Source organism: Sinohyriopsis cumingii, chromosome 5, assembly GCF_028554795.1.
Source record: "Sinohyriopsis cumingii isolate HCF-2022 chromosome 5, ASM2855479v2, whole genome shotgun sequence".
NCBI classification, from domain to species: domain Eukaryota; kingdom Metazoa; phylum Mollusca; class Bivalvia; order Unionida; family Unionidae; genus Sinohyriopsis; species Sinohyriopsis cumingii.
The window spans coordinates 122663210-122735298 of record NC_142965.1 but is presented as its reverse complement, the minus strand read 5'-3'; the positions used below and the strand labels follow the sequence as shown (position 1 = coordinate 122735298).

General features: G+C 37.2%; 1 protein-coding gene across 2 annotated transcripts; it reads left to right on the top strand.

Moving 5' to 3' along the window:
- Positions 1 to 35868: 35868 nt before the first annotated feature.
- LOC149800108 (tumor necrosis factor ligand superfamily member 6-like) lies at positions 35869 to 58614 on the top strand. Of its 2 annotated transcripts, XM_089959690.1 has the most exons (4): positions 35871 to 36219; positions 36982 to 37018; positions 55823 to 55906; positions 57734 to 58614. In XM_089959690.1, the coding sequence occupies exons 1-4, from the start codon at positions 35890 to 35892 to the stop codon at positions 58159 to 58161; spliced, it is 879 nt and encodes a 292-aa protein (XP_089815816.1). In that variant the 5' UTR covers positions 35871 to 35889; the 3' UTR covers positions 58162 to 58614. The 2 variants fall into 2 exon arrangements, with proteins under 2 accessions (XP_089815817.1, XP_089815816.1); XM_089959691.1 differs by lacking the exon at positions 55823 to 55906 and having other exon boundaries at positions 35869 to 36219.
- Positions 58615 to 72089: the final 13475 nt, after the last annotated feature.

Sequence of the window (72089 nt, the reverse complement as noted above, 5' to 3'; positions counted from 1 at the left end):
GAAATTATCTTGCGCATTACTTGACATTGAATTTTATTCAGTTGTAGTCTGATTAATTTTTAAATTCCTTCAACGTTGCATCAAGTGCTCTATAATCATCAGATACTTCTTCGAAGTGGTCAACGAAACTTTTTAGCCAATCATGTGGAGATGGTCCAACTACGGGTGGTGGTTGACCGTGATCGCCGCACATTATCACGGCAGTATTTCGTGTTAATAACCAATCAAGAAACATTTTTAATGTTTCTAGTTGTACAGTGCATATTTCATCCCATATTATGATCCTTGGAATATTTCTCGCCCATCCTTAAAGATGTCCATGTATCACCCTTCCATCGGAAAAAGCTGTGATAAGTACATGACTGCACTTCTCGTTGTTTCATTTCTCGCGCGAGTCTATGTGTTGGTGTTAGCACAATCATATCTGAATTCTGAAATAGTTCGATAGCTCGAGTGGTTTTCCTGGAACCTCCAGGTCCGTTTAGATAAACCGTTTTGTGTCTAGTTATTGGGTCGTATACTGATGGTAACAACGAAGTTTTGGACGATTGATATTTTATCACGTAAATGTCTTTAACCGCAGCATCAGCGGATTCGGAATAATCGAGCATATATTCCTTTTTTATTCTCCACGAACCCCACGATGCACAAGTTTCTATGTTTAATCCTTCTAACAATATTGAATACTTTTTACTTATATAAAACGAATCAGTAGCGACTCTGACAGCGAGTGTAGAAACCTTATTTGTCATTGATAATAGATTTATTGAAACGTACGTGAGCATCGATGATCTTAAATGAGTATACTGCGATGACTCACCATCCATGTAGCTCACAATTGTACCTAATTTAGTTCCATTTGACAAGAAAACTATTTCTCGACTTATAAACGTGTTTTTCTTCGTTCTTTCAGCAATTATAAAATCTAACTCAGCATCGTCCATGATCAATCTTGTACAATGTCGTCTGTGATCATATGCTGCTCCTTGGGTAAATTTGCCGATTATTTTTCTACCAAGATCTTTTGAATCGGTTTCATCCGAATGTGATAACCAAACTTCGGTTTGTTTCCGGTATGATATAATTGCTTCACTTACAATCAACCGTGTTAGCATCGCACAATCATGCATATACCGTAATAGTACTATTGGTGCCCACATTTTTTCTGAAAAATGTTTTCCAAACCAAACATAACAAATTGGATGGAGCTCTTTAGATATTTCGAATGACTCAATACAAGCAAATCCAGTTAGGTCAAAATCCGGTAATGGTCCATTTATCGATACTCGTGTCATCTCGTGTGTCGGATAACCAAATCGCTCAAAGTACACAGAACAATCTCCGTATCCAAGAAAACTTCCGGGATAATACGCGACCATATCAACTGAAATAACATCTTTATGATCGTATTTAGTATTCCATTGTCCGCCGTGTCCATATTCGACACAACCCGATATTTTGTCATTGAGAAAATCAGACCGAGTTGGCTTCCACGAATTTTTCTTTCTAGCAAAATGAGCCTCAACTGACGGAACAGTAAAACAGTTACTCAATAGTTCGTCAGTGTCATTAGTATATTGCAGCGCAAGATTTTTCATTTTCTCGTGAAGAAGATCTGTTCGATAAATAACGCCATTTGATCTTACAAACTGATCAAATTTATTATTTTCTTTCATATCTGATTCGTCGTTAGAACTCTGAAATAACCATACTGACACAGGATCGTTTTTACTTATTTCGTTAATAAAATCAAACATGTCTCCGGGATAACATTTAACAGTTCGATCTCGTGGAAAAACTGTTACTGCGTTAGTCCACGCGTGTGCGTTATGATCAATAATTGTAATTGAGGCTCCTTTTGATTTATATTTTGATTCATACAAAATCTCCCCTGTTATCGTCGCTACGGTTATTGGAAATTTTAATATTTTTCCTAATCCAGCTACATCTTTGATAGACGCACCGGTATCTTTAACCATTTCTTCCCACGTGTTTATTATTTTACGTCTTTTATCCGTTAGACCGTTTCCACGGGCCGCGTTTGTAAAATGTTCTGTTACTCGCTCGGCTACACAATTTATTTTGAAAATTTCATCGGCGACAGTTTATCAACGTTGGGTTTTTCATTTATCACATAGATTCCATAAATAACCGCGGTCACAGGATATGCTCGTTCATAATACGGTTTGTCAATGCCGGCCAATAGACCTGGTTTGGAATCTTTACTTAGTACGACAGTTTTTTTATCACCGTGGACAGGATCATATTTGTCACGGATAATCCAATCATCTGTTTCTGTCAACACGACAAATTTTATTCTGAAAAGATATTTGCGATTATCAAGATAGTTGATGATGATTACTGCTCGTTTGTCATTCATCGTAGCGTTAATGATATCTTTGTTACGTGTAATCTTGAGCTTTGAGATGCACCATCTGCGTGAAATTCTTTCTTGGCGTCTTGAATTTTATTAATCAAATCTCTGTTTTTCGGATCAGCCAGATCTTTCATTGGTAGGCCAGGAGATATTCTGTCGAGAATAAATTTTTCTCGTCTCGGGGCTTTATTCAGGATAATCTATCGAATTCGTTCATATTATATTTCAAAGAAGTATTTAAATTAAAATATTATGTATACAATGTCTCAATGCAAATGGCTCATGGTGGGTTCATTGACTCGTTGTAATAAATCCTGTAAAAAGGAATTCTGCGGACAACACATGCAGTGCGTTCACCGTGGAAGCTTAGGACCAATACCATTTCTACGATGTGGTGCTGGAGTACGAGGAAAAACACAATTGTGTGCATGTTGTTGTGGTAAAGATACAGAGAGCTTAAAAGATATTATGACAAAAAAAAATGATGTCAGTGACGGAGCTATAAAATCCGTGGAGGATTATCTAAGTTTTCAGACAAATTATGATTTAAATAAATGATATTATTGTATAATGGAGCAAAATAAATTTATTTAGCATCCTATAATAACAAACTATGAATCAAATATTGATGGTATGATCAGAAAATGCAGGTTGAAAAAACCAGTTGGCTATATTAATAATCATGGTTATCTATTGTTTACTGTTGGAAAGAAACCTTATCTCTGTCATCGTTTCACATACGAGTGTCACAATGGGATGATCAAAGACGGTCTTGTGATCGATCACATTGACGCAAACCCTCAAAATAATAGCTTATCCAATCTTCGAGCTGTTACACAGAGCGAGAATAATGCACGTGGTAATACTGGAAGATGTAAAACAATTGTAAGGAGGGCGGTAAAGTCTACAAATACAGAAACCGGTGAAGAAATTATATTTCAATCAATGAACGCGGCTTCGAAATATTTTGATATCTGCATGTCTTCAGTACAATTTGTCCCGGAAAATATATACAAAACTACCTTTTCCAAGAAATATAAGCAGAATATCACCTTCCAATATTGTTAATGAGATAAACTATCATCATTACCTTAAATTTATCATCATTATCAAGTAATTACCTTAGATTTATCATCATTATCAAGTAATTACCTTACATTTATCATCATTATCAAGTAGTTACCTTAGATTTATCATCATTATCAAGTAATTACCTTAGATTATATTTATTAACCATTTATTATTATGAGTCGTAGCATGTCCCCCTTATACTGCTGATTTTTCGATTATGTTAAAGGGAGATTACTTTTGTAATATATAGCTTTCTATGTAAATTTCTGATTTTTATGGTCGTAATTAGTCTACGTCGTAATTAATTAATACCAAAGAATGATATTTGTGGTTTCTAACTGACAAAATAGAAGAATAACCGTATTTTACATCGTACAATATAGCTGAGTTATTTTTAGATCTGTTACGAGAAATCGAGGCACACTGTTTTAATGCAGATATTTACAATCTGTTATAATACAGAAATATTTAAACATATCTGTAGGTGCAAACGTTTGATGGTGCCGTGGTAGTATGTAAACACGCTGTTAGTGCAAGATATTTACAATCTGTTACGGGAAATCAAGGCAGAAACACGCTGCTCATTTACATATTCAGAAACCGCTGTTTTAATACAGAAATATTCAGAAACCGCTGTTTTAATGTAGAAATATTTACAATCCGCTGTTTTAATGTAGAAATAGTTACAAACCGCTGTTTTAATGTAGAAATATTTACAAACCGCTGTTTTAATGTAGAAATATTTAAACCGATCTTTAGCTATATAATAACCTCTGAAACATATATTGTTATATGATTTGATAGCTCACTTGGTAGCGCATCTGGCCGTGATGCTCACGGTCCCAGGATCGAATCCCATGACTGACAACCGTCGGTGGTTACGCATATTAGCGATTTTTATAATTAATTGGGGAACCGCCAGCCCCTCTACGCATAACAGAACCTTTCCAACCATGTCACTGGTGGTTGATACATGTTTTTTTGTCACCCACGGCTGATTATTGCATAAATACTACATGTTGTGCTGTCCTTAATTAAGATTTCATTCATTGTATATATTCCATGTCATTCATTGTATATATCCCTGAACTTGCTAAAAGACTCGAATAGAGGTTCAATCTTTCATTGTATGTTTGTGCCGTCCTTAATTAAGATTTCATTCATTGCATACCTAATGAACTTGCTAAAAGACTCGAATAGACGTTCAATCATTCATTGTATATGTTGTGCTGTGAAACATCCTCATAAACTCACTAGAACACTCGACTAAGGATTTGAGGATATATTTTTTCTTTCAAATATATATATACTAAATAATGAACCATGAAAATATCAATGATGTAATTGCTGCTATCAAAAAATTAGAAAAAATCAGTATTAATATATCTGATGAACTGAATCCTGAAAAGATTATTTTTGATTTTGAAATCTTACAAGAACGTAAAAACGATGGTGGTTTTACGCTGTCGTCTGAATACAAGTTTATAAAACGAATTCAGGCGGCAATGTTCCGGTCATTAGCTGCAGTAAAAGACGGTCAGGTCAAGGAATTTGTTCCTCTCTCTGCCACAGTAGAAAAAATAGGTTGGAATTATCCCTCGAGTACGAGGCAAAAAAAACAAAACAATTAGTGTTCGTATAAAACAATTGAGAAAAATTATGTTAGCGAGCAGCCTTGTTGGTGAAACGACCGAAAACATGTAATATTTGATTTTTTCTGAAATATTATAAATTCTGATATTATATTTTTCTGAAATATTATATATTCTGAGATTATATTTTTTCTGAAATATTATGTATTCTGAGATTATGTTTATTCTGAGATTATATTTATTCTGAGATTATATATTTATTCTGAAATATTATATATTTATTCTGAAATATTTTATTTTTTCTGAAATTGATGGGTTGGTTGGTATTTAGAATCATGCAAACCAATCAATTTCGTAATTTTGATGGGCTAGTTGGTACTTAGAATCATACAAAATGATCAAATTTTCAGAAAAAATAAAATATTTCAGAATAAATATATAATATTTCAGAAAAAAATAAAATATTTCAAAATAAATATAATCTCGGAAAAAATATAATCTCAGAAAAAATATAATCTCAGAATAAATATAATCTCAGAATAAATATATAATCTCAGAATAAATAAAATATTTCTTTTCTGAATGAATTGTTTCAGATTATAATAACTATTTACAAAACCGATTGATTTGTATAATTTACCCCATCAGAATCAACAATCTGATTAATTTACACGATTTTAAGTACCAATCACCATATCAGACACACAATCTGATTATTTTGTACTAATCACCATATCAGTAATAAATTTTTTTATTTATTTTGAAATATTTTATTTATTTTGAAATTTTTTTTAAACGTTGATCGAATTTAATACAGGAGTGTGCATAATTTAGAATCTGATCTCTGTTATAAATGATCGCGACAATATATTCTCGACGGAGCTCATCTAACTGTTCTTGTGTTAATAAGAAATCCTCGTTTCCGTATTCATCAATAACTAAATTAACGTTAAATTGCTCTGTGTTTGGAGGTTGTAAAAACGCTGTTCTGATGGCGTTTTCAAGTACTTCTTTGTCATGTATAAAAACCCTCTCGTGCTGATACATTATATAATATTTACTGGATCTTTAAAATCAAAGATCTACGATTTCACATATAGATTTATTACAAGTTCTTCTCCACGTAGGTCAATTAGTCGTCCTATGTGATCTGTGAGTTTAAAATTTATTCGTGACAAATACTGATTATGTGTGCGTAGATAAACAGGATTAGTTGGTACTTGCACGATCAAATCTCCAGGGGGAACTTGTGGTGTAAAGGTGTATAGGATGTATGCTTGTTCAGCCTGATTTGATTTTCCAAGATTTATTTGATAACTGCCATCGATTACGTCACAAGCTAGATTAACCGCGATTGTCGATGTTATATTAACGATTCCCGGAGATGTATGCTTGCCGCCGCCGTATGGATCGTTATTATATCTAAGAACAGTTGCTGGTGGGGCTATTTTTCTCCATGCATCGATTATTTTAGGAAAATTTTCCGTGATAAGATCCTTGAGCGTTTTTCTTAATTCGCCGGTTTCAAATCCTGGTAGTGTAAAATCTAATAATTCTGCTTCAGTTATTTTATAATGATCAATATATGATTGTTTGATACTTTTTTCTTTTCCTGTATCATAAGTACTAGCATTTATTGCTTCAATAATAGTCTGATTAGCGTATTTAAGATCTAATGCAGTTTGTTTTAAATGTTGTATCGTTACAATGATCTGATGTTTTAGATTGATATTGGGATACTCCAGGATATAGTTTTTAAGTAAATATGCTAATGTCGTTAATGTAGTTGTGTGTTCAGTTCTAATTCCGTTAGCTAATGATCTGAGATCTCTTTCATAAACAATATTAATTGAAGTTTTTCTATCAAAATCAATGATAGAAATCGGTATTATAGGATATCTTTTACCATCATCACGAGTAGCATAAATATCCCTACCAGTCCATGGATACAAATTTCGGTATTCTGGAGTTATTATAAACCTTGCTTCGTCCGTGAGAAATTCACCTAACTTCGGTTCTGATGGTCCTTCATACACTGGCGCAATATCAGGCCAACCTAGTATGGATCTTATCGTGGACTGATAAATATCTACGGCATAATCAGGAGAATGTATCTCAACCGCAGAAGACAGTGTTGGTTCATGAACGTTAATCGATATTTTTGATTCTTTTCCTGTTATTGATTTTATTCTACGCGCAAATTCATCATTGATTTGTTCGATCTCATAACTACCAGTTGGTATTCCAACAACGTTACAGTCAGGTGTTCCATCTGGTTTGTTTTTATTAGCAAATACAAGCGAATTATTTGCTGGTGTACCATTAAATGATTTCGATCTGATATTTGGCCAACTATGGTATACTCGTAATTGCGCTAGTGCAATTTCTTTTACTGGAATTGCAGTTGGAAAATTGATGTTAAATTCAGGATTAATCGAGCTTACCGAGATCATCGTGGTCTTGTGCGGGGTTGTGTTCGTCACGATCTGCTGGAGTAATTCCGTCATTATTAATATTCGTACCTTCAACAGCGCTGTTATATATTTTAATCATTTCTGAAAACTCAAAATCAGATATAATTCCATCATTGAGACTCGCTGATAACAACGAAAATAACCTCGTGTATGCGACCGTCGCTGTGTGTAATTGTATCATGTAATCGGATAATTTTTCATTCGTGCAAGTACATATTTTTTTTGCAATGATATTAAGCACACCTGCAATCGTTGTTGCTGCTGAAATACAAATAGTCACAGCTACTGGTGCCATCATTATCATTGCTGATAATATCACACCGGTTCCAGCAACAACAGCGGATACTGAATAAACGATTACGTCGACGATAACTAGTCGTCGTCGATATTTCTTTACTTTTGCTGTATATTGTTCAACTCGATCTTTCAACGCTGTCTGCCATTCACGCGCTTGATTATACCTATAATGTTGCGATGCAGCATCGATATAGGTACTCATTATATTTTATACAGTAACCAATTGAGGTGTTTCAGCTACATATTCCAAACACCACCAGAAAGATGTTGCGGTTAATTTCTTATCGGCTGCTTCCAGAATAAATATTTCTTCGTTTCCGCTATTTAATATAACAGATACAACCCCGGAAAACTTATCAGTTGAATGACGCCATGGATACGTTGTAAATATTTCAAATTTTGCAGCACTGAACACAGACAACCTGTACACGCCACCATGTTGCAAATCCAGATGATACTGTGTATACGATGTTGGTAATATGCCCAGGAGTTATTCCGGCTGAGATTTTAATCAGACTGGTTTTATTAACGATCTCAGGAATCTCCGCTACGAAGTTTTGCTGTGTTTGTTTGATCGTGTCGATGTTCGTCTTGATATGAACAAGTTTTATGTCAATGGCGTGCGGAGTGCCGAAGAATTTATCTATGGATTCATCGGTTTTTTGAAAATTTCTTCGAAATCTTCCAAAAGCACCTACGTACACATCATACTCGGCCCGCAACGTGGATAATTTACCATCTACGGTGCCATAGTTGACGTCAACGTATTTTTTTGTTGCTGCGTCTTCGTCGGATGTTGGATCTCTCAAAACTACTATTTTGTTTCCGTTCATGCTGAGTTCTCCCGTCATTGTGTCACCGGTATTTTTCACGCGATTAGCAACACTTGCTGTAATTTGATCTCTGATGGTTATAAATGATATACTTGAATCCCTAATTCTACCGCCGTTGGTAAACACAGGGATGTTATCCGTGACCGCACCGAGTACTCGTCGAATTATATCATTCCATTTAATATTGCTGGTTTTTAGTTTACCATGTTGATCCTGAAAAATAACAACCTCATCTGGGTCAACTCCAGCCAGGTTCATAATATCAGCGAGGTCATCCTTAGTCGTGTACTTCGACAGATCAATGTCATCGGACTTTTTCTTACTTTTCTTACAAGAGGAAGATCTTCCGTAAATATCAACCATTATATAAGATCCTTCGGATCTAAGATCTGTTTAAAACGCTTTACGCGCAACGAAGCGGTTGCTTGTATAATCATGCACGACTTTATGTGGCGGCCTGGATGATTTTGATATAGCGTTAAGTACATTAATTACTTCACGGCCGCATATTGGCGGATCTGTCATTGTTTGTGTGGGTAGCGTTGAATACCAAACTTTTTCGTGAAGTGGCGCGACATACTTGATAAATTCAACAGGTGGAGCTAACCCGTATGAATCAAAATAAACGATTCCACGTGGATCAACCGCGTATGATACCCAATGAGTACCGGGTCCTGAATTCGAGTCGAGATTAATAATACCTGTTTCAACACTGTTTGGTTGTGTCGGTAATTGATCTCGCATAAAAACGCCTCTGAAGTTTTTTATTTTTAATCGTTTAGAGCATCAAGTAAATCAAAATTTGATGCTGGAGCATCTAACGAATTGATCCTGGAAGCCTCAGACCTCTTCCCCAACGAGATCCTGGCAATCTTAGGCCGCGTCCCTTTTTTTTATATCCATTTCCTGTTGCTTTTTTTTAGAGCCATTCCAGCAGCTGTTCCAACAGCACCTAACGCGGCTGCTTTTGCTACGGCTGGAGCGGCAGCGGCTATTAATGCTGTAATGTCCGCGAGAAGTGGAAAGATACCACCGGTTTTAATTGAGTCCTTAACCGCGCCCGCAGAGAGATTGAGTTTGACGCCTGTTTTTGATTGCTTAGCGTCGTTGAAATGTTTAAGCTGACGTTCTGATAATGATAGTTTATTTTGACCACCCGTGATCTGATCTCGCTTTAGTGATATTTTCATTCCGCATTTTTTTGTTGAATTTGAATGAAGGTTTTTAATCTGACCAGGAGTCAGATTGACACTAACGTGATGATATGGCATTTTATGATAATACTCGTGTTTTTAAATAACATGATTAAAGATTTTCCACTGGTGCATCAACGACCCTCATTCGACCACTACCACCTTCAAGTAACATCGCTTTGTCACTGAGTATAACCGCGATTGCTCTATAATCAACACCACCTGTATTTAATGTTGCTTTAAGATGTATATCAACGACAGATTGTTTTGATAGATCAAGATGCTCCAGTGATAAATAATAAATCGGATACAAGGTTCTGAAATCATATTGCGTTATTTGCAACCCAGTATCTACATTTTGATCATGTCCCATGAATGACATCAAACAATGATATGCACGTCCTATATGATTTTGCGTATAATTTAGTTGTATATTCTCTGTTGGTTCTTGTTGTCCGTTTATCCGTAAGGAAATATTTGTGTGACCTAGTTGGTTAAATATCATATGAGATCGAATTTGTGAGCCTAAACGATCATAGTTCTGAAACGCAATAAAAATATGCCGTGGTGCAGAAACACCTTGTCGTGATCCTATATGCCATGTAAACTGACCGTTAACGTTAGTTTGCATACTATCCGTGCTCGTTGTTAACCATGACAACAAGGATTTACCACCTGTGTCCATGAAAGAAATCAATTTTTGTTCTTCTGCGATCGTTGGAGTCATTACCGGCATCCACAGTGAAAGTTTCGATAATACTACTTTACCATCATCACCAGCAGGTCTCCACAGAGCATCATCATCATTCTTTCTTACAAGAACAACCGTGTGTCTATCTCCAAAAATAACCTTTTTAACATTTCTGCAAAATCCAAAAATATGCGATAGTGGAATTGTACATGAAAAACATCTATTGGCTCCTAGCAACATATTTCTACGCGCTGCAGATCCCAAGTTGAAATTTTCATTAGAACCATGAACTACTGGCCACACATCAGCGTCAGCGTTATTGGCAAAATTTCTTGGTCGTCTTATATTATACGGATCGCTTTCAGGGTGGTTAGAATTATCTTTCACAAACATCATTGTGGGACCTGCTGATCTTGTATAATCATCAGAATTTCTCGCTAATCCTATTATTGTTGTAGCAACGTCGACATCATTCTCAATCGATTCAATATTTTTTCCATCAGTCATATACGTGGCGCTACTAAATAATGCCATGATCCCGTTGTTGACAAAACCAACTTTTCTGGATCTAAGTAATTAGTATCATCCGTTTTTATAATTGTACCTTCTACCTCAATAAAAGCCTCAGCGGGTAAAAAGTATCTACTTGTGTCATGAACTTATAGTTCAATTCTTCCTCCACGTTGATCTGGTGTTCGTGCGTCATAGGAATAAAATTGATAATCACGTACCGAGTCGTCCTTAAGGACAGGTGCTTCCATGTCAAATGCTGTGTCGGAGACGCGCTTGAACATTTTATTATAATTATTTTCGTCTAACATTTTGATTACCGCATTCGTAAAGTTCCACTTCGGGAAGTTCCACTTCCTGATATCAAACTTGAGATATTATTTCCCGATTCACCGAATCCCCGATCTGCTAACGCTGCTAGTTTTTGATTTGCGGCTTGATTTATTATTTCACTGACATCTGCGGGCATCACTTCAGTACTTGGCAATTTTACTGGTTGTCGTTTTCGTCTTATTAATCGTGCTAGTCTATCTTTGATCGCCGAGAGCGCCTTACCAGCAACATTGACAATTGCACCAGGAGCTTTTTCACGAACAATATCAATAGCTTTCATCGATAATTGTTTTGCAATAGGCGTTGCTTTTGGGGCTAACCTTGTAAATAATCCCTGAATAACATCACCAAGTCCATCTCCGTAAATAACTCTATAGATTGGTAATCGCGAGTTTACCGCTCTGACCGATACGGAATTACGATGATTATTGTGTACGATCATGTTATCTTAGTTACCATTTATCTAATCGCGGTGACTAATCATCAAGAAGCTCATCAATAGGTTCCTGGTAAGCACTGATATCCATGATGCCGCCGCGAAATAATCGCTGGCAAATATCAGCTGCTTTATTGGTTATTTCTGGTGAGTTATTTCCGGCACGTTTTCCCCTATGAGAACTTTTAACCGTGACACATCATTGAGGATATTGTCAGGACAAACAAAATTATTTTCTCCTGATGCAGTCAGAAAACCACTTCCTACAGCGCCAGGAGTATCATCATCATCCTTTCCTGCCAACATCTGTTCTCTTTCTTCTGTTGTTTTCTTAAATAGTCTTAAGGGTGATTTTTTTTTCTTTACTTTTTCAAGTAGCTTCTCAGACCTCTATAGTTCCGACATCAACCTTTGCTGCGGTGAAAAAGACTGTTGTTGTTCTATTTGTTGCAGAGGTGGAGGAAGTTGATATGAAGGTTCCTCCTGAGAGAGTTGTTCTTGTTTTAGTTGTTCCAGTCTCTCTCTATAAAGTCTTTTTACTTCTCCACTAAGACTTTCGTATTCTGGACCTCTAGCCTGTTTTTTGTTGTAATATACGCGATATATCCATCTAATAAAATTATCATCACTTACTTTTTCATGACGAGTTTTTAAAATACCAGATTTATTAAATATACCAGATAATATTGTTTCGGGTAATTTTTTTCTTTCAGTATTCCTAATATCTTCAAAAACCCCTTCGTTAAATCTTGCAATCAATTCTACGTTTCCTTCTACTGGTTTGGGTTCAGATGCAAGTTCTTTTCTCACGTCGGCGACTTCAGTACGACGTTTTCCAATACCTTCAAGTATTTCTTCATCGACAGGTGGAGGTTGAGCTGCAGCTATGTCAGTTGGAAGGTCTCGTAAAATCCTTTTTGTTTTTTTAGTTCTTCTTGCTATTTTTTCAGTCTGCGCTGCAGTTTATTCTAATACTGGAAAAATACCTTTTTTCCTCTTCTCATCATCCTCAATATCTCCCCATATAGTTTTTTCAACAGCCACTGAAGCTTTTTCAGTAGCTGCAGTGACGGGTTTAAATAGTTTTTCAATGTCTTCTTCGTACTCAACTCTTGCAAGTTTTTTCTAAACGAATCTCTAACAGTAAGAAATTTTTTGATTGCTTCTAATCATTCTCGTGCTATTCTTGCAGTATAAGATTCCGGATGTACCATTTTATTATAACATAATAATTAATTAACATAGCAGCAGAGGAGGCATGGCCTCAAGTTGGTTCTTTTTTTGTAATATACTCGCTATTGATGTGTTTACAGATCAGGAAAACAATTTATGAAAATAAATGGTCTAACTAACCGGAGAATCCTCAATTTGTTTAGACAATCATTTATTTCAAGCAAATGTTCAGCTCGAAAAATATTTGAGTTAGAAGCATTATTTCGGTTTTTGGACGCCCCCCAAGTCGGTCTGTTCGCCTCCTCTGCCGCTATGTATGTATGTATGTATGTATGTATGTATGTATGTATGTATGTATGTATGTATGTATGTATGTATGCATGTATGTATGTATGTATGTATGTATGTATGTATGTATGTATGTATGTGTGTTTGTATGTATGTATGTATGCATGCATGCATGTATGTATATATATGTATGTATGTATGTATGTATCTTACCCTCGCGATGCTAGAGGTACCCACTACATTTTCATTCATTCTTTCTTTCTTATACTCATTTATAACGAATGTTTCTAATTCTTGACCTAATTAATTCATACGTGATTATAACAGAATAATACATTAATTCTTATAAAATGCTTTGTTTGCATAAATGAATGAATAATGATGATAAGAACCTATATGCAGAAAAGTCCTCGCAGAGAGAGAGAGAGAGAGAGAGAGAGAGAGAGAGAGAGAGAGAAGATAATCTACACCTAGGAATTTTAGAGCAGCCAAATCTTCATTAAGAGTAAATGTATTTAAAATGTTTTCACCTAAATCAACACTGCTAAAATCAAGCTGGTTGGCCATATGACACCTACCCTTAGGTTAATCTGAAAAGATCTAATCTCACCCGAAGATTCTCTGTATATAATTTTTACATCTGCTACTATATATATATATATATATATATATATATATATATATATATATATATATATATATATGCATGTATACACGTACGTACCTACCTACGAACGTGCGTAGGTAGATTAACATCTCACCTTCATCCCTACATTGCTTCAGTTAGTTTTTATTAAGTGTGGATATATTCAATTCAAAACTCATTTTTATCAATTTAAATTGATATGCATGAATGTATGTCTCCACGTTTGTACAAATACATGCAGGTCTATATTAATATTCTTTTCTTATATTCGAATAATTCACAGAAATCTTAAACTGTAACTGAGCCCAGCAAATAAACTATTAATGTTTATGGTTTTTACAGCTTTAAACATTGCTGTGGCATTAATATTTATTAAAAATGGAAAACAAAAAGTGTCATTTGTTTGCCTTGCTTGAGGATTATAGTCTAAGGCAGAAGATCTACCTGTAATTAAAACGAAACCGAATAGACTAGAATCGTATTGATTTTACTTATGCATATATGAACCTATTAAATAGTATACATGATCCATATACAAAACACTGTTGCATAATAAATGAATAACTGTATGAATAATGGCGATACAAATATGTGCACATAAATCATTATCAAGAGAGAGAGAGAGAGAGAGAGAGAGAGAGAGAGAGAGAGAGAGATGATGATGATGAAAAAAGAATAAATGATAACAATGCAAAGTTAGTTTCTTTCATTTTATTTTCAAATAAGTGTTTTGTTTATATATTTTATTGTACCATGCAGTGTGCGTGTGTGTGTGTGTGTGGCGGGGGGGGGGGTGCAAATTCCGCTCAAAACTATTTCGTTTCTTAAGTCTTGGGACATATACCTTGATGAAATATGCTTCACCATAAGGTCTGGGACAGGTAAAAAAACAATATCGTGTCCCGATATATACGTTTAATAAGTATGTGTGTTTTCTAAAGTGAAAGAGGTATTCGATATTCCCTTGTACACCATTGCTAGTGTTGTTTGTATAAAAATAATTAATATTTGTTGTGTATTTAGATAACTTTTGTCAGGTTTGCTGTTTGTTCTGTTGTATCATATTCAGTGAGTCAAGTTATCCTTAAATTCTCTGGCAGGACAAGTACCTCCTCCCTTTTGTACTCTTTCAGTGGGCCTGGTTTCCTTTATCCCCGCCTTTGCATGTCGAACATGGGCTCGTACTTCCCTCTCTTTTGATACTGGTCCATAGAGGTGGTTTCCTTGCCCTTTCCCTGTCATTTTCATACTATTAGCTAGTGACTTGCCATAGTCAATTGTTAGTCCTTTTGTGAGTACATTTTTTGTACATGTATCGTATAGTTGTGAGGACTGGCACCATCTAGGTGGTATCTTTGGAGTATCAAGCTCGTATAGTGAAAAAGGAACTTGTTTTGAATGCATCTGTAATAATTGTAGTAATTAAGCCGAATGAAAAGTAAATTAAACAGGAATAATGTTTCTAAGTGCTTGTGTTGGTGTTTATGTTTGCATTTTTCCGCATATTGTTATACTGAATTTTTTTATTTGTGCACCTTAGTACACCTTCCCTAATGTTTCAGTTCGTTTCTATTTATTTGTAGCTTGTTGTATCCTTCTAGTAACATTCAATTTGGGGGTGAAATGTAGTTTAAAATCTGATCTTTTGTAGTTGGAGTTGTATTTTGATTCGGTCTTGGTGATTTGTGTATCTTAGGGTTCCAAACTTCTTGGGGTGTTTCTTGTTTTTTTGTCAGTATAAAAATTCCATTCTATGAATGTATATAAGTAATTTATCATATTTGGCAAAGGGATTGGAATTTCATTTTGCGCGGACGTAATTCAAAGCATCCTAAATTTTGTGTGTATAGCTAAGTTCAGTTCATCCCTGCATTGTCGTTCAGATAGCATGTATCATCTAGTCTGTTGTCATAGACTTGTGATACACCTCAGTCGTCGTGGCGAGCTGCCGGTGATCTGCAATCAGGATCCTGGATGGATTGTTGAGTTCAGTGGGGTTTCCAGGGCTCAGGTCCAGACTTTTCTGCGTCGTTCACCTATTCAAAGGACGATTCCAAATGATATTTTCCTTCTAGTTAGAAGAGAACGATATTAGTGTGGTGAGACCTGAGGAAACTGTTTGTGCAATAATTGAGCTGTGTCAGAGGACTCTCCAATGATCTGTGTGGGTTCGATGATACCCATGTTGAATCCCCGGTTTGTCAGTCCACGGCAGCATAATGGAGTTGTTGGCCGTGTAAACCAAATGCTTGCACATGAGCTTGAAAAAATTTCATTTGTACAGTTTTGCTTGCACACTGGATTCCGTAGATTATATATTGGTCTAGATTGTGTCCGTCTAACCCTACAAGGAAGCCGGTGACGTTATTCAAGGGTTTTGCCATCTTTCCGTTGCCATGTTGTTGTCATAACAGAGTAGAGTTTGAGTTTGGGAAGGAGAGACAGAAGAAGATTGATGTTTATTTGTTGTACGTGTATCAATGTGAATTATAATTTTAGATATATCTATTTCCGCATAGGCTAATATTCAAGTTTGCCAAAAACAAGTACATGGACAGGGCATGACATGGGTTCTCCTTCAGAAGATGACTACACATATTATGGGAGTAAACCACCATTTCATACACACGCAGTTTTTGCTCATATTTATGATGTACAAATACATTCTTCTTGGGGGAGTTTAACTAACTAAATACATTAACAGTGTGCGATATAGGGCTCCTTCGAAAGGTTCCTCCATACAAGGTGGTCGTGTTTCACTTCTCAGTATTTGGTTGCCATACAAACTGTAACAGGCTGAAAAGTCCTAGTATGGTAACGTTTGTTTATTTTTGAAAATTGGCAACTAATGTATAGCTGGAAAGCGCGAATAAAAGTATAAAAAAGAACCCCCCATACCCACCCCCAAAAAATCGGCTCCTCATTACATTTGCTTTCCATATTTTAACACATATTGCTAAAATGTTATGTTCTATACCCGCTGCAGACTAATGTCGGATTCTCAAGAGGCGGTAATATGTATTATATTTGACATGTTTGTTGAGTGACCAATACCAAATCTTTAGGATTCACAAATCTTTCATCACATTATTGTAATGAAGTTGTGTGATTAATATTTTACTTGAGTGCTTGAGAACCTTTGAAGTTACAACCATCAAATATACTAACGAAACTTGCGCTACGATGATGCCATTAATATATTTACCAATTGTTTCTAAAAGTGAAAATTGTATCTCATTGCGATGTTCCCACATGGCATATTATCAGTTATCGGCCTTTGTTAAGAAATTATTCGACCGCGCTTCTTTCATAAAACTTGAATGTAGCTTGTTTTCTTAACAATGAGTTTCTTAGAATCAAAGCTAACCGTTTTATTTTCTGTATTGTTTTACATGTTCATTGTTCTGTACTTCATTATTATTAGTCATGTGCAGTGTACCAGTATGTATCTGTATTTGTTTTCAATAATACTTGTACTGCTGCTCTACAGTCTTAGTAATATGCAGAAAACATTGGCGCATGCACCTTTGCTATGATGTACGGTGTATACCCTCTTAAAACTCATAATGTAAACGCTTTAGACCCTGATCTACAGTTGCATAATGCTCGGGCAGATTGAGTCTATGTTGTTTGTTATACCAATTGCTCCTAGCAAACTTCATAGACACAGATCTGTCGGCGCTATGCATCTTCTAGCATGCTACTTGAACCTATAATACATAATATTTTTCCTAAATGGGAAAAGAAAGTAGTTCCAAAAGTGATATTGCCATTGTGGCCATATAATTTTTTCCGCTAATATATTTCAGTATCTAATTATGAAATATATGGTAACGTATTAAACAGTAGAAATGGGTATTTCTTTCTGAGGAATGGAAAAATACTTTGAAAACATTGTTTGCAAGTATCTTTTGAAATCAGGATGATACATCAAGACAATCATAATAACTCTTTGTATCCCGATTAGGTCAAAATAATTGTAAATATGCAGCAAGAATTCGGTACGCATGCAAACTAGATAACAATTATTGGTGATTTTTAATTGAACGTGTTTCCTAGATAAAGTTAACGTTTTGTATATATATATATATATATATATATATATATATATATATATATATATCTATATATATATATATATATATATATATATATATATATATAGAGAGAGAGAGAGAGAGAGAGAGAGAGAGAGAGAGAGAGAGAGAAAGAGATATCTCTACATATGTATATACACACACACACACACACACACACACACACATATATATATATATATATATATATATATATATATATATATATATATATATACACATATATATACACACACACATATATATATATATATATATATATATATATATATATATATATATATATATATATATAGATATATATAGATATATATATATATATATATATATATATATATATATATATATATATATATATATATATATATATATATATTGTGGCATACATTAGTAATATTTTGATTTTTGATTTTTAAATCTCTTTCTGTGGAAAGAAAGACTATAATATTTACATCAAGATAGGTCGACATTTCTTTGCATTTCAAAGAAAATGAAACGAAACTGAAAATATATATCTTGGAATTTTTCAGAGTAACTTAATCTATACTTCATTTTCGGTATTGTTTGTTCTATTGTCTGGATAATCGTTAATATGCTTGGTATTAAAATGATTATTTTCTTATTTTTCCGACACAGTTATAAATTTAAAAGCATGTATGAAATCAATTAAGAAAGAAACTAGGAAAACTCTGCAAGAATCACAATTGGATCTGCATGATCATTCTTAAATACAAACGATTTCATGTATGTATGTATGTGGGTGGGTATGTATGTATGTATGTATGTATGTATGTATGTATGTATGTATGTATGTTTTTCTTTGATTTAGTGGTTAATACGGAACATATTGTATTATCTGTGAGTTATTTTATGGAAGAAAAAAAAGACACAGCGATTTCCAGCAAACTGGTTGTCATGCTTTTTCAGCTTTATTTAAAGAAGGCGTTATTCCTTTTTCTGTGTAATATCAGCTGGACTTTTCGGTTTCGTTTTCTTTAAATTAAAGGAATACTTTTTTTAAATTACCAAATATAAGCATTTGGTCTTTGCATACCAATATTAGTATGTCATCATCATTCAGTTGAGTTTTGTTTATGAAGTACAGATTCTTAAATTCTTTTAATTTTCTTCACGTACAATGGGAGTAGATAAAGCAAATTATCTACCTGCATTTCAGCTAATATTTTTTGCCGAGGATGTAGCGAAAGTATTTACCTACGTTTGTTGTTTTTTTCTTTATTTAAATCAATCCGTTTTGCTCCTAGAATTTTGTAATAAGGAAATAAGCAAAAGATTCAAGAACTAAATGAGTCGAATTATTCGAATCAATTGAATGTACCCTTGTCCGTACGTTTTATTACTTTTTCATCATTTGCATGTAACATTTTCTAAAGCACAACCATCAAGACTGTGGCAAATGGATTCATTATATATTAGAAAAAAAAACTTTCTGTGTTGTACCTACATGGAATGTTAATTTTTATAAACACATTTGCTTCAGTTAATATGAAGCAATATGTTGTTAATATGACAGCCACAATATATATGTGAAATAATTGTGCTGAAATACCTAATCGACGGAATATCAGACAATCAGCATAAACAACCCATGCCGATATTTGTATTATATAAATGTTTGTATCACTCATTGATAATGAGGCCACTTTCATCTGAAACGTTTGTAGTATCGCCATGGGAACGTAATTGTTTTGCCAATCACCCCGCAATGTCAGATTCGTTACAGCTAAGTCAACTAACCCAGTTCTGTTTCATTAGGAAATGGGTAAGAGGACAGTCTTGTATAATGAATGCATTTTATTTCAGAAAGAGTTATTTTTAAGTAAACATTCTTTTATCGGATAGAAATTTTGTTCTGTCAAAAGATACATTGGTGAATATTAACTTTAGGATGTTACCTGAGGTGGAAGAAACAAAATGGGAGAGTAGGTGCTTTATTACTATATATTAACACAAATATATAAAATGGATTCATTAGCTTTCACAGATTATTAGAAATTGATTTGAACGAACAAAAAAACTGTTTTAATGAAATATTCTATGTCGATGTAGAGGGAAAATCCAAACACGATGCGTAACTATCGGCAGACAGGTCGCATTAAAAATACGTGCTTTGGTAGGACCAAATACGAGACGCCACCATGGGCAGACACGTAATAGCACAATTTATAGCACCGATTAACTGTCTGCTACATTTTAGCTTGTAAACTTTGCTAATTGAAGAAACTGTTGCAGCGAGGAAGGAAACATTAACTGAGATAAATGACATCATAAACATGTTTTACTCTCTTTATCTCTTCCTTTCATCTCCCACCAACCATCCATTCAATGTTTTCTTATTCTTTCTTTTTCCTCTTTCTCTCCATGCGCATGTGTTGTATGTCAACAAGCTAGATATGACTAATTGCCTCTTTATTCTAAATGCAGATGACTATTTGCCTAATTATCTGAATAAAATCAAAGTTATTATATAATGCATAATTGACTTGACAGATCAAATATGATGTAGTAAGGTGATGGAAGTAACATTTTATTTCAATATCCATCTTGATATTATTGAGTATGCATGTATGTATGTATGTATGTATGTGAAATAGCTGAGCATCAACTGACATTTATCCTTATATGACATGTACAAGCTACAACCTTCTCAAAAACGTACTTATCCGGTACAAATTGTGACTCATTAAGACAAAATTTATACTTACAAATAGAGTTCACACAATAATTCATCTGTGTTCTTTGAAGCACGTTGAATTTGGTGCTCAAAATAAACAATTTATATAGAAAGTAAAAGTCGGGTAATCATGATTAGATAAATATTAATGCAGCAGCAGAGGGGGCGAAAAGACCAACTTTTGGAAGCGTCCAGAAACCGAAATAAGCCTTCCTAAAAAGAGGGATTAATAACTTTAAAATTCAAAATAACTAACTGAGGACTCTCAAAGAGTCCCTAGGTTAGTCCACGTTATTTCTCCAACTAAAAACTTGTTAATGACGAGTATATTACAAAAAAACGAACCAACTTGAGGTCCCGCCCCCTCTGCTGCTATAATTAAATCATTATGTTATAATAAAATGGTACATCCGGAATCTCATACTGCAAGAATAGCACGAGAACGATTAGAAGCAATCAAAAATTTTCTTCCTGTTAGAGATTCATTTAGAAAAAACCTACAAGCGCAGCAACAATCACAAGCTGAGTACGAAGAAGACACTAAAAAACTATTTAAACCCGTCACTGCAGCTACTAAGAAAGCTGTAGCGGCTGTTGAAAAAACTATATGGGGAGATATTAAGGAGGAAGATGAGAAGAGGAAAGAGGGTATTTTTCCAGTATTAGAACAAACTGCAGCGCAGACTGAAAAATTAGCAAGAAGAACCAAACAAACAAAAAAGATTTTACGAGATCTTCCAACTGATATAGCTGCAGCTCAACCTCCACCTGTCGATGAAGAAACACTTGAAGGTATTGGAAAACTTCGTACTGAAGTCGCCGACGTGAGAAAAGAACTTGCACCTGAACCCAAACCAGTAGAAGAAAACGTAGAATTGATTGCAAAATTTAGGGAAGGGTTTGTCGAAGATAGAAATACTAAAAGTGAAGAACTACCTGAAAAAATATTAATTAGTATATTTAATAAATCTAATATTTTAAAACCCCGTCATGAAAAATAAGTGATGATAATCTTATTAAATGGATATATCGCGTATATAGAAACAAAAAACAAGCTAGAGGTCCAGAATACAAAAATCTTGATGAAGAAGTAAAAAGACTTTATAAAGAGAAAATAAAACAACTAGAACAGGAACAACTCTCCCAGCAGGAACCTTCATATCAACTTCCTCCACCTCTGCAACAAATAGAACAACAACAATCTTCTTCACCGCCGCAAAAGTTGATGTCGGAACTTAAAGGGTCAGAAGAACTACTTAAAAAAACAAAAGAAGAAAGATCACCCTTAAGACTATTTAAGAAAACAACAGAAGAAAGATCACCCTTAAGACTATTTAAGAAAACAACAGAAGAAAGATCACCCTTAAGACTATTTAAAAAAACAACAGAAGAAGGAGCAACGGGGAGTGGTGTGGGAAATAATTTTGTTTGTCCCGATAATATCCTCAATGACGTGTCACGGTTAGAAGTTCTCATAGGGGGAAAACGTGCCGGAAATAACTCACCAGAAATAACCAATGAAGCAGCTGATATTTGCCAGCGATTATTTCGCGGCGGCATCATGGATATTGGCGTTTACCGAGAACTTATTGATGAGCTCTTTGATGATTAGTCACCGCGATTAGATAAATGGTAAATAAAATAAGATGATCGTACACAATAATCATCGTAAATCCGTATCGGTCAGAGCGGTAAATTTACGATTACCAAACTACAGAGCTATTTACGGAGATGGACTTGGTGATGTTATTCAGGGATTATTTACAAGGTTAGCCCCAAAAGCAACGCCTATTGCAAAACAATTATCGATGAAAGCTATTGATATTGTTCGTGAAAAAGCTCCTGGTGCAATTGTCAATGTTGCTGGTAAGGCGCTCTCGGCGATCAAAGATAGACTAGCACGATTAATAAGACGAAAACGACAACCAGTAAAATTGCCAAGTACTGAAGTGATGCCCGCAGATGTCAGTAAAATAATAAATCAAGCTGCAAATCAAAAACTGGCAGCGTTAGCAGATCGGGGATTCGGTGAATCGGGAAATAATATCTCAAGTTTGATATCAGGAAGTGGAACTCCCCGAAGTGGAATTTCCCGAAAGCGGTAATCAGCGTGTTAGACGAAAATAATTTTAATAAAATGTTCAAGCGCGTATCCGACACAGCATTTGACATGGAAGCACCTGTCCTTAAAGATGAATCGGTACGTGATTATCAGTTTTATTCTTATGACGAACACCAGATCAACGTGGAGGAAGAATTGAACTATACGTTCATGACACAAGTATATACTTTTTACCCGCTGAGGCTTTTATTGAGGTAGAAGGTACAATTGTAAGAACAACCGATGCTAATTACGCAGATGCAGTAAACGTTGGTTTTGTCGACAACGGGATCATGGCATTATTTGATAGCGCCACGTACATGATCGATGGAAAAATATTGAATCAATTCAGAAAGATTTCGACGTTGCAACAACAATAATAGGATTGGCAAGATATTCTGATGATTATACAAGATCAGCAGGTCCCACAATGATATTTGCGAAAGATAATTCTGGTCACCCTGAAAGCGATTCGTATAATATAAGACGACCAAGAAACGATGCCACTAACGCTGATGCTGATGTGTGGCCATTTGTTCATGGTGCTAACCCAAATTTCAACTTGGGATCCGCAACGCGTAAAAATATGTTGCTAGGAGCCAATAGAAGTTTTTCATGTACAATGCCACTATCGCATATTTTTGGATTTTGTAGGAATGTTAAAACGGTTATTTTTGGAGCTAGACACACGGTTGTTTTTGTAAGAAAGGGTGATGATAACGATGCTCTGTGGAGACCTGCTGGTGATGCTGGTAAAGTAATACTAAAAAAAACTATCGTTGTGGATGCCGGTAATGACTCCAACGATCGCAGAAGAACAAAAATTAATTTCTTTCAATGACACAGGTGGTAAATCCTTGTTGTCATGGTTAACAACAAGCACGGATAGTATGCAAACTGACGTTAACGGTCAGTTTACATGGCATATAGCATCACAACAAGGTAGTTTCTGCACCACGGCATATTTTTATTGCGTTTCAGAACTATGATTGTTTAGGTGATCAAGAACGTACTCATATGATATTTGACAAACTAGGTATCACATATATTTCTTTACGGATAAACGGACAACAAGAACCAACAGAGAATATACAACTAAATTATACGCAAAATCATATAGGACGTGTATATCATCGTTTGATGTCATTCATGGGACATGATCAAAATGTAGATACTGGGTTGCGAATATCACAATATGATTTCAGAACTTTGTATCCGATTTATTATTTTTCACTGGAGCATCTTGATCTATCAAAACAATCTGTCGTTGATATACATCTTAAAGCAACGTTAAATACAGGTGGTATTGATTATAGAGCAATCGCAGTTATACTCAGCGATAAAGCCATGTTACTTGAAGGTGGTAGTGGTCGAATGAGGGTCGTTGATGCACCAGTGGAAAATCTTTAATCATTATTTGGAGCGTGGCAAGTATTTATCATAAAATGCCATATCATCACGTTAGTGTCAGTCTGACTCCTGGTCAGAATAAAACCCTTCATTCAAATTCAGCAAAAAACTGCGGAATGAAAATATCACTAAAGCGAGATCAGATCACGGGTGGTCAAAATAAATTATCATTATCAGAACGTCAACTTAAACATTTCAACGGCCCTAAACAATCAAAAACAATCATCAAACTTAATCTCTCTGCGGGTGCGATTAAGGACTCAATTAAAACCGGTGGTATTTTTCCACTTTTCGCGGCCATTCCGGCAATAATAGCTGTTGCCGCTCCAGCCGTAGCAAAAAGCAGCCGCGTTAGGTGCTGTTGGAACAGTGCTGTAATGGCTCTAAAGAAAGCAACAGGAAAGGGATACAAAAAAGGGCGCGGTCTAAGATTACCAGGATCTCGTTGGGGAAGAGGTCTGAGGCTTCCAGGATCACTTCGTTAGATGCTCCAGCATCAAATTTTGATTTACTTGATGCTGCTAAACGATTAAAAATAAAATCTTCAGAGGCGTTTTTATGCGAGATCAATTACCGAAACAACCAAACAAACTCGAAACAGGTATTATTAATCTTGACACGAATTCAGGACCCGGTACTCATTGGGTATCATACGCGGTTGATCCACGTGAAATCGTTTATTTTGATTCATACGGGTTAGCTCCACCGCGTGAGTTTATCAAGTATGTCGCGCCACTTCACGCGGAAGTTTGGTATTCAACGCTACCCACACAAACAATGACAGATCCGCCAATATGCGGCCGTGAAGTAATTAATGTACTTAACGTTATATCAAAATCATCCAAACCGCCACATAAAGTCGTGCATGATTATACACGCAACCGATTCGTTTTAAAAAAATCTTAGATCTTATATAATGGTTGATATTTATAGAAGAAGATCTTCTTCGCACGTTAAAATTACGTCCGATGACATTCATCTGTCAAAGTACGCGACTAAAGATGAACTCGCTGCTATTATGAACCTGGCTGGAGTTGACCCAGATGAGGTTGTTATTTTTCAGGATCGTTATGGTAAACTAAAAACCAGCAATATCAAATGGAATGACATAATTCGACGAGTACTCGGTGCGGTCACGGATAATATCCCTGTGTTTACTGCCAGCGGGAAAATCAGGGATTCAAGTATATCGTTTATACCCATCAGAGATCAAATTACAACAAGTGTTGCTAATCGCGTGAAAAATACCGGTGACACAATGACGGAAGAACTCAGCATGAACGGGAATAAAATAGTAGTTTTGAGAGATCCAACATCCGACGAAGATGCCGCAACAAAAAAATACGTTGACGTCAACTACAACACCATAAATGGTAAATTATCCACGTTGCGGGCCGAGTATGACGTTCACGTAAACGCGTTCAGAAATCTCCGTAGCAACTTTAGAAAAATTAATGAAACCGCAGAGGAATATTTTGGTAATCCGCACACCGTTGACGTAAAACTCGTTGATATCAAGACGAACATCGACACGATTAAAAATACACAGCAAGACATCGTAGCGGAGATTCCTGAGATCGTTAATAAAACCAGGTTGTCTGTGTTCAGTGCTGCAAAATTTGAAATATTTACAACGTATCCATGGCGTCATTCAACTGATAAGTTTTCCGGGGTTATGTCTGTTATATTAAATAGAAATATTTATTCTGGAAGCAGCTAATAAGAAATTAACCGCAACATCTTACTGGTGGTGTTTGAAATTTGTAGCTGAAACACCTCAGTTGGTTACTGCATAAAATATAATGAGTACCTCAATCGACGTTACATCGCAACATTATAGGTAGAATCAAGCGCGTGAATGGCAAACGAACTTAAAAGATCGAGTCGAACAATACACGGTAAAAGTAAAGAAATATCGACGACGACTAGTTATCGTCGACGTAATCGTTTATTCAGCATCCGCTGTTATTGCTGGAACCGGTGTGATATTATCAACAATGACAATGATGGCACCAGTAGCTGTAACTATTTGCATTTCAGCTACAACAACGATTGCAGGTGTGTTCAATATCGTTGCAAAAAAAAATATGTACTTGCACGAATGAAAATTTTTTCGATTACATGATAAGATTGCATACAGCGACGGTCGCATACTGGAAGTTATCTTCGTTGTTATCAGCGAGTCTCAATGATGGAATTATATCTGATTTTGAGTTTTCAGAAATGATTAAAATATATAACAGTACTGTTAAAGGTACGAGTATTAACAATGACATCACTGACAACGTCAGGAGAGCTACTCCAGCAGATCGTGACGAACACAACCCCAGACAAGACCACGATGATCTCGGTAAGCTCGATTAATCCTGAATTTAACATCAATTTTCCAACTGCAATTCCAGTAAAAGAAATTGCACTAGCGCAATTACAAGTATACCATAGTTGGCCAAATATCAGATCGAGATCATTTAATGGTACACCAGCAAATAATTCACTTGTATTTGCTAATAAGAATAAACCCGATGGAACACCTGACTGGAACGTTGTTGGAATACCAACTGGTAGTTATGAGATCGGACAAATCAATGATGAATTTGCGCGTAGAATAAAATCAATAACCGGAAGAGAAGTAAAAATATCAATTAACGTTCATGAACCAACGCTGTCTTCTGCAATCGAAATAAACTCGCCTGATTACGTCGTTGATATTTATCAGTCCACGATAAGATCCGTACTAGGTTGGCCTGATATTGCGCCAGAATATCATGGACCACCAGAACCGAAGTTAAATTAATTTCTCACGGACGAGGCCAAGTTTATAATAACTCCAGAATATCAAAGCAAACACCCATGGAATCTAACAAATTACTATATAGGTGATGTTAGAGCTGTATTTACTGCACCTGATGGCACACAACTTCCTATGATGGTAGGAAGCAGTATGTACTATGTTAGTAATGAAAAAGCGTTTGTCAATGAAGGATTTATTGGTTTGTTTTCCAGTACAATTAAGTTCGAGTATGAACGTGTATTCGGTAATCTACAAAATTATTTTTTGATATAACACATCTTTATTCAGAAAATACAAGACAACAGATTATTGAAACAATACAACATTTAAACCATGTTATATCAGATCTTAATTATATTAATAAAATTATTACTCTATCACTTACTATCAACACTCCAAGACAGTCTGCGTTTACTGGTGGTAATGTTATTTATAATGCTAAACCTCGTATAACAGTTAAAAAATTATTTACTGATCATTATAAGATAACTGACGCGGATATACCAACATTCATATTGCCAGGATTTTCCACGGGCGAATTCAAAAAAATCTATCAGTGATCTTATCGAGAAAAACTTTCCTAAAATACTAGATGCGTGGAGAAAAATAACTCCACCTTCAGTTATCCCCGGATATAATAATGATCCACATGGAGGCGGTAGACATGTATCTCCGAGAATAGTTAATATAACTTCAACGATCGTGGTTAATCTAGTTTGTGACGTAATCGATGGCAGCTATCAAATAGATCTCGGAAAATCAAATCAGGCTCAAAAAGGATATATCTTATACACGTTCACACCACAAGTTTCCCCTGGGGATTTGATCGTGCAAGAACCAACTAATCCTGTTTATCTGCGGTGTCATAATACTATATTAACACGAATAAATTTTAAACTAACTGACCACCTTGGACACTTAATTGACCTGCGGGGAGAGGAATTGATTGTGAATCTGTATGTGAAATCGTAGACTTTTCTCATAGATTTTTCAGAAATATTTTATTTTATCAGAAATATTGTATTATTGATATGGTGGTTGATACTCAAAATCATGTAAATCGATCAGTTTGTTAATCCTGATATGTATTTAGGTACTCAAAATCGTGTAAATCGATCAGTTTGTTAATCCTGATATGCATTTACGTAGTCAAAATCGTGTAAATCGATCAGTTTTGAAAAAATACCACAAAAATATTTTTTTATTATTCTGAAATATTTTTTATTCTGAAATTGATATGGTGATTGGTACTCAGAATTAACAAAATCAATCAGATTGCTTGTTTTGATATGGTGATTGGTACTCAAAATTAACAAAATCAATCAGTTTTGCAAAAAATACTACAAAAAATTTCTTATTATTATTCTGAAATATTTTTATTTTATCAGAAATATTTTTATTTTATCAGAAATATCTTAAATTGATATGGTGGTTGGTACTCAAAATCATGCAGATCAATCAGTTTGTTAATTTTGACTAGCAAATGGGTACTCAAAATCGTGTAAATCAATCAGTTTGTTAATTTTGACTAGTGAATTGGTACTCAAAATCGTGTAAATCGATCAGTTTGTTATACCTGATATGTAGTTAGGTGCTAAAATTTAACAATATCGATCAGTTTTGCAAACAATACTACAAAAAATATTTTATTATTATTCTGAAATATTTTTATTTTATCAGAAATATTTATTTTATTTTTATCAGAAATATTTTATTTTTTTCTTAAATATTTTATTTTTTCAGAAATATTCCAATCTTTTCAGTCAAATTTGTTATTTTTTTCAGCTATTTTAGTCGATTTGTCAAGGAAAATTCGTCAAATTACAGTTTTTCGTCAGGTCAAACCTCGAGCGGTACTCTAATTGATTTATCAATAAATCGTTAAAAATCCTCATTTTTATTTGAAAATTAACAATAAAATTAACAAAAATCGCATGAAAAATCTCATTTTTTGAGCTAATTTTACTGATTTTTGGCGATTTATAGATAAATCAATTAGAGAACCGCTTGAGGTTTGACCCGAATCATATTGGAAAATTCATCAATTTTCGTTGACAAATCGACTAAAATAGCTGAAAAAATATTATATTTCAGAAAAAATAGAACATTTCTGAAAAAATAAAATAAATATTTCTGATATAATAAAATAAAAATGTTTCTGTGTAAAATATTTCTGATAAAATAAAATAAATATTTCTGACAAAATATTACACGTGTTCGGTCGTTTCACCAACGAAGTTACTTTGGATCGCTTCACGATCTAACATAATTTTTCTTAATTGTCTTATACGAGTACTAATCGTTTTCTTTGCCTCGTATTCGTGGGATAACTCTGATCTAATATTTTCTTCTGCGGCAGAGATAGGAACGAATTCCTTGACCTGATCATCTTTTACTGCAGCTAGTGACCGGAACATCGCCGCTTGAATTCGTTTTATGAACTTGTATTCACACGACAGTGTAAGACCGCCATCATTTTTACGTTCTTCTAAGATTTCAAAATCAGAAATAATCTTTTCAGGATTCAGTTCATCAGCTATATTAATGCTGTCTTTTTCTAATTTATTAATAGCAACAATTACATCATTGATATTTTCATGGTTCATTATTTAGCATATATATATATATATATATATATATATATATATATATATATATATATATATATATATATATATATATATATATATATTTATATATATATATATATATTTAAAAGAAAAAATATATCCTCATGTGAACCCCTAGTCGAGTGTTCTAGCGAGTCGAGGAGGATGTTTCAAGGACAGCACAACATATTTACAAGGACAGTACAACCCAGAACTCGTAGCTTGCCACCGCATTCTACCAAGTTCAACGGGCACACATATACAATGAATGAATGACATGAAATATATACAATGAATGAAATCTTAATTAAGGACGGCACAAACATATACAATGAATGAATGAAATATATACAATGAATGAAATTTTAATTAAGGACGGCACAAACATATATGGGGCCATTTTCTACGCTCAACAGAACACTCCCCAATAATCAGCCCGTGGGTGATACAAAACATGTATCAATCACCACTGACGTGGTTGGAGGGGTTCTGTTGAGCGGAGAGGGGCTGGCGGGGCCCCAATTAATTATAAAAATTACTAATAAGAGTAAAATTCCGACAGTTGTCAGTCATGGGATTCGATCCTGGGACCTCAAGCATCACGGTTCGATACGTTATCAACTGAGCTATCGAATCATCTAACAATATACGTTTCAGAAGTTATTATATAGCTACGGTTTTTGAATGGATTGTAAGTTATACATATTTCTGCATGAAAACAACGGTTTCTGAATATATTGTAAATATCTGCACTAACAGCGTGTTCTGCCTCGATTTCTCGTAACAGATTGTAAATATCTGCACTAACAGCGTGTTCTGCCTTGATAAAATGTATGTACATACTACCACTGCACCATCAAACGTTTTATCACCTACAGATCGGTTTAAATATTTATGCATTATAACAGCGGTTTCTAAGCAGATTGTAAATATCTGCACTAACAGCGTGTTCTGCCTCGATTTCTCATAACATATCTAAAAAATAACTCCGCTATATTGTACGATGTAAAATACGTTTATTTTTCTATTTTGTAAGCTAAAAAACCATAAATATCTTTCTTTAGTATAATCATTGATATTAATTACGACGTAGATTGTTAATTGACTAATTACGACCATAAAATCAGAAATCTACGAAGAAATATATATTACAGAAGTAATCTCCCTCTCGCATAAGTCAAAAAATAAGCAGTATACGATTGTACATTACTGGGTCCCCCCCAAAAATAAATGGTTAATATATGCAATTTAAAGTAATTACTTGATAGTGATGGTAGTTTATCTCATTAACAATATTGGAAAATAATTTTCTGTTATATTTACTGGAAAGAGTAGATTTGGTTATATTTTCTGTGACGTATTTTACCACACGCGAGTTAATATCAAAGTATTTCGCAGCCGCGTTCATTGAGTGAAATATAATTTCTTCGCCTATCTCTATGTTTGTAGATTTTACCGCCCTTTTTCCGGTTGTTTTACATCTCCCAGTATTACCCCGTGCAGAATTATCACTCTGTGTAACAGCTTGAAGATTGGATAAATTATTGTCGGTTTTCACACCGTTGATGTGATCGATCACAAGACCATCTTTGATCAACCCTTTGTGACACTCGTATATGAAGCGATGACAGAGATAATTGTTCTTCCCAGCAGTAAACAATAGATAGCCGGTATTAGTAACATAACCAACTGGTCTCTTCAACCTGCAATTTCTGATCATACCATCAATATTGGATTCCTAGTTTGTTATTATAGGATGTGGAATAAATTTGTTTAAATCATAATTTGTTTGAAAACTTAGTTAGATAATCCTCACAAGATTGATCATGGACGATGCTGAGTTAGATTTCATAATCGCTGATACAACGAATAAGAACACGTTTATAAGTCGAGAAATAGCTTTCCTGCCAAATGGAAATAAATTAGGTACAATTGTGAGCTACATGGACGGTGAGTCACCGCAGTTTACTCATTTAAGATCTTCAATGTTAGCGTATGTTTCGATAAATTTATTATCGATGATAAATAAGGTTTCTAAGTTTGCTGTCAGAGTTGCTACGGATTCGTTTTATATAAGTAAAAAATATTCAATACTGGTAGAAAAATTAAGCATAGACACTTGTGCATCGTGGGGTTCGTGGAGAATGAAAAAAGAAAATATACTTAATTATTCCGAATCCGCTGATGTTGCGGTTAAAGATATTCACTGTAAAAAAATATCAAACATCAAAACTATCGTCGAAAACTTCGCTGTTACCATCGGTATACGATCCAATGACTAGACACAAAATAGTTTATGTAAAGGGACCTGGAGGTTCCAGGAAAACCACTCGAGCTATCGAACTATTTCAGAATTCAGATATGATTGTGCTAACACCTACACATAGACTCGCGCGAGAAATGAAACAACGAGGAGTACAATCATGTACTTATCACAACTTCTTCCGATGGAAGGGTGATACATGGACATCTTTAAGGATGGGAGAAAAATATATTCCAAGGATCATAATATGGGATGAAATATGCACTGTACCGCTGGAAACATTAAAAATGTTTCTTGATTGGTTATTAACAAGAAATACTGCTGTGATAATGTGCGGCGATCACGGTCAACCACCACCCATAACTGGACCATCTCCACATGATTGGCTGAAAAATTTCGTTGATTACTATGAAGAAATAACTGATGATCATAGAGCACTTGATGCAGAATTAAAGGAATTTAAAAAATTAATCAGACTACAACCGAATAAAATTCAGTGTGAGGTAATGCGCGAGATAATTTCAGAAACACCCATGAAAGACTTTTTGCGCGCGTGGAGACCAAACGATTTGATAGTTGCAAGTAGAAAGATAGTTCGTGATACACTTCAACGGGAGTAGTTTCAGTTACAACGAGAAAAGTTTCCAACGTTGCCAGTTCCGTTATGTTATCGACCAGCAAATACGCGACGGCAAAATATTGACGTTGATATACTAGAACAGACAGAGTCAAGGAAACAGAATCTTGTGTTGAATGGTATTGTGTCAGTTGATGTTGATGTTGTTGAAGATGCTCTACGTGTTGATAAATCCCCGTGGACACTTGGATACGCGATGACGATTCATTCATCTCAGGGATTAATTATTACTGATACAGTTGTTTGGATAGTTGATGATCGTATCGAATGGTCGAACTTAGTTTATCTTGCAGTGTCTCGAGTTAGAAAAATATCTCAATTGAGACGAATCGTCATGGACTCGTCAGTGATCAATGATGATATTGACAATGATATAATAAGAAAAAAATTATCTGGTTATAAACAAAGTGACAAAAAAAACGCGATTTTGATCTTGATGTTGATTTTATTAATGCGCTGAAACAAGAACAGAATACTCATTGTGCAAGTTGTAATTGTTATGGCGGCATCTGAAAAATGATCCAAGACAATTTACCGTAGACAGAAAAAATAACAATCTTGGTCATACACGAGCAAATATCATGTTGACCTGTCTTGAATGTAACCGACGTCGCGGCCTGGCACCAGTGCTAGTTAAGTGATTTGGGTGGTAATTGTGTGTCATCGGGAATTACTTGTAATTGTTCACGTACAAATCCACGTTGAGGAGCAGTTGGATCCAGCCTGTAGATTGCGGGTCTACCAGTGGATCTTGTCACGGTGGATATCTTGTGTATGGTAATACTCCAAACAAGATCAGTCGCTCTTTTTTTTACCACCTTCGAGTTCGCCGGGCTCATATAAATACCTTACAGTGGTATTACCTAATACTGGCTGTGCTGAAAGATCACGTTGTTGTGTAGGTATATTTTGTTTTGTAATTGCATTAAAAGGTTTCATGTTGGTCGTTCGAGTTGTTTCATTATTTAATGCATTTATCACATTTGGTAATCTTGCAACCCATTCACGAGATCTCGTATCCTGAATAAATTCCTTCGCGTATTGATATCCAAATAACCGCTCAGCAAGTTTTCGATTAAATGGTTCAACAATTGCCTGATCACGATGAATTGCAGTATGTCCTCGTCGTATTTTGACCTTATGTTGCTTCATTAAGGATGATACTGGACCAAGAAATTCCTTGCCAGGATCAACCTGTAGCAGCTGTGGCCATCGTAGACCACCTCGTTGATAAATTTGTTTAAACGCATTGGCTACTTCAGATGCTGTTTTCGTTGATAGCGGTTCTGCATCTTTATATCTCCTTGCAACATCAACAACAGTTAGCGCGTACTTGTATGTTATTTAACGTCGACCAGTTTTAACGGTATCATGAGGTAAAAACAGAATATCAGCTTGATGAACTTCATTAGGAACACTGACATTGAAATGTGCAAAGTGAATTTGCTTGGGTGGCGGTAGGTAAATTTGCCATATTGCCTGTTTGGATAACCACATTTTAGCATTAGAATGTTTAACCGCTGCTGCATCAGCAATTTTACTAATTTCTGCTTTACCTTTCCAGTATCCAATTGGGGAATAATAAATCGATTCCATTTTATATATTACCAGCCCCTAGCGCTAATTTACTTTCAATCGCGGTTCTTACTAACCAATTAGCTAATTTTTCTTTGATATTTTTATTTTTTATAGAATTTAGCGCTGGAATTAATTTCACATCTGCAATATGCCTATGTTGTAGATCATTGCTTTTATACGCAACATCATGAGCATGACATGCTTTATCAATAGCGTTTATTGGTTCCTCGCCTGGTTTTGGTTGTACCTGATTATCAAGCCTGATATCGAGTCAAGTACCAGGACCGCAATAATTATGTCCTGGTAGGTGTTTTTCTCCTGGGTATTTAGCCCACGGAGTCCCGGGTAATTTTGTTAATTTTGCTGCAATATCACCTCCTCGTTGCTTTTTTTTTAACGCTGACTTTGTTCCTCATTTATCACCGGGAATAAATTTAAATTTCTTTGTACCACACCGCGTACACTTACCCGTAACCGCTGATCTGTTATTTTTTGTGGTAATAGCTGTTAGTGTATCCGTCGGAGTACGCGTCCTGCACTTCACACAATATGAATCCGTAGATATTTTATATAGCATGGATATAATTGATTTTTCAGCGACAAGAAAACGAGAACCTGTCAAGCACCATCCTGCGTTATTGAATTCCATCAGAATGATAATAATAGGACCATCTGGAAGTGGAAAGACACAGTTGTTACTTAATCTTATAATGAGATGGTTAAAGTGGGATAAATTGTATTTGGTAGCCCCGTCAGTTGATGATCAACGATGTTATGATGTGCTTAAGGATTTTAATGAAAACGCGCAAATAGATAAAGATAACGATGTTATCGAGTTTATAACCGATATTGATGAAGCACCATCAGTAGATTCCATAGACGGATTTATTAATAATTTGGTTGTATACGACGATGTGATGCTCGACAAACAATCAAATCCAGCTAGGATTTTTTCTCGAGGTAGACATAAAAACACCGATGTCATTTATGTTACTCAACGATACACACAAATACCAAAAGTGATCAGAGATAACTATAATATTTTAGTTGTGTTTAATGGAGTTGATACACACACAATGAGATATATTCATCAAACTTGGTGCAGCGGTGACATAGATATAATTAAATTCAGAAATTTCTTTTCACGAGCGCAAGCTACTCCACATGGATTTATAACAATAAATTTGCACGATCCTAGAACAAGATATCGTATTGGACTTGATAAAATATTTGGATAAATTAAGAGGGGGCGGGACCTCAAGTTGGTTCGTTTTTTTTTGTAATATACTCGCCATTAACAAGTTTTTAGTTGGAGAAATAACGTCGACTAACCTAGGGACTCTTTGAGAGTCCTCAGTTAGTTATTTTGATTTTTAAAGTTATTAATACCTTTTTTTAGGAAGGCTTATTTCGGTTTTTGGACGCTTCCAAAAGTTGATCTGTTCGCCCCCTCTGCTGCTAATGCAGCTAATTTAGGGATACGGCCAACATTAAAATAGACCTCAAAACAGTCTTTAATTTCCAGAAAATCAAACGTTTTAATGGGCCTCAAGTTTTCCAAAGTAATAAAGGAAAAGGCACATTCCTGGAATTTCCTCCTGTGAAATATATATAAACACACGTTGCCTATTGATAACTCTTTATGCATCTATTGTTCAAAAGTATCGCATAGATCGACACGAACCAAGCCAAAACGAAAGTACACTCTGTATTAATGCAAACCCATAACTGATAAACGCCGACAAAGTACAAAAGATAACACTTGACATTATCTGAAACGTACTTTCGTTTTACATGTCGGTAGTAGAAGTGAAAATAGTATCCATAATGTCGTACTTTGCAAAATCAGACAACAACACTCTTTGTGTAAAGTATCTGGTGATTTTTCTGGTGATACTATTTTTACTGTTTATTATTGTACTCTCGGTGATAGCCTTCTTTTGGCTTCATCCGAACGATGGGGATTTAGTAACAGAACCACAGCTGTGCATTGCATGCCGAGAATTATCCCTCTTCCCCGATGAGGATATAGAGGGATTTTCAAGGTTTTCCGTCCGAAGAAATGGGACATTAGTTCTTTGCTGCTTGCATACACTTGTAGATATTTCAGAAATAGTAGCACGGGTAAGTGTAATCCCTATTTGTTTCTTTTATAATAGCTACAAGACGATAAAGACAACGATGAAGATAATTAGAATGTGGTTGCAAGGATAATTGTTCTAATGTTCACTATAGTTGTTGTACCTGCTTTAATGACTGAAGTTGTACCTACACTATGGCTACATCAGCACTACTACTGCTACTAGTACTACTATGTATCACATGACCATACACATTCTTTTATGAGGAGAGAACAAATTGGCTAAAGGGGTTAGATTTATGCCTTTACATGGTTTGAGAAATTATTTGACTATGCGATAATTATTTAGTTCATTATAATTAACGACCTACGTTGATGACTAACCAGGAAAGCTCTGCAAATTCTATTTTTTAATACCTAAACATCGGATTCATTATGGCTGTGTTTCTTCTTTATATTAGCATTTATGTTTAGTCAGATTATCGTCTTTTTCGAGATTAAACGCTTTTCTTTTTACATTTTTTGTTATTGACTGATTGATTTGCTTGTCGATTGATGATAAATCGATAGATTGTTTCGTCAAATGATTTATTTCGGCACAGTGTGAAACTTGTGATTTCCCGTCTCAACATTATCACCACCAAATCTTTTCCTTTCATCATCATCATCATCATCATCATCATCATCATCATCATCATCATCAACAGCAAGAACAACAACAACTGCAACTTCGCCATGCGCGTACTTAATCACTACACAATATTAGGAGTCATTTAGTTCACATTCATTTTCTTCGTATTTTACAGATGGTGGAAAGAAAAAGGAGACACAAAGTCAGTAAAGGTACTGGACACTTAAAACACTTTTAAAAGCTTTCTTGCACATGTTGCTCTTGTCATATATATATATATATATATATATATATATATATATATATATATATATATATATATATAAGATTTGTTTTTCTCCATTGAAAGGTTTAATATAAATATTTATCGAAGGATCTACTTACATACTTACTTACTTTGTGCCATTTAAGACCATTGGCTCTTACACTTCTGTCTGTCTTTGACCATTTCCTCTAGTGTGCCCATACTTTGGTGATGGGTCTTAATCCCAGCATCAACAGCAACAGCGCCACGCCATGCTGTCTTAGACCTCCCACGCTTCCGTCGTCACTCAGGGGTCCAGTGCAGTGTTGTCATAAAAACTGTTCCTGTCTCCTTTCGCATGATATGCCCGATCCATCTCCAGCGGCTACTCATGATGATAGTTGCGATGTTGTCTTGGTGGCATGATACGAGCAGATCATGATTGCAAATTTTCCTCGGCCGAAGGAAGGAAGAATTTTTAGGGGCCTAGTGGTGTGGAAGGTGGGGAGCTAGGCAAAATCACAATTTATCATACGCCAGCACTCCGAACCATACAGTATCGTTGATAAGATGCAGCTTTGGTACCATATTGTGTTGATCTCCATACCCTGTTTATACTTCGGAATACATTTCTGGCCTTGCTTGGACTGCTCTGGATGTCGTTTTGGTGCCTCCATCTTGTCAGATAATGCTGTCCAGGTATGTAAAGCTGTTAGAGCAAGGTAAGTCTACATTATCTCTCCCGATTGGGGTTGGTGAGTCAATGTTGAGATACATAACCTCTGCTTCTTTTGGCGTACTCTCAGTTCTGCTTGGCGGGTAGAGGTGCAGAGGCGTTATGTATCATCTTACATTTGCTGGTGGGTGTGGGAATGCAACGCGAAATCATCTGCAAAGTCCTGGTCATCCAATGCGGAAAATAGTGTCTATCTGATGCCACTAGTAATGGGGGACGATTCAACGACAATGGGAATTAGCATTACAGAACCCCCCTGGGACTGTTTAGCGACTATGTAAATTTAACATGGAGAAAAACCCTGGGACTGTTTAGCGACAAGGGAAATTAACATGGGAAATAGATTTTGGGACTGTTGAGCGTCAAGGGGAATTGAACATGGGAATATGGGACTGTATAGCGTCAAAGGAATTTAAACAGGGTGGGACTGTATAGCGTCAAGGGAAATTTAACATGGGAATTTTTTTTTAAAAATAAAACAAAAGGGGTAGGCAATTGAAAGTCAATCTCTTTTCGAGACCTATGAGTGGCCCTGAAAAGGGCCTTTGGGTTTATGTTAATGTATTGGCTCACAATTTCTCCGGATACGATGGACAGTTTCTTTTGAGATACTATACGGAACAAGGCAAGGAGCGTCCTAAAGTGACTTTGAACGGAGCCAAAATCATTTTCATGCAAGTGGGACAAGTACAGTTTAAAGATTCGATGAGTTACTGGGCCATGCCTTTGAGCCGAATGCCTAAAACGTTTGGAATGACAGAAATGGCTAAAGGGTACTTTCCACACTTTTTCAATATGGAAGCCAGTCAACACGCCGTTCTACCCCATTTACCTGAGGCTCACTATTACGACCCCGACAACATGCGTACCGAACAACGAGAAGCTTTCTACGCTTGGTACCAGGCTCACGCCTCGGACCCTTTCGACTTTCAGGAAGAAATGTTAAAGTATTGTCGTTCCGACGTTGACATTTTACGACGTTGCTGTGGAAAATTTCGAGAACTGTTCATGGAACACGGAGGGGTCGATCCTTTGAAAGAAGCTTGCACCATTGCCAAAGCGTGTTCCTTAGTGTACAGAGAACGATTCATGCCTGAAAACACCGTAGCTGTCATCCGTCCTCAAACGACCAACTATGTCAAACGTCAATACTCGGTCAAAGCCCTACGTTGGTTACATTACTTGTGCGACAAGGAAGACAAATGGATTCAGCATGCCCGCAACGGAGGGGGCGAAAAGACCATCGGAACGCATTCGGTAGATGGCTGGGACTTAGAAAACCCCAAGATCGTGTACGAGTTTAACGGTTGTTTATTTCACGGATGTCCCGTCTGTTACCCTCACCGTGGCACTAAAAATCAGTTTTTACAACGAACCATGGAAGACTTGTACCAGGCCACTTGTCAGCGACGCCTAAAGTTAGAACAGGAAGGATACCAAGTGGTGGAAATGTGGGAACACGAATACGATCACCGTTTGAAAACCGATCCCGAGTTTAAACGCGTCGTGGAAAGTTACCAGTTCATGGACCCCCTGAACCCGAGGGATAGTTTGTACGGAGGAAGGACCAATGCCACCTGTTTGCTGTACCAAGCCGACGAAGAGAAAGGAGAAGAAATCAAATACTTGGACGTGTGTTCGCTGTATCCCTACGTGTGCAAATATTATCGCTTTCCTACAGGGCACCCACAGTTGTTCACGGAACACATCGACCCCAAAAGCATTCGACAATACGAAGGCTTGATCAAGTGTTAAGTTTGCCGCCCACGGACTTGTACCATCCCGTCTTACCTCACCATTGCCAAGGCAAACTGATGTTTCCTTTGTGCCGTACTTGTGCCGAAACGTGCAACCAAGATCAGCCTTGTCAGCACACCCAGGAAGAACGGGCTTTGACGGGAACCTGGGTCAGCGTAGAATTGTTCAAAGCTCTGGACATGGGATATCAACTGTTAGAAGTGTATGAAATTTGTCACTTTCCCAAGACACAACAATACCACAAGGGTGATCCCACGCAGAAAGGCATTTTCGCCGACTACGTGGATGCCTTTTTGAAACTGAAGCAAGAAGCCAGTGGCTATCCGTCCTGGTGTCACACTCCCGAAGACCAAAAGACATTAAAAGAGAAATACTATGAACAAGAAGGCATCCCTTTAGACCACATCGAGAAAAACGAAGGCAGGCGATCGTTTGCCAAAGTGATGTTAAATTGTTTGTGGGGTAAAATGGCACAACGCCCGTGTTTACCCAAGACGGAATATTTGACAGAACCTTCCCGCTACTTCCAGATGATTCACGACAAAACCAAATACATGAAACACGTGGACGTCGTTCGCGAGGATTTGATCTTGGTCAATTACGAAGAAGATCTGGACTTTGTACAAGACGACCCTTTTGGAAATGTCATCATTGCGGCTTACGTGACAGCTCATGCTCGCTTAAAATTGGACAAAGCTTTAGAACTGTTAGGGGAACGCGTCCTGTACTTTGACACGGACAGTTGCATTTACATCCATCACCCGAGTCAACAGCACCCTGACATCGAAGGAGACCGTTTAGGAGCCTGGACAGACGAGCATCCCGACGACAAGATTCTAAGTTTCGTCAGTGGCGGTCCCAAACATTACGGCTACGAATACCGGGACCCACAAGGAGAAGTGCACACGCAGTGTAAAGTGAAAGGATTGACTCTAAATTATCGTACCAGTCGTGTGGTCAACTTTGGGGTATTGAAAGAAGCCTTGCAATCGGGAGAGGATGAACACTTTGAAGTAACCACCTATCAACCCCACAAGATTGTACGTTTACCCACTCACCACATCGTCAGTCGACCCTTGGAAAAAGTCTATCAAATCGTGTACTAAAAGCGAGTGCGACTGCCCAACCACTTTACTTTGCCTTATGGACATGTTGGTATAAAACAATGGTTGTAAGCGGATAGCCACCCACCAGAAGGATGACTTCGCAACAGCAAGAATCGAGTGAGAAACCCGATGAGAACTCCAAGTTCAAACCCTATCATTTTCCGGTTTTCTTGCCTGACTAGTGTGATTGTGCCTGTCGACTGGACACATTTCAAGCATGGCCTACGGATAGGAAAGGATTACTTCTTCGCATATTTTAGCTAGAACAGGATTTGTCTACTTGGGACCTGAGTCAGGATTGGGATACGAGGTACAGTGTTTCGCTTGCGGACTGAAGTTACGAATGGATCTATGTATCTACAAATATTCAGCTATTCTGGAACATACTCGATGGTCTCCACACTGTCCTTACCTTTCTATGGCCTTTCCACCCATGGCACTACGGTACAATGATGACTGCACCTTAGAGACGGTACCTTCCAAAACTAGACATAAAAAACATAAAAAAGGAACGATGTACAAGCTTGAGACTGCATTACGACTAGTATAAAAAGGGACTATGGTCAAGACCAATAGTTCATTGTGACTACCAAGACCAAGCGAACAAGATGAATACTTTGAAAGAGACATCGTTCCAGTTTGGGGATTGTAAAAAAGTTGTATCTTCCTCTAGTGTGACTAATACTGGATGGATAAGACCCAGGCATTGTGACGGAAAATGTCTGGAAGGAAACTGCGATTGTCCATGTGGTTACCATTGTAATTGCGTAACGGAGTTTGCAGACAAGTGCGATTGTGAGCCTTGCGATGGGAACGATGATGTACGCTGTGACCTTAGCGATGCCGTAAAGCATCATGGGAACTTTGTTCTCACTACCCCTATCATGGAAAGTGATGCTGTGCGTGTCAAACCTCTTGGACATTTTACTGGGTTTCGTTTTAAAGGTGAATGTTCACCTTCACGTCTACCTCCCTACGGATGTCATCCAGCCCTGAGCAAACTCCTGTCCATGTCACCCAACCCTCATCGAAACGAACCTGTGAAAGACGAATATTCGTTTCCTGTGCGTTTGTCGGAATACTGCGACTTTGAAAATCGTCTTCAATCGTTCAAAGGAAAATGGCCTAAGTATCTGGGAGGACCGACCCCCGAAGAATTAGCCAGAGCCGGATTTTTCTACTTGGGCGAAGGAGATAAAGTCAAGTGCTTCAGTTGCGGTATGTCACTTCACCACTGGGAACCGCAAGATTCGGCCTACCTAGAACATGCTCGATGGTCACCGAATTGTCATTACTTACCCTTAGTGGGACCGAGACATTGAAGTTACTTACCATGTCGTTGACGAAGAAGAAGAAACCAGATTGGCTAGGAGTCAAATGTTGGACATCACCGAGACCAGTATTTAAACTTCATTTCAAAAACGATATTGAATCATTACCTAAAGAACTGCAAGAGAAGATTTAGAAAGAAGTTTGGCAGGGACTTGCCAGAGTGAAATCTCAATGGGTCACTGTAGAACTTTTGTGCCGAGAAATTCACAAGAGGAAAGTGAAGAAAGTCAACCAGTGTGTTAGATTTCTTTGGGTCAAGTGTGCATTCGTCCTATTATATTACTCTAGACCGTTTACATCAAAAGAGTTCAGTGACATTCTTGGACGTTACCCTGAATGGCAGTGGTCAGAAATTACTCACTATGTGGATTACTTTTGCTCTAGGAGAAGATTGTGAATTGTACGGACTGACCTATTCATGGATACTTTACAAGAGAACATTCGTGCTTTGCCTGTGGAGTTGAGAGAACGCATTTACCGAGAGCTGGTCAAAATACATGTCAAACGTAAGGAACAGTTGCATCCGTTACGTCACCGGTGTTTGAACCACTGGTACCTGAATGGTATAAGAGAACTGATTCGTCAGAAATTGTTTCAGTGGTCAGACCTTGTTCAATACTTCCAGGGCCACGTGTTGATCATTTTGGTTACTTCGAGATTCACCTAGTGCAACGCATTGAGGAAGACAAGTTAAAGGATTACCAACATATTTTACGTGGAATCTACTTAGCGGAAGAGGAAACTCCTAAACAAACTCTGAAGTTTAGGTACAGTATACAAGATTTAGATTCCCCACTGGAGAACGAAGATCTCTGGCTAGAAAGTACGTGTATTGTTTTCGAAACAAAGAGACTTTAAAAACAGGCTGCCATGCCACGACTTATGTCGTATGTAATCCAACAGATTCCGTGGAAGGAACTCAATGACCATATTCAAACAATGGATCATTACCATCGATTATTACAAGAACTGTATCCATTCAATTTGGGTCGACAAGTGGTGTGTGTCTTAGTGACTTGTTTTTGGGGATTTCGTTTACCAGCCGATTCCTTGTGGACTCTTTACGAACAGTATTTACCACCCCATTCAACATGAAAGTGGTGCCTTTAAATGTTCACGAGAGACTCCTTTGGTCAAAGCCTTACGTTTTCATCTGGATACTTCTCGACCTCTACGGGAAAAAAAGATTCGTCAACTTTTAGCTACCCAAGACGTGTATGACGATGTGTGTGTAGCTTGTGACTTACACCCCCATTGGACAGATGTCCGTGCCTGGCAAGAATGGGATTTTGAGGCTTGGACCCAAGAAGTGGCACAGTAAGCTCGAAAGTTGTGATCCTGCCTTTCAATGTCCAAAGAAAAAAGTTACTTTTCAACCTGTGTTAGTGACGGTTCCAGAAGAACCCGTCACCCAGGACAGGACTGTCGTGGACAGGCCTGAAAGACCCTTTCGGGAGGACACTTGTGTGACCTTACCCCCTATAGAACTGGTCAGAACCTTACCCAAAATATGTTGTACAGACACTTGTTTCTATTCCACGTTGATGGTTATCATGTGCCTTTTATCGTTGTACTTAAGCCTTTGGCTTTTATGTATTTTTGTCTTTCGTATTCATGTGTAAAACATTCAATAAACGTGTTCTTAAAAAATGTATATAAACTCTCGTCTCGTTTGTTTTCGTGTCACAAGTGACATCCCTGACACTATGGCTACTTCTGTTGTCTCTACTCCCTCTTCCTCCACTGTCAAAGTCATCGACGAACACTTAGATCGTGCCAGTTGGGAGGCTTTGTATCTTCGCCATCCCTTTAACATGCTCATTGCTGGACCTAGCGGTTCAGGCAAAACCGCATTCGTCAAACGTTTGATCGAACATAAACATCATTTGATCGATCGACCACCTCAGCGGATCGTGTGGTCTTACAAAGAGTGGCAATCGGCGTACAGCCTCTTGCGAGAAAGTCAAGGCGATTCCATCGTGTTTTTGTGGAAGGCATTCCTAAAGAAGACGACGGCATCGTCTCTGACTCCCGTCAAACCCATTTGGTCATTTTCGACGACATGTTAGGAGAAGACGAAGAAGAAATTAAACTGTGGTTCACGCGCAAAGGGCATCACCGTAATGCCAGTGTCGTTTACATCACCCAAAATTTGTTTCAACAAAGTAAAGCCCATCACACCATCAGTCTCAATGCGCATTACGTGGTCTTGTTTAAAAGCCCTCAAGATAAATTGCAAGTGCAAGTCTTAGCCAAACAGTTTGGAACACCTTTCTTGACTCAGGCATACGACGATGCCACTCAAACTCCACACGTCTATTTACTCGTCGATTTCAAACCTACGACCCCCGATGATTTGCGATTTCGTACCCACTTGTTTCACCACTGGTGCCAAGACGGAGGGCCTGTCCTGTACACGTCTCCGTCCTCGACTTAATTTCACTCAACAAAAAAAATCTATAGAAACCTCAGACCCTTTTCGTCTGTCTCACACACATTTTGAACATGACGTCCCTTCAGTCGCATCTTCCCGTCAAATTGATTCGTGCCTTGTATGGCATCAGTCGAGAAAAAAATCCACAAATACGAGCTCGTGTCTTAGAAGCTAGTCTCAAAGAAGTCTTACGATGGTTCACGGTGACGGCACGTCAATTACTCCAAGGAATCATTCAGATTCCTCATGAAACCAAACGCTTTTTTGATCGAAACAAAGTCGCTTTGACCCAACTGGCCGATCCCCGCATCGACACTCAAACCAAAAAACAAATCATTTTGAAACCTGGAGGGAGCGGTACTCTAGGAGGGGTCATCATTCGCTCTCTCTTAAGATGGGATCCTAATACCCCCAAACTTGTCCCAAAGAGAAAAGTCAAACGAAGCTCCAAGAAGAAGAAAAAGACCAGGTCCCTAAGGAGAACTTCTCCAGTGGCGGGACCCTCCTCTTACCAGACACCACCCCGGAAAAAGAACAGAGAAAAAGTCCCCAGAAAAAGAAAAGTCTACAGAAGAAAACTAGTCGCAAGAGAGACACTTCTTCGGCCAGGACGCAACCTTACACTCGCAAACCACGACCTGCCACGGCGGTGACTGCGTCTCCGGCAGCCTCACGTTCATCCACTTCTCCGTTGATGACACCAAGAACTGAAGAGTACTTGGAGACGTTGATCACACCAAGAACTTCTCCGTTGATGACCCCAAAAGGAACTTCTGCAGTGGCAGGACCCTCCAATTTAGTGGCAGTGGCTGCTGCTCGCAAAGTACCTTCTCCCAAAGTCAAAGTCCAAGAAAGATCGGGCATGTTACAAAGTTTACTGGATTTGTCCAAGCAAGAACTGGCTCGATTTAGTCCGTTGCGTACCTCTGCACGACGTGTCATGCCTGTCCTGAAGTTGATACGCCGTAAAGACAACCAGTGGCGACGCGTTCCAGTATAAAAAAGGCCTGTGACCAAGTCAGTGTTTTTGGTGCTGAAGACTCAAAGATGTCACCCTCCAGAAAACATCCCTCTTCTAAACAACCCCAAGGAAAGAAAAGGAAAGGACTGCCTCCTCGTTTAGTCAAACATGGGGACATGTTATCTGTTCAATCAGCCTCCAAAGAGGTCATCAATACCGTATGCGAATGCTGTTTGAACGTCTTGAAAGGCACGATCCCTTTGTCCAAACACCAGAAACAATGCTTTGGTAAACATCGTCACGTTCTTCGCCAAATGGTTCAAAAGAAAATTCCCCTTCGTCAAAAGAAGAAGATGTTGGTCCAACGTGGAGGCATTTTACCCCTCTTGTTAGGCCCCTTACTGAAAGGAGTCTTGGGAACCATGTTGGGAGGACTGGTGGGAGCAAGATAAAAAGGCCCTCTGAAGTCCCAAGATCTCAGAATCGACCCCTGACAACCCCATGGAAGGACGAAAACTAGCTTTAGTGCCTTACAAACGATGGATGGAATACCATCGTTGGCAAGAACAACAAACCCCGCATTTACCTCCCAATCCCCATTTGAGCGAGATGTCCCAGTTACAACACGAATTGCAGTCCTTGATGGATCGCCAAGATTTGTCCGAAACAGAAAAATCGCAAAAGTAGGGTCAACTCTTGCAACGACTGCAACTCTTTCACCAGAAAGCTTTAGACGAAACAGCTCTACCCACTCTGAAAGATTTTAAGACCTTGATGAAAAGTCCAGCACCATCACCAGTACCAGTACCAGTACCAGTGACCAAGACAGAAAAAGGAGAAGAAGAAGAAGAAGGGTTTCAAACTCCACCAGAAAAAGTACGCAAGTTAACAACACCACCTACCTCCAGAATTGGATGGATTAAAAAGATGATGGCCACCCCTTCTTCATCACAAGAGAACAAGAAAGTGAAGACAGAAGTGAAGACAGAAGTGTAAGAAGAACCGATCTCCCCTGTTCACACATCCACCTCCTCGACACCTATTGCCGGTCGCGCACGCAAAGCATTGCAATCCAAGAAAATACCCCAAGAGGAAAAGAGTAGCATCCTCCAAGAGTGGGTGTCTTATTAGCACACCAACCAAGAAATGGAAAAAGTGTTAGCCAGCATTTACTACGATCCCTCCCATCCTGCAGGTTACGCAGGAGTTCAAAAATTGTATCGTGCTGCCAAAATGCGACTGAAAAGTCTCCGTTTACCTCAAGTGCAACGATGGTTACAAGAACAAGCTACCTACACTTTACACAAACCCAATCGACGCACGTTTTCCAGAAGTCGCACCCGAGTGGAAGGCATCGACCATCAATGGCAAGCCGATTTAGCCGATGTCTCTCATTTGGCCAGCTACAATCGTGGCTACAAATATTTGTTTTGTGTCATCGACGTCTTTTCCAAATTTGTCTGGGTCGTGCCCTTGACTTCCAAATCTAGCAACGAGTTAGTGCGAGCCCTGCAACGGGTGTTGAAACAAAGCGGTCGTCACCCTCTTCGATGGCAAACGGACAAAAGGCACCGAATTTCTGAACCAAGCTTTCCAAAAAGAATTAAAGAAACGTGACATTCATTTTTTTACCACCGAGAATCCCGAAACCAAAGCCAGCATCGTGGAACGTTTTCAACGCACTTTGAAAGAACGCATGTGGAAATATTTTACGCATCACCACACTCTGAAGTACATCGACATCTTACCGCACCTGATGAAAGCGTACAACCAATCTTACCATCGAAGCATTGGACGTGCCCCGCAAGAAGTGCTGGTGTTTGAGCGCCTGTTTGGTACGTCCCCGACGAGGGCTGTCCCCAAGAAAAGTGGAGAGTTGACCGTAGGAGATTGGGTGCGCATTGGCAAAACCAAACGCACTTTCGACAAAGGTTACTTACCTAACTGGACGACCGAATTGTTTCGTGTCACTGGACGAGTGCATGGTCGTCATCCTGCTGTCTATAAATTGGAAGACATGAACGGAGAAGTGCTCAAAGGAACGTTTTATTTGCCCGAGTTACAACGTGTCACCAAAAAAGAAGACGACGTGTACGACATCGAAAGCATTCTCGAACGCAGAACCCGTAAAGTAGGCAAACGACGTGTCAAAGAAGTCAAAGTACGTTGGAAAGGATATCCACCCAGTTTTCATTCTTGGATCGACGCTTCGCAAGTCATCGACTTTAAAAAGAAGTGACCATTATGCCCTTTCACAAAGATGCAGCTACGTCGACCACTCCTTCACCCAGTTCTTCTCTGCAAGATTTACAAAAACAACCTTTGTGGGTGTGGTGCGGAGAACGTGTGCCTAAAACGCAAATCGTCTTTTTCTGCCAAATCTTCGTGGTGTATTGTGTCATCGGGGCAGCCATTGCCAATTTGAGTTTGCAACAAGGAGACAAACAATTGTGGACCATTTTATTGAGCAGTTGCATCGGTTACCTGCTTCCTGATCCCTCCCTGAAATTCACCTCGAACGGGAACCACGGGAACCTTGTATCCAGTGCCAGTACCAGTCACCACTCCAACAACAAGAACCCTATTTTGAGCGGAGACACGCCTCTGACGTCCAGTAACCCCTCGGACAGCCACAGAACTCTGGAATTATGAGTCACCAAAACCAATTTTTCTTAAGCTTACCTAGTGACAGTTCCATGGAGGTGTTTCCCAACAACACGTTGTGCTGTTACACGGCCAAATTACCTCAGGCCATTCCATTAGATCACGAAGCCCATTGGGAAGTGGCTTTAGTAGAAATCATTCACCCGACCCAAGTCCTCAATGTCCTTCCCAATCAAAATTTTTTTGATGTGGAAGTTTATGACGAGCAAATGCGACAGTACTTGGATACCCATGGCAAATATGACAAGAAAACCCCTGGCACAAAAAATCAAAAGTACACCACCTATCACTTGTTCATTCCCCCAGGCTATTATTTTAGTGGTCAACATTTGGTGAGCACCATTGCCTCCAGGTTTAATGTCGTGTTTCTGAAAGCTTTGGAAAGTGTCAAAAAAGTGTCACTATGGAATACCAGAAATCAGCTCGTCGCTTCTTAATGAAATTTGACGGGAGTAAAATCGTGTTCATTTTATTTTGTCCTGAATTGTTTGACATGTTGGGCGGAGACATGGAACTGGGTAAGAAAGTAGAACAGCAAAAAGGCAAATCAGCAGTTATTTACGACAATGATTCTTTTAGCAAGTTTTTTCGTGCTCCAGTAGAACTGAACCAAGGACTGAATTTGATGTTTGTGTACTCCGATGTGGTGGAGTATAACGTGGTGGGACACACCTCCGTATCGTTACTGCGTGTCATTCCTTTCAAAGTGGATTCTGCCATGGTCGCTGACGAGGAAGGTGGAAACACTTACCACGTCCACCGCGAATTTGTACATCCTCACTATTTGCCGGTCAGCAAGTCGTATTTGGACACGGTCAACATTGCTTTAAAAGGAGATTTGGGACAAAATATTCCATTCACCAAAGGAAAAGTCACGGTGAAACTCCATTTTCGAAAACGGTTCTCTCACGATTCGTAAGTCATGTATCCAGTGTACCGAGGGGTTGCTCGACAGCGAGGACACGGTTTAGGAGATATGTTAAAATCAGCCTTTCGTTCGGTGGCCCCCGTGTTGAAACCGATGGTGACACGCGGATTGCACGCCTTGAAAGATGCGGCACTGACGCAAGGCAAAGAATGTCTCCAAAATGTCATCATCGACAAACAACCCTAAAGAAGCCTTCATGAGGGCAGGCAAAAATGTCTTGCTGCAAACGGGCAAAGACCTTTTGGGCCGACGAGAAACACCTATAAATGCCCTGCACGCTACCGAGTCAGGCATTCAGCAAGGACAAGGTAGAAAGAGACGACGAAGAAAACACCATTTCACCAGACTTCACACTTCTAGAAAGGCAAAGAAAAGAAAAACCATTCGGGACTTAGACGTTTTCGATTATTGAGAAAGAACAAAAAATGATGCACCGAGAGTCTTGCACTTGTTCCAAGTCGGAACTGGATTTGTTTGCCATGCCACCCACCATGATGACCATGCAAGAATCCCAGTGGGTGAAATTTCACCCCGTCTCCTCTTTGATAGCCTCAGCTCCCATCGAGTTTGAAATCAAAGGACAGCCCGAAGATTACATCGATCTGAATAGCAGTTACTTGTACCTGAAAGTCAAAGTTGTCGATGAGGATAATACGCCCCTAGATGGTGATGAGGTAATAGCTCCCGTCAACAATTTCATGCATTCCTTGTTCAGTGGAGTGGACTTGTACTTGAATAACAAACTAGTCAGTAGCAGCATGGATACTTACCCTTATCGAGCGTACCTGGAAAATCTCTTGACGTAAGGAATAGACGCCAAGAACACTCATCTCAATGCCTGTGTGGTATGGGAAGCTGACGATGCAGGCCAGTTTGAAGAATTCGAAATTAATGCAACCAAAGAACACAATGCGGGATTTGTAGAACGAAGAGACAGAATCAAAAGTGGAGATAGTTTAGAACTGATGGATCGTTTGCATTTGGACATGTGGTTATAAGAAAAGTATTTTCTGAACGGAGTGAATCTCCGCTTGAGACTGAATCGTAGTAGTGCCGCTTTCCATTTGATAGGTACTAGTGCTTGCAAAACTGTCATCGAGGAAGCCAGGCTCTACGTACGACGCGTGGAAGTGTTACCTAAAGTGGGTAACGACATCAGTCAGATGTTGAGCAGAACGACCGCCAAGTATCCCATACGATGCGTAGAAATGAAAACCTTCACCATTCCTACGGGGCTGCAATCCATGATCGAAGATCATCTGTTCCAAGGACAGTTACCCAAACGTTTGATCATTGGTATCGTCGAGAATGCAGCCTTCAACGGAGCTTTGGCTAAAAATCCTTTCCACTTTAAACACTTTGACGTGTCCAAGATCGAAGTCAGTCGCGATGGCAAGACCTTGTGTACCCGACCTTTCGAACCTAACTTTGACAAGAAGAATTACTTGAGGTCGTACTTGTCCCTGTACGAAGCCACCGGTCAGTTAGGAACCAACACCAGTCACGGCGTTACGTACGAAGATTATGCTTTGTGGGCTTTCGATTTCACTCCAGACCAAGGCAGCGACGAGGGACATTTCCACCCTATAAAATCCGGCCAGATTCGTGTGGAAATTCAGTTTACTACAAATCTAACAGAGACGGTGAACGTCCTCCTGTATGCCGAATTCGATAATACCATAGAAATCAACAGTTTGAGAGAAGTCATTCTAGATTATTAGAAGCTATGGAAGACTGTTATCCCTCTTTACCTAGTGAAGAAACTTTGGACATGAAATGTGAAGAGACCATGGAAGAAGAAGAAGAAGAATCCCAAGACGAAGAAGTTATCATGATGAAGTCAAGATGGCCAGAACAAGAAGCCCATTTAGTCTCCTGTTTTGCTACATTCCTGACAGATGTAATGAAAGAATTGATCAAGGAAGAGTGCTATGGATGTCACAACGATCATCCCAGTCAAATTCAACACGACAAATGTCTGATGTTGAGCCAAAAAGAAAAATTGGACGAATATCTGGACAAAACTTGGGGTGTCATCGATATAGAATTCGCGTTGAACGAGTGGTATAAAGGCTTGGATAAACATTCTTCTCCTCCATTAACGTCTCTGGAGTGCCGTCGCATCGAATCTCTCTTTGACCAGAATAAGAAGTCGGAGCCAAACGCCTTTTACTTTTCAGACATTTTCAAGCAAAAAGTCAGGATCGAATCGATCACTTATCATTACCTTTTGAAGAAGAAAAAAACATGGATACCTGGGAACTTTATTACCTTTTGAACCACAGTTCGTATACGGCTTCTTGGAATCCTGTCGTCTGTGCTAAAGATGAACTCCCTCATCGCAAACCTCAAGACCATCTAGCTTATGTCATCAACACGGACGACAGTCATCTCCCAGGAACCCAGTGGGTAGCCGTCTACTTTCCTCAAGAAGGATGTGTGGAATATTTCGATTGGCACGGATTGCCCCCTTTGGAAAACGATATCATTGACTTTATGAGAAGAAATGCTCAGACCACCCGATTCAATAATGTGAAATTACAAGGCGCAGATTCCTTGGTGTGTGGACAATATTGTGTGTATTTTCTGCATCATCGCAGCCTGGGCTATTCCTTAGAACATTTAGTGACTCATTTTGATCCTCGTTCTTCTTCTAGAAACGATGTGAAAGTAGATTGATGGTTTTGTGACCATTATGCTTATCTTTTGTCTCAAGCTAGGAAACGTAGTGTCCATCAATGGCCTAATGACTTTCAACAGTGGAAATCACAATTTCATTCACAACGTTGTCAGTCCTGTCCAAAATAATGTGTAAATTGAAACAAAATGTTTGTGATTTGAAGAAAAAAAATGTTTGATGTTATATTGTTGGATTATTGTTAAAAATGTTATAGTTGTTTGTTAGTGTTAAGTGATTTTGAATAAAAAAATGTTGTGTTTTGAAAAAAAATGCCTTTGTCTTTTGTTTGGCTATAAGAATGTTGATTTCATGCTCTTTGACTTCTTACTATCCCTCTCATGACACTCATTGAACGTTGCGGCTCGAAAACCGTAGAGGGATGTTTTCCTTCACGTCCGCGCTTTGATTTTAAGAACCGGGGAAGTTTCCAGTCTAACCATCCATTGTCGCCTCATCCTCCTACGAAGATGTGCTCCAAACTAGCTAAGCTAAACGAAGTCTACGTGAATTTGCATAGGGTCAGACACAGTCTGATACCGAAGCCAGAAGAGATAGAGAATGTGAGAATGTTAAAAGTCACTGAAGACCTGATAGAAGAGCTCTTCAGAGAAGAAGTGAACAGGGAGAAAGAAGAATGGACAGAGAAGTACAGACTTCAGAGACAGCAGCAACAGCAGCAGCAGCAGCAGCAACCTGAACCTGACAGAGGCTTTGTCGATTGTCGTATCGACACCAAAGAGTTCTTCTTCTCTTTCCGAAGAAGCAGACCTATCGGCAGAAAGTCTATCCTCAGAGGACGTCGCATTCTTAGAAACTAAAAGATTGCCATAGCAAACAAAAAAACAGCCCTTTTCAGGGCTACCCAATGCTCTAGAAAAGAAATAACAATCCATTTGCCAATGTGTGTATGTAGAGTAGCGTGAATATAAACACTGACTCTTTTTTATAGTGTTTGTGTTCGTGTTTTTAAGCGCTGACGTAGGTTTGTGTGGATAGTAGATATGGGTTTAATTTTAATGCTTTGCGTGTGTAAATAGTAGATTAGGGGTTTGTTTATTGATGCTTCACGTATGTGGATAGTAGATAATATAAAATGAGAGAAGTAGGGGATGTTTTCCTTCACGTCCGCGCGTTTTAAGTGATAATCTAGGTAATATCAATTTTGTTTTAGGGCGATGTTTTCCATCACGTCCGCGCTTTAACTATAAAGCTAACAGTGTTAGCCATTAGAACCCATTCCACGGAATAAAGACAAAGAAAATGGTGGTAGCAACAGCGTTACTGAATCATTTGATAGGCATTTATTATTGGATAGTAGATGTTACGTTTGTCATGGAAAAGATAGAGAAGGAATTCAAATTAGAAAAGTGTCTCGACTGTTTTAATAATTTGAAGGAAGCAAAGGAGATAGTAACAGAAATGATGGAAGAAGAGGAAAAGAGACTGAGAGGATTGATTGACCATCCTTATGTAAGAGTGGGAAGTTTAAAGGAAGCACTTGAAAATGTTATAGAAGGCAGGTGCTTCTTAGAAAAGTATTGAATTGGACGGAGTGGCGATACGTAAAATGGGGGTTGGACCAGCTGACGAAAACGGAAGAAGTAATGAGAAAAGTGATGACGGAAGAGGTAAAGAACATCAAAGAAAAGTGGACTAAGGAAAGAAAAGAAGAAGAAAATAGAAAGAGAAAAGAAAGCTTTGAGAAACTCAACAATAACTGGATACGAATACAGGAGAAATTCCGAGCGATAGGTCATCCTGACTGGATGCCTGAATCAAAAATAAAGAAGAAGACAGAAATAATGGCAAAAGTTAGAAGATGGCTACAGAAGTGGAGGAAATAAAAGAAGAAAATGATGATGAAACCAAAGGTCCTTTTCAGGGCCACTCATAGGTCTCAAAAAGAGATTGACTTTCAATTGCCTACCCCTTTTATTTATTTTTTTACTTTTTAAAAAAAATCCCATGTTAAATTTCCCTTGACGCTATACAGTCCCACCCTGTTTAAATTCCTTTGACGCTATACAGTCCCATATTCCCATGTTCAATTCCCCTTGACGCTCAACAGTCCCAAAATCTATTTCCCATGTTAATTTCCCTTGTCGCTAAACAGTCCCAGGGTTTTTCTCCATGTTAAATTTACATAGTCGCTAAACAGTCCCAGGGGATGTCTGTAATGATAATTCCCATTGTCGCTGAATCGTCCCCCATTACTACTGATGCCCCTTGACTCATCTTCAAATGTTCTCCACATGACCTAGTCAAAGTACTAGGTTGAAGAGTAGCAGAGACATGATTCATCCTTGTCTGACCCGAGCCTTTACTTCCAAGCTCAAGTCGTAGAATCCCACACTGGTTGATGAAAAAATCTTGACGAGTTGGACCATTTTGAAGGTGGCTCTCAAAATACGGTGACGGCTGTCTCTGTTGATGCTGCCAAAAACCTTTTCAAAGTCAACAAAGTTAACGTACATCTGTCTCTGCCACTCTGTGCATTGGTCTATGATGTTTCTCAGGGTGAAACTTTGATTTAGTCTTCCCCTTCCCTTCTGAAATTCGGCCTGTTCCTTTCTGAGTGATTTGTCGACAGCATCTGAGATCCGTTTGTTGACTACCTTGGCAAGGATCGTACTAGGTATTAACATCAGAGATATGCCATGCCAATGGTTACAGTCGCTGAGTACTTCTTTCTTGCAAGGATCTTACTAGGTATTAACAGTGGAGAGATGTCACGCCAATTGTGACAGTCGCTGTATATTCCTTTCTTGGGAATCTTGACGATAACTCCTTTGGTCAAGTCAGCGAGTACTTGTTGTCCTTTCCAAATTGCTGTAAACAGTGGCTGTAGAATGGAGGCAGCAAGTTCTGGATCTGTTTTAAACATCTCCGCATTCAGGTTATCATATCTCGGAGCTTTGCTAGTTCTGAGAGATCTAATAGCTGCGATGATTTCTTTCTCAGGTGAAGCAATGTTAATGTCAAAGTCCTCTACTGCTTCTTGGACGTCAGCTTCTTCTTCAGGTGGTGGTATGTTTAGAACTTCCCTGAGGTGTTTTGTGCAGTGTGCTTCCTAACTTTTTTTGTTGTCAGTACTTGTCCTTGTTTATCCTTGGTAGGTGCATTTGTCCTGTCACTATCCTTGCCACAAAAACACGGTGATTCTGTATACATTTCCTTGTTCTCCACTACATGCTGCATTTACTGCTTGTGTTGTAATGTCTTCCATGATAGTTTGTTTGTCTGCTTTTACTAGTTTTCGCTTTCCCGTCCTTCTCAACTTGAGCTTCACATGTGGTGTCACGAGGTGGTGATCACTACCAATGTCTTCAACTCTTCTCAGTTTTACATTTTGCAGGCAGCGTCTCCATGGTGAATCTGATTCTTGTCCCACTTTGATTTACATAAGGGTTCTTTTATTTTTGAAGATGGATGAAGTGACTTTAAACCGTTGGTTTAAATAATTTTTTTATTTGGTTCTTCCTGGTTATTTCAATTAGCAGTTTTAATAACACCGTCCTTCTGTTGTCGTCTTTCATTAATCATGCCAGTAGGCACGGATAACCTTTCATCCATAAAGAATATAAATACATTGGTTTATCTAGGTAAAACCCGAATAAATTGAAATATTGTTTAATTTTTTGACACTGTATTAAAATGAACTTAGCTATTGCCTGCTGTATAAATGTCCTTTTATCAAATGAATACATAGAGAATTTCTACGTTCTTGTATTTTTAATTAAAAAAATTTATGATATTTTCTTTTGCTACGTTAATAACTGATATATTTAATCGAGACTTCAGAAACCTCATCCAAAAGTAATATTAGTTCATTGTTGTAATTTTCACCTTATGTTTCCTTTCTAGTTTTGGTAAACTCAGAATAGCCACTTGCGAACTGTTTTGGTCGTTTAGCTGTTGTAGTTTATGGCGACAGTTATTAAATGCCAAAGTTTTTTTTTAAACAATGACATACAATTTTCGAATGTGGTCATCCCTTAGGAAGTGATTCATATTTGCTTGCTCATTACTAACCAAATAATGAACAGTTCACATATTTTATGACCTATATAAACTCATTCTTGAATTAATACCTAAAGTGAAGTATTTTCTATCATTTAACCAAAACATTCTTTCTCTTTCAAATTCATTAAAATTCCATTATAACTATAACAGGTATTGTAAAAGACTTGCCCGTAACATGTAGCGTTGACAGTTGGAATAAAGGGAATGCCAAGCTCGTTGGTATATTTCCATCAGGTAAGTACATCATTATTTTTATTCCAGATTTAAGCTCTAATGCTAGTTTTTCGTGTTACCTCAATAAAGGTTTGTATAGGTGCCTTTGTAAATGTTTGCTATATACAACAATAAATTTTATTCCGATGTTGAAAAATCAATGACACGACATGAATAAAAGCTACATATTTCCAAGGCACTTTCATTTCCAGAACGTAAATATAACACACTGGTAATATTTTCATGGGTGTCAAATTTCGTGGGTAGGAAATATTGACAGTTTTGTCCTTAAAGTATTCGTAACTATGTGTCAGACGGAAAATAATATTATCATCACATGCGAGTAATTTATTATTGTGTATTTAAACTCCTGGATTGCATCAACCATAGCATCCTCTAAAATCGATATTCCAGTAAATTTAAATTTGCCCTAAGCATCCTCTAAAAACGATATTCCTGTAAACTTGGGTTTGCCAAATGGTATAATCCAACCGATTGTTTGAATAGTGCATACAACCGCTAGCATAATTTGAACCTGAGATTGCTTGTAAGACACATATCCCAACACTCTATCGATTGTCCCAAATTTACCACCTTTTCGATATGTGCCCCTGGGTGTAATGATAGACCTTAATTGCAAATCTGAATTTATATTCCCACCATTTATCTATCTATTTGATATAGATAGCAATAACGATATACATCATTAAATATTGGGATATTAATAGTTTCTGTGTTATCACATAAGTGGCCATATTCTGATTCCTTACCTCCAATACCTGGGGGTAAATAGAAATTTTACATACCCCAATAATCTTCAAGCATACATCAATGTCTTAAATCTATATTTTGAACAGTGTAGAAGGAGATATGCAACAAGCTAAACTACCCTACCACCCCAAGCTCCATCCATATCACCTCAAAATTCAAGACCTGCTGCGTGCAGGCTATCCAAGTCCATGATGTCACGTTTATATCATGAATGGTGTCCGATGAGTTGTGCAAATTACATAACCCACGCCTTTTGTTAAAAAAGCTTGGGATTATTGTGTGTCATTGACTGAAATGATAATGTACCTACCAAAAGCTCTAAACAATGCTAATGAGATACAAGCGGTGAATCAGCATGCTAGTACGATATAAATCATAAAGACCAGGTATCATACATATGATTCATTTTGAAGAGAAAAGCTCAAAGGCAGGTTGATGCAGCTTCCGCTTGGCACTTTAAATTCTTAGACCAGTGACCAGACTCCTGGCAAAGACATCAAAGATTTTCAGAGATACCGTCAATAGGTCTCCATTGTTTCCAATATTTTATGTTTAATAGACTCTAATTAATATGGTCCAAATGCACGTATGTATGTATGTATGTATGTATGTATGTATGTATGTATGTATGTATGTATTGTATTGTATTGTATTGTATGTATGTATGTATGTATGTATGCATGTATGTATGTATGTATGTATCTATGTATTGTATTGTATTGTATTGTATGTATGTATGTATGTATGTATCTATGTATGTATGTATGTATGTATGTAAGTATGTATGCATACATGTATGTATGTATGTATTGTATTGTATTGTATTGTATGTATGTATGTATGCATGCATGCATGCATGCATGTATGTATGTATGTATGTATGTATGTATGTATGTGTATGTATATATGTATGTATGTATGCATACATGTATGTATGTATGTATGGATGCATACATGCATGCATGTATGTATGTATGTATGTATGTATGTATGTATGTATGTATGTATGTATGACATTGTTCAATTATTGTCATCAGTTATGCTTATGGAAATAATATTGTATTCTGATTATTGCAGTACCAAATAAATCAGACGGATTTATGACCCGAATTCAGTGGGACATCAATTCAGCTGCATCATTCCTAGGATCGGCAATTACATTTGCTAATGGCAGTTTCAGAGTGTTGGAAAGTGGTTATTATTACGTTTACAGCAACCTCGTTTACAGTCAGGAGTGGAGGAACACTACAGATGAATTTAGAATGTTTTGTCAAGTCGTATACCGTCATTCACCTATGACAGAAACAAAATATGACATAATACTGATGGAAAACTGCAATTCTCTGTGTATGCCTTACAAGGCCAGTGGGCGGTGTATAGGCTCCAGCCATATGGAGTCGGTATTTTTCTTACGGAAAGAAGAGGAAGTGTACATTAAGGTCTCCGATCCGGAGATGCTTTATGAAAACGAAAGAAACAATGTGTTTGGGTTATTTAGCGTATGATAGATGATACATGCGGCGATATTCTTTTACCTGAAGTGAGGATGAAAATTTTACTTTCCTATAACCGTTATTCTTATCAATGAGTTAAAAAGGATAAATGGCTAAATTACATAATGTATTCAAAGAAATATGTGTCATTTTAGGATTAGTGATTCTTCCATCTTAGCATTATACAGGTTGCTGTTAATTTCGAGTGTACTGACGCTTGGTAGAGGGACATACAACATGTGAATAATTCCAGATGTATGTTTCCAATTAGTATATATATCGCGAGATATACAGAGTTATATTTTATGTGCGCTTTTGTTCCATTTTCCCTACAATTCTTTCATCGTGTATCCATCATGCTTGAGACATAATACAATTAAAACCCGTTAGTAATGCTGTGTAATTCGTTTTGCATTGTGCTTATGCTTATTATTAAATAATAAAGTGTCTGAATTACCTTCCAAATCATGTTTACCTCGTCGATATCTCAAGTCATCACGAATGCTCATGAACGCATCGGTTGTGCTTCTCTCAACACTAGGACTTGTCACTTGTAGTTGTTGTTGGTTTAACACTACTTTTCAGCACACGATAGGCTATAAGACCGACCAACGGGAAATTACTGGTAAGATTTCTCACATGCCCAGACGGACAAGAGGTGAGAAGGCAGTGGCAGTAAATGCGAGCGTTTTAGATCTATCGGCCACCCGGGATTCCTGAACCTGTCTCTCAACATAGGCAAAAGAAAAAAGTCCAGACTAATTTCAAAAGTTGTAAACATCGAAAACGGCAGTAATTCACTTTGGTAACCGTACTGGAATATATACAAGAAAAGAAAAGAAACAAATTAAGGTAAATAAAGTATAAAGAAAACATGGAGTTAAGTAAAAATGAGAGAGAGAGAGAGAGAGAGAGAGAGAGAGAGAGAGAAGGGGGAGGTACTTGCTATAATTTAAGCTGCCGTTTCTTGGACTTTATAGACTTTGTTAATGCGATATTTAAATGCCAGAGTGTATACACTCAAAAACATCAAGATGTTCTTACATTCCAAGTTTATAATGGGTCGTTGTACATTAGAATAACTTGCTTCTTCGACTTTGTTAACATATTTTGTTGATGGAATTGAACACGAGTTCTCAAACTCATCTTGGTCTTTTCCCAAATAATGCAAAACATCATATAACTGTTGTCTCTGGCAGGCGTCAGAGCGTAACATTTAAACCACATATTTTAATGTCTGAGTTTTCTTCTAAAGATTTTGGTTCTATGCTTTGTTTATTATTACATTCTGACGTGAATTTTACGTGGCCTTGGCAAGCTTGCAGAGAGAGAGAGAGAGAGAGAGAGAGCAGAAGAAAAAGAAAAATACAAAAGGCCTAAATATGGGGATACAGGTTTGAATAAGATACACAAAAGCAGTTTTATTTTTTAAATACGAGGAAAGCAGTTCCAAAAAGTGATATGGTTCACTGTGGCAATATTATTTCTCTCCCACTGATATATTTCAATATCTCATTCTGAGATATCTAATAAAACGCATAACAATTTCTTTTCGCCATGATCAATTTAACACACTGCCATTTTCTGTGCTGACAGATGTCTAAAGTCACACTTAGTAAGGTAATGTGATTTGTGCCACTGTTATGTGGTTTTTACCCTTTAACACCAACCATATTGCTTCTTTCTTTGTGTTTGTTGTGGAAAGGCTGGGGTGGGGGCGATTGCGATTCAGTATTTTGAATTAATAACATTTGATTTCGTGGTATAGCATATGAGGTCACTAGATTCTGAGATTCTTCTTATTTATCATATGTGCAACTAAGCAATGTTAGTACTAATAAATACACCAAATGATTAATCTGTCACAGAAAATGTAAAATCGCTTCACTTCATGCGATACACGTCTTTATTTCGAAACCTTGAAGAGAAATCAAATTTCTAGTGAACTTTCGAACTGTGATAAGGAGCAAAAAATTTCAGCACACAAAAATTCATGGTATGTGGTAATATATTTACTATTTTTAACATGGAGTTTTTACCTCGAATGACTAAACATGTATTCGACTTCGTGGGTAATTTGACAAAGTATAACATAATTGTGGTTAAAACATAATTGATAGGAAAATTTCGAGCTCACCGATTCTTTTATTAACCCCATGACAGCACTCTGAAAATACCACAATAATAGCATTGGCTTGGACAATAATTAATCCTAGTTCCGTGCAATTAAATACAAGGTTTCTGCATATTTTCTTTTGAGGCTCAAACCTAAAAATATAAATTCTATGTGATATTATACGGTTAGACTATTATACTTATTCTTGATTACGGAGTTAGAGTCTTAAGTACGAAGAATCAACGTACAGAGATAAATTGAATCAAAACCTCATCCTAGTGACATTCACTTTTATATTCGAGTGGAGATGTTGCTGCAGCGAAATTTCTCATATTGATACGATTTGACGAATTGTCTTTTGCTCTCAATGTAATTATTCGCTTCCTATATCATGGTATCTTAACAGGTGTCCTTTTCAAAACCTGGCTGTTTGCTGAAGAATGCTATTTTCTCCAATTCGTAGTACATTACTTACTCATTTTCTCAGACGAATAAGTCCATGACTGATACTTTCCGTTTAATTATCGATAATTTGTGACCTAATTAAAAATTAAGGACAACATTAGTAACAATTAAACACCTGCATCTCGTGGCTTGCCATGAATTTGTTCCACAGGAATTCACACTTGCGGTTAACCAGGTTTATCGAGAACTGTTACATATAGGTAGCAAAGGTACAAAGTTATAGGAATATATCGGACACAGGTATCAGAATCATGTGATTACCCACTCCCCAACCCCCTCTCACCGGGTTTCCTTATTTGCTTTAATGTTCATTGGGAATCAAACTTCTTTTAAGTATTTCCAGAAAATGTAGGGAAGTGACGTTTATCGGGAATTTTAATGTATCAAGGCACTAAGGTACTTTTCCATATGGTATCGTTGCATATTATACTGATTATCATAGTCTTTCTTTGTTTCTTTGTTTCTTTCTTTCTTTGTTTCTTTCTTTGTTTCTTTGTTTCTTTCTTTCTCAATCCCTCCTGTATCACTTTATATAAAAGAAAACAAACATTCGGATATACATATTTGTACTTTTGGGGTTTTGTGCAGAATGAGAAGGAATACTCCTCTTGTTTGGAATCGGCACTTCTTGAAAATGTTACCATTGTTGCTATGCATAATTATTTATTAATTTGCTTTCTTCTGTTTGATTTAAAATGGCAACAAATCTTGAAATAAAGCCTGCTTTCAATGTAAAAGGGCTAAACAATGCGTTTAAATAAGGTCGAGATTAGACTTCAAATGGGGTTTTCTTTTCTAAATATACAGCTTGACGTGACGTCTCTAAGCCGTAGTTTGTGCCCATATTGCAGGAAGGCTTCCTGTCGCGGACGGGACGAAAGGGTTTCAATGCGTAGTAGTGTATTGGCCTCGGTACAAAGCAGCTTTATTAGCTGTTATAAATCAACCGAGAAAGCAAGTAATTTTGCGTAATAGTTTAATTATGGTCACACCAAGGTTTTATGTAGTAAAAGTTTACCTTACCCCCCCCCCCTTTTATGTAAATTTAATTTGCATTGTTTGTTAGTTTATTTGTGTAGTATATGCTGTTAATTGAACATTGTAGCTGTCCTTGTTCACATCAAGTTCATTGTGTACCTGACTAAAATCATTGTTTTGTCTTTTAAATTCTGTAAACATGAATACATAGCTAATATTTTTCCATTAGTATGAGTTTAAAATTAGTATCAGTATCAGTAGAAGTAAATACATTTATCTTGAGTCAAGGGCATTGTGTTTACCACATTATATATTATAATTTTAGTAATAGATTTTATCTTGTAAACATTTTGAATCTTGCTAGAATGACATTTTCCATTTTTGTTGTTTTTGATAAAATGCTGATTGTGACATAGAACTAGTAGAGTAGTATAAAATCTTATTTACTGGAAAAAGTGATTTATTCCTGCAATCACATTTGGGCAGTAATCATTTTTATTGTTGTATTAAGATTTTGATTTGGGTGAAGTTATTTATTATTCTGTGGAAATATTAAAAAAAAACTCTTTAATAGTCATGAAAAGAAACATTAACTGGAAATTATAGTGAATTCAAACAAGGAAACCTTGGATTACTTTTACTGGGATTCAGCGAAAGACTGATGGCACATCTCCACTTTACAGGCCTTCAAAGGTACATCAACATTTTCAGCGTTGGATTTATTTTGGAACATCACCAAAGTTTATTTAGAACTTTTGTAGTTAAGACTTGTGTTAGTAAGTCTAGGAATATTTGGGATGTAATTCGCAATACCGTAATTTCTTTTACATATTCACTATATATTCTAGAGAGTTAAATTATTTGTTGAAAGTTACAGAACTTGTTGGTTTTCGCTCTTTTCTATTACTTATTTTAAGACCATAGAGCGGTAATACCGCCTCCCCCCAAAACAACAAACAAACAGCAGAACAACAAGAAAGCAAAACAATTATCAAAACAAAATGATCATTTATTCCGAGGCTTGAGTGGCTAAGCAGGTGAATACGCCTTAGAGTGCAAAGCGGGCTGACCAACATTACTGCTGCCTGCTTCTGCTGACCTAGTCTTAACCATGTTTAACTCTCTAACTGTAAACAACACTTACTGTAGGAAACGTCCAGGCTGATTTCTCGATGGTGCTAGTGTGGGCGGCGGGCTGGTGGAGGGGGGCGTGGAGCACACTGGGTGTGGGGTATGGATCCGGTCCCTAATATTTGGTTTAAGATGTCTTTCACCATCTTATTTTAGTTGCCCTTCACCAGGTTCACAGCATATTGAGAGTGTATCGTCTTCACATACCCACTGATCAGTTTGTTTATCGTCTGCACATAACCACACACACACACACACACACACACACACACATCTGTCTCTGTCTGTCTGTCTGTCTCTCTTTATATATATATATATATATATATATATATATATATATATATATATATATATATATATATATATATATACATACATACATGCATACATACATACACAAGCAACAACTATTTTCTACCTTTACTATGTGTAACAATTCATCATTTTACATTTGTTATTATAGCTGGTAGATTTATGTAATTTCCTGCACATACTAACTTACCTCACTGCATGATATTCTGAAAGTTTCATCATGGCTTTTGAACTGCTCAATTTTGTGTATTAATACGTTAAACAGAATGACTCAAGGGAAGTAACAACAAAGTGCTTGACTGACACTCAGTAAGGTATCGTTTGACATAACACCGTCTTCATTGCAGAACACTTAATAGTAACAATCTAGATAGTGTTGCAAACTCTAAACTAATATCATTGACATAGCCTGTAACATTTCAAAACAAGTCAGTTGTGAAGCATACCATTGACCTAAGCACACTTTTCTCGGATTATTTTCCTGATATTGTTCAACCTTGAGGGGAGCTAGACCATATAGGGGAAAGGAGATAGTTCGGTTGGAAGAGTGTCAGTCTCTGCCATTCAATGGTCGCGTGTTCGATACTGATCCAGCCCAGTTCTGGTCGACCTCTACAATGTGACCACCGGAATGCACTTGGTTCCCATTTCCTTAGCATTATGTTGTCATTAATGTGTTTAAAATTTCCTTAAACTAATAAATACATACATACATACATATATACATGCATACATACATACATAGATACATACATACATAGATACATACATACATACATACATACATACATACATACATATAGTAGGTCAATAAGGGAATTGTCTCCCACTGCTATTTGTATATCCGTTACTCACTCGTTTACATAAGAGATAGATAGATAGAGAGAGAGAGAGAGAGAGAGAGAGAGAGAGAGAGAGAGAGAGCGTCAGTTTAGGTTTGGGTCTATCATGTGAGTTATTTTGGGTCCGTAGGCGTCTATTGTTTATGTAATTTAAATTGAAAAGGATCGAAACAAAGCGATAAGTTTCTTAAATATTAATCTAAGTAGTAATAAAATTACCTACTCGATTTTATAGTAGATACATGTACAATAATATATATGATTTACTATCATTTGTCCATTTACCATCCGCTTTCTCACGATAGTTTTTGCTGTTTATTTTATCCGCGCATTTTGTTTTAAATATCTGAGATATTCTGACAATGTCTGTGCATCTATGCGTGAGTCTCACAAAAGCAAACTAAGTTCTTGGTACGTGGTGTAGTGTCGATCTATACGAGGAGTACAATCGTTAAGTCTCTCCTTTGGGAGTTCATTCCGTCAAAAGGTGTAACATAAAATATGCATTAATTAAAATAACAGTGACATGTGTTTTTGAAAAAGAAACCCAACTTTGGTCATATATATATATATATATATATATATATATATATATATATATATATATATATATATATATATATATATATATATATATAAGGAGGAAATATACAAAGTAACGTTTGAGTTAAGATCCCTGGGTCATAATTTGTAGAGGGGTTTTGGTGTCGATCCCCAGGTTAGAGTTTTTGTACGTGTCTGGTCAATTAGAAAGAAAAGTTTCAAGAATTTTATTGAATTGATAGGATTCTTGATTACTAATCTTGATTTTTACGAGGTACCAATTTTCATGGATTTACGATTGATATAAACCATAAATTTAAAGACCAAACAAAATAAAAGAAGACTTTTCTGTCAGAAAACAAGCAGGACCCCTCTCCCAAAAGTACGATTTTAATGAACTACACAAATGCCACTGTTTGTCAAAAGACGATAATTCATATCCATTCAAAATGTTAATTTAGAATATTTTTAGTGACATTGGAAATTCGAAAAATAAAATGCTATAATTTGCATTGGATTTGCGTATTTTCTGGCCTATGACCTATAAAGCTCAGTAAAGTGTGATACTAGACGATTGGGATAACATAATAGATTGCCTGGTAGAAGCTTGGGAGATTATTATAGTAAACTACTATGTCTGGAATATGATATCGAGATAAATTAATTACATGTTCCTTGGTAATAATTCTAGGTGACTAGAATATGATATGAAAAGACTGGGATATCATGATGCATTAACGAGGTAGGGTGGTGAGTGAATAGGGCTACGATGTTAGATGATTTTGGATAGGATGCTGAATGCTGTGTAATAATGGGATAATATATAATTGTCTTTGATGCCGAGTAACAGACATGCTAATCTTTGACTGGCATATGATGATGGTGACTAAACCTGGGTAGGATGTTAGATAACTACGAGAGTATATTTGGTATTGGCTGAATAAGATGAGTAGGACAGAGTGTTAGATAGTTGAATTATGTGTTGGATAACGTCTATGGGTGGCTGGGACAGTATGTTACTTGAATGGTAAGTTTGATGACTGGAATAGGAAGTTGGACGATTGGGATATGCTTATGGGTGAATGTGATATGAGGATCATGGTATATAAAGATAAGATGTGAGACTGGGATAGGATGTTGGATAACTGCTTTAGTATGCTGTTTGACTGGGATGTAAAGTTTAGTGACTGGGCTATGATGACGGATCACTGCACCAGAATGCTTGGAGACTGTGAGATGGTGTTGGCTGACTGAAATAGTATAGTGGGTGTCTGGGAAAGGATGTTGGGTTGGGCATATTATAACTTGGATTGGATGACGGGTGACACGTTAGAGACGTTAGATGGCTGTGATAAAATTTTAGATGATTATAATTGGATGCTTGATAATTGCTTTCTGGATATTGGTTGAATGAGATGGGATAAATGGGATACAAAGATTGGCGAATAGGGTGAGATGAAAGGATAGAATGTTGCAAAGCTGAGATGAGACAATGCGTTACTGTGATATTATGAAAGACGACGGCGACAGGATGAGGTATAAATAGGGATTGTTATGTATGTTTAATTTGTACTGTTTGTTGGCTTTTCTTCATGATAATATGTTATGTACATCTGTATTTTTTTTTACTTAACCATGTCCAAATACAAGTGACTGGTGTACCTGACAGCTGACATTTATTTTGTAAGCAACATAATACATGGCTAATATTTCTCTACCATTGTGGATTATATATTCAGATCATTATTAGTGATAAACATCATTACTTCAATTTGAATTAAAGATACAGTCTTGATTCTAACCATATAACTTTCCAGAATGGAAATTTCCTATTATGTTGGACCGTTCCGGTGGTCTAAGTGTCAGAACGTCCATCCCAGGTGCAGAAGGTCGCAGGTTTGAGCCCCGGAAGAGTGATACCAAAGATTCATAAAACTGGTACTTGCAGCTGCCTCGCCAGGCGCTGAACATTGACAGGATGGTGTCAGGATTGGTCGGCGTGGTGTCAGGATGTGACTGGGTGAGAAATGATGATACATGTCTGCGGCATGATGCCCCAGTGCTTCACATCACTATAAACTGCCAGACTGCAGATATTGGAAGGATATGACTGAAAAATCGTTAAAGCTACGTTAAAATTCCAAATCACACACACGTATTATGTTGATACAGTATTATCAGAAAATGGTTATTGCGACCTAGGTCAAGTAGAGAGGTATATAATCTTACCTAAAAAATTATTCATTCTTGCCTTAACATCTGAAGTAGAATCAGTCTTATTGTTTTGTTCAGTTTTTAAATTGGTTGGATTTATTTTTTCAAATTATTATTCGTTGGAATTACGCAGTGCTCAATAATATTATTGGGCTAAAACATTTCTTTGGAATTTGAGTGAATCAGTCAAGGACTTTTTGGATTATAATATTGTGATACATCACAAGAATGTTAGCACATTGCCACATTCTAGGCCCTTTGAAAATTTGCACATTCGAGAATACATGAACATAACACATTCAATATTGAAATTTATTTGGTATCCTACTGGAATTCAATTGGAACTCCCTACATTTGGACTTGTGATAAAACTTTTTGGACTGTTTGGGATCAATTCACAATACAGTAAGTTCTTTCTAAATTTTCACATTGTATTCTAAGGAAATAAATTGTTTGTTGAATTTTACAAAATGTGTTGGTTTTCGCTCTTTTCTGGTACTTAATTTAAGACGATTGAGGCGTAACAGAAAATTGGGGGATCATCACAGGATACAACTGTCTCTAAAATATTTCAGAAAACATTGTTTTTGAAATTTAAATTTACTTTGTTTCTGAATTTTCTATGTCCCAGGTGTTTTAATTTCACGTATGTCAGCAATCTATGGTGAAACCAACAAACTTTCACAATGTGGAGATCTCTGTTTTAAATGATACAAAGGAAGGGTTAATGTCCTTGCAAAAGGATTAACTGCTCCAGCTTGCCTGACGATATGATCTTTATAAGGCGATGGATTCTTTAACGGAGCCAGAAATTAAAAGTATTTAGTCTAATATATGGATAAAAGTGCGTCAGGTTTGATTAGTAACTCTGTATTAGGTTTGAAATAAAAGTAATTTGATTGAAAAAATTATATCACCAGATGAAAACAGAGTTAAAAAGATCGCGCTTGAGAAAGAAGGAACTTCAGAAAGAGGAAAGACAAAGACATATATATATATATATATATATATATATATATATATATATATATATATATATATATATATATATATGCAAATGAAAACAAGAAGAGATGAAAATGCAATTTAGACGTATAAATTAGAGCTCGCAAGCGGAAAGCCCCCACCCCTTTACATCCAAGTTCAGTTTTTCATGTTACCAGAAATATTAGGTTAGTACCCCCTTTTAAAAAAAAAGTAGATACATATTTTCCTAATGCTGAAAATTTGAAATAACCAAAAGAGCATTGGAATCTATTATTTTAAGGTGCATGTATTGGCAAAGCTCGTGATATTTTCACTTTACTGTCGGTACAACAATGTTCTAATTTTGGTCTGTTTAATGTATGTACCTTGAAGGGATATCATTTGGTGCTTAAGGCATATCGACAGAGGTTTAGGAACAGAAAAAGAAAATAGACAGACCCTCGTCAAATTTGCAAGAGAAAAAAGGATAATTACTCGATAGGTTATTTTCAACCAAGGAAGGTTGGTTAAGACAAAGATAATCTCAGACAACTTATATTAGTTGAAAAGTTCAAGAACTGTGTCCATAGTGACTTTAAAACCTACCTTGTTGAGCTAAAAGTATAAACCTTAGAAAATACTGCTCGTACAGCGGAACATTTTTCATTGACTCCCAAAGTTTCTTTTGTCCAAAAATCTTTTTCTTAGAAGTTCTTTGGTAAAAGAAACCAGAACCCTGCCGCCCAGAAAAAAAATGAAAACAAAACAAAACAAGACAAAACAAAAAACTAATAAAAGGCATACCGTCCCTGTAACAAGTATTTCCAAATCTCCATCTGGCACAATGTTTAAGAATCAAACTTTTAAAAAACCTGATCAGAAAACCTTATCTCTACATACATGTACTTGTTCTAAGAAAAAAGGGCATGCTATTTGTGAGTGCTACACGTTTGAAAACAAGTAACAAAATCAAAACAAAGCTACGCCAAATGCTATTAGTTCTAACATGTTAAGATCACATTTAAATATTGAAAGCAATACATGTGTGTGAAGGGTCAAATTTCTGGCGATCTAACAAGAATACATTAGTTGAGACCAGAGAACCATTAATTAGATTTATTGAGACAGGCGCGTATCATATCGGCATACTACCGTGCACGGTAATGTCCTTTAGAGGGAGAATTTTATTCTTAATTAAGCATTTGTTTATACAGCAGCCAGACGGACTATTAGGGACACGGTAAACTTCATTTTCATGGTAAAGTTGTCACAATTGAGAAATCGCAGAAACTCTGTTACTCAAACTACCAGGTCAAGCTGACCTTGACTTTGGCGCCTCTGGAAAAAGGCGGCAGAGATATTTGATTCTGATTGGTTACGTTAAATAAGGGGCGTGTTTCCCACACAAAATTTTCTAGGTTTTAAAATTGCCACATCGGAAATTTTAATCAGTCTAAGCTTTTTCTGCGAGAGAAAACCAGAGTAGGCTCCGGGGATTTGTAAGACATTCCTCGTAAAAGAACTGTTCTCCAAAGGGGACTATTTCGAAAGGAACCGACGAAACAATTTGGCGATTAGAGGGAGGAACGTTGAAAGCAAAGGGGGAAAATAGATCCTGAGACGTATTATCCTGAGACGTATTATTCTGGGACGTATGATGTGATGTTACCCTGAGACGCATGCTGAGAAGTATAGAGAGAAGTGCAGTGGGACGTACAATCCTGTGACTCAATCCTGCGACGTATTAATTTCTGAAACGTATTCTGAGAGTATCCTGAGACGGATGGTGGAAAGTATCATCCTGAGATCCAAGGGTCTGAACAGCTACAGTGGAAGCAGAACAAACTGAGGACGAGCAGGTTATGCAATCGTACAAGACGTTGACTTCGATTGTTCACTCGAACATATGATGAACTAAATCTATCAGTAAGCAGATTGGCTGTTTTATTTAAATCTATTTGCATTTTCTTTGTAATTCGGTGAAAGTTTTATTTCTAAAAGCAGAGTATATTCCTGATGTAATGAATTTTCACAGTTGTTTTATGTAATTGATTAAATTGTTTGTTTACATGTACGGGGGCTCGTGTTGGTTTGTTCTATATACCTGCTCAGATCTCTATCTATTTCATCTATAAGTTTCACCACTTATATTTATATTTACTCGAACCAGGCAATAACATCGAGGGCGGTCAACCCCTAGATAACGAAAACCAAAAATTAAGCGGGATATCCACCAGGGAAAACATTCCCCGCTTTACAATGTGTTAGTCCTAACACACCTTAGTCTGAGTTTATTATGGATAATTATGAACCATTCATATGTAAAAGTTCTATATCACTATCTGATGATTTTGCCAAGCCTATTTCTATTTAAATGTTTAAAGACGCAGGATCTTATCAGGGTATTTTATTATCAAGCAATTTGTCTTTCTATTGAAATTGTTCTTGCTCAGAGAATAGAGTGCGGATTTGGTAATGATCTTCTTCATTGTGTTAATGCGTCAGCATACTTGGTCTCATGACCTGTGACCATTGGAGGGGTAAAACCTTTGCCCATTCGGGGTATTCATTTATTACTAGGTAATGACCTAGCTTGATATAATGTTGCGGCTAATCCACTTGTTTGGATAAAATTGATGGTCTTAGTGCAATTGAAATCCAAGTTTCATACCCTGCTTGTGCCGTTACTAGAAACATGGCAAAGAGAGCTCTTGATAATGGTGTGGATCAGGCTTTCCTTTAGCTTACACATTTATTGCTCAGTCTTTAGATGAGGTCACGTTTGCTACTAACATTGATCAAGGTATTGATAACAGTGATCCTCTTTTTACTTCTCATTCTGAATGTCGAGAGGTTTACTGTGACATATTTGTGTAATGAGCCATCTGACATGCAATCATTTTTTGTTAGTGCAAGTGTACACTAGACCAGGGGTCTCAAACACGCGGCCCGCGGGCGGCATGCGGCCCACAAGGGCATATTGTGCGGCCCGCGACGTTTTTTGGGATTTTCAAAAAATTGACTATTCCTTTATTTCTTTTTCTCTCGCCGCCTATTGAACTTTAACGTTAGCACCATTTTAACCATAAGAAACTCTGACTTACTTATTTATTCGTAGTCTTTCTATTAATTGTCGCCCTTAATGCGTACTTCCGGTTCCGGTTTTTTTAGTAAAGTGATCGAGTTGATGTTGAATTATAAAGTTGATTTTGCTGCATTTTTATAAACAGAAAAGCCCGTATAAATGTCTTCTGTTTCGAAAAGAAGAAAACTCGCGGACAAAAAGAGAGTTGTCAAGTCAAATGGGAGGATTTATATTTTGTCACTGACGTCAGCGATAAAATTCAATGTCTCGTTTGTCAACAAACGATAGCTGTTCCGAAGGAGTATAACGTGCGTCGGCACTCGAAACAATGCACCGTGAGAAATATGACGCTTACGCGGGCAAAATTAGAGAGGATAAAGTTATGCAACTTAAATCAGCATTATGCAAACAAAGAAGTTTCTTTACCAATATTAGTCAGTGCAACAAAGATTCAGTAAGAGCAAGTTTCGATATAAGACTGTAGAGTAGGGATCTCAAACACGCGGCCCGCCAAGCTGTATCCTGTGGCCCTCAAAACGATTGGAGTCACAAGGTGTCATGAGAGATAACAAAGGTGGTGCGGCCCTTGGCCATTGAAAATCCCCTCATGCGGCCCTCAGGGTGGTTTGAGTTTGAGACCCCTGCACTAGACGAATAGCTTATATAGCTCGATTTCATTTGCCAGTATGTAAATAAAGCTGTGGATGGGGAGGTGTTTTTGTTTAGATTGTCATCAGAATTCGATTCATACTGCCGAAACGTCTTTCTTTAATGTATAAGTAGGCTTCCTCCAAACTGGTTTCATATCCTTTTGTTGTCTTCACTAATTGTACTGCTCCAAAGCAAATGGAAGCACATACGTGATAATACTGGTAAATTTGGACGCTAAGGATATACATTTATTAATTAGTGACTGTTGTATGAACTTATTATTTTATATGTTCTTATTTACAATGTAGATTAGTAGATATTTATTTGTAAAATTTTCGTGTTCATGCCTATCAATCAAAATATAAAGATAGCAATGCAAACATAAGGAAGAAAGGAAAGGCTGTCTGAATAAAGGTAACGGATTAAATAGCACTAACCACTGTATTAAGAATGTAACAATAACTAGAACAACAAACTTTGATGTTTTATTTCAAACAAATACAAATGCACTTATTATGGGACTTGTGGTGATCTTTTAGGATCATTTTGTATTCAATAAGTAACTTTTACAACTCAGAGAATTGTATTATTTAAGTTTTAAAAAAACTAGTTGACTTTTGATTTTTACGTTACTTAG

Coding starts and splice junctions, on each gene's coding strand:
- LOC149800108 (XM_089959690.1), top strand. CDS start 35,890: ATGTCGGTAGTAGAAGTGAAAATAGTATCCATAATGTCGTACTTTGCA. Junction 36,220..36,981: donor TTTCAGAAATAGTAGCACGG/GTAAGTGTAATC, acceptor CGTATTTTACAG/ATGGTGGAAAGAAAAAGGAG. Junction 55,907..57,733: donor CGTTGGTATATTTCCATCAG/GTAAGTACATCA, acceptor TGATTATTGCAG/TACCAAATAAATCAGACGGA.